The sequence below is a fragment of the Periplaneta americana genome, chromosome 16, assembly GCF_040183065.1.
Source record: "Periplaneta americana isolate PAMFEO1 chromosome 16, P.americana_PAMFEO1_priV1, whole genome shotgun sequence".
NCBI classification, from domain to species: Eukaryota; Metazoa; Arthropoda; class Insecta; order Blattodea; family Blattidae; genus Periplaneta; species Periplaneta americana.
Genome location: NC_091132.1, coordinates 189,897,871 through 189,969,959, shown reverse-complemented (window position 1 = coordinate 189,969,959; position 72,089 = coordinate 189,897,871). Strand labels below are relative to the sequence as shown.

At 35.3% G+C, this 72,089-nt stretch overlaps 2 protein-coding genes across 5 annotated transcripts in view; both read left to right on the top strand.

Annotated features, from left to right (window-relative positions):
- The window catches only part of LOC138692275 (receptor-interacting serine/threonine-protein kinase 4-like), a gene marked incomplete at its 5' end in the record, with an annotated part of 13,277 nt that extends 8,424 nt beyond the window's left edge, over window positions 1-4,853 (top strand). The window contains 1 exon segment of the mRNA XM_069815449.1: window positions 4,234-4,853. Within this exon segment, the coding sequence (XP_069671550.1) occupies window positions 4,234-4,737 (504 nt within the window).
- Window positions 4,854-13,843: 8,990 nt separating this feature from the next.
- Window positions 13,844-58,293, top strand: LOC138692274 (uncharacterized). 4 transcript variants are annotated; one of them, XM_069815446.1, is made up of 2 exons: window positions 13,844-14,148; window positions 54,509-58,293. In XM_069815446.1, the coding sequence occupies exons 1-2, from the start codon at window positions 14,093-14,095 to the stop codon at window positions 55,938-55,940; spliced, it is 1,488 nt and encodes a 495-aa protein (XP_069671547.1). In that variant the 5' UTR covers window positions 13,844-14,092; the 3' UTR covers window positions 55,941-58,293. The 4 variants fall into 4 exon arrangements, with proteins under 4 accessions (XP_069671547.1, XP_069671549.1, XP_069671545.1 ...); XM_069815448.1 differs by lacking the exon at window positions 13,844-14,148 and adding an exon at window positions 16,026-16,273; XM_069815444.1 differs by lacking the exon at window positions 13,844-14,148 and adding an exon at window positions 48,302-48,431.
- The last annotated feature ends 13,796 nt before the right edge of the window (window positions 58,294-72,089 follow it).

Genomic DNA, 72,089 nt, shown 5'->3' with positions numbered 1-72,089 from the left:
GAATTAGGCCTCTGTAGACCTGTTTCGGCCCCATCTGCAGTCTTCTAAAAGGTCTTCCTGGTCGACGATGTCCTCTAGGTTTATACTGCATCATAATTTTTGGGATTCTTGAATTTTCCATTCTTCTTACATGATCTAGCCAATTGAATTTGTATCTGCTGATTTTTTCTTCTACTGACTCTACTTCTAATTGTTCTAAAATTTCTTCATTCCTTTTTCGGTCTAAAAGAGTATATCCTGCTGTCCTGAAAAAATTAATTTCCGTTGCTTCGATTCTGTTCATGTCTTTTTTCTTTAATGTCCAGATCTCGCTTCCGTACAAAAGGGAGGGTAATGCTAGTGTATTATATATTTTTATTCTTGTAGAATTTTGTACTAATTTAGCTTTTAATGTATTGTTTATTATTCCTAGAATTTGTGTAAATTTGGTAATTTTCTTGTTCACATCTTTTTCATTTTGATAAGATATTTCACAACCCAGATAATTGAAATTTTGTACTTGTTCGAGGCATTGGTTATTGTGTATTATCTTACTTCTGACTGGGTCTTGTCCTAAAAATGCCATTACTTTTGATTTTTGTGCTGAAATTTCCATCCCAAAATCTTTTAATATTCTATTTAATGTATATAATCCTCTTTGTAAATTATCCTCTGAAAGGCTTAATAAAATAATAAATTAACAAAGGATTTTAACACGGTAGCCTCAATTTTTGGCTTCAGTGTTGCTGCCATCTAGCATCAAAAGATTCTATTAATACGAAAACTATGACATCACTGCCACCTGGCGAGTGAAATTCTAACTACTTAAAGTGGAAGCTTCTGATGGGTTATGCGCTAGATGCAAGTTAATACTGTAATATGATACAAAAACAAAAAATGGTGTCGAACAATGAACTGAAGTCCGCAATATGTAGAAACAACCGGTAAGACTGGCTATCTCCTACGTGGCGAGCCTCAGCCGGAGTGTGATATATGTTGTGTATCGCTTACCGTCGAATATATTTCATTTTGTTGTAGGAAATATGACCGTGACTGTCGAGAATATGCAATTCGGCCGACTCTACGTGGGGCTCTTGGAAATGATTATAATTGTGCAAATGCAGTCTGAGATTTCTGTCGAATACAGGACTTGACATAGTGATTTAATTTTTTATTGATCCGTTTTACATATTCTCCGAACTCTTTACATCCGGAGGTTACATTTGTTGTTTTATGGTATATATTGTAAACATATTTGATATTTCGGACATTTACATCTGGATATTTTATAAAATTTTATTGTTTTGAGATGCGCCAGATAATTTATCTCTGGTGGTATTTGTTTTATTATTTTATTGTTTCTTTATAAATATTACCTAGGGCCTGAGAACTACTCAGTTTTATAATTTCGTAAGATACTGCATTTGTGTACAGTGGACTCTCCTAAATTCGACTGAACAGAATTGAAAAGTTCAGTCCAATAAGGGTAGTGGTATGGCAGGTGAAATGAATACAAATTCTTATTGGTTATCCATCAACGAATACAGTACTATACTTGCATTCCCTGCCCGCCCCGAGACTTATGTATGCGCTTCTAGTACCACAGTGGCTTTCGACAGTTCCGTGTCACAAGCGGCACAATTCTCAAATAGAAGAAGAGGTCATTAATTTAAAATTAGTGATTACGTATGGATGTCCTATTCAATAAAATATTCTGGTTTCCTTTAACAAAAGTATCACTGCAAGACACAGAACCAATTCCCATTCAAATGGCAAACCCATTTCTTAGTGCCCGTATAGGGGCATTTCTAACTCTCTTACGTAAGCAGTCGAACTATAGGATGTCGAACTTGTTTTCTGTCGAACTTAAGAGCTTTCACTGTACCTCGTTTTACAGTGACATCGTGTTTTAATAATCCATGTTGAATCTTTCGTACACTACTTTTAACACTTGAATATAAATAATTGATTAAATGGCGATCTTACTCGTGATAATCATGTAAGCATGTGCGGCTTACAGCACAAGAAAATGGTTACAACCCAAACATAATAGACAACATCATAAGGAAGACAAAACAAAAACTCAACAAACACAAAAACACACAAAAACAACACAAACACAAGAACACAAGAAAAACATCACACTAACATACGAAAATAAAAACACACACAAGATCGCATCCTCAATCAGAAAACAGAAATACAACACAGCATACAGAACAGAAAACACACTACAAAGACATCTCAACACACAAACAACACAAACAAATAAATACAACCACACAGGCGTATACAAACTCACTTGCAATAGTTGTGACAGTTTCTACATTGGACAGACAGGCAGATCATTCCAAACTCGATACAAAAAATACATTAAAGCAATAACCAGAGGACACAATACATCTACATATGCCGAACACATACCTAATGCTAACCACACATACAATAACATAAATACAGACATGGAAATCCTACACGTACAACCCAAGAACCAAAAACTCAACATACTAGAACAATATGAAATATACAGACACACTAAAACACACCCCAATCAAATTCTCAACACACAGATCAATTTCAGAACACACATTATTTGACACAACTCTTCATCACACGAACGCACCCACACAACAGGCAGCGAAGTTGAGATAACGTCGAGATCTAGTAGGTTCTGAGGATGGTGTCGAATAGCACCGAAACAGCTGTAAGCCGCACATGCTTACATAATTAACACGAGTAAGATCTCCATTGAATCAACGTGTTTAATTTTCGTGTTAGAATTTAGCCTATTGTATTGTCTATGTTTTTGTTTCTAAAGAGTTTTAGATAAGGGCGCAAATAACCAGAGTAGCTGACGCGCCCTTTTTAAACCCCACTAACTTACAACCGGTAAGGAGAATTCCATATAAATGACGTAACTACGTCTTACAAATGTTATGTAAGTTTCCACACAACACACAGCAATATGATGTTGCAGGTGTTTAAATTAGATTCACTGCGGTAGAGCATAGGAAGTACAATCCATACAGTCCCCCAGTGCGCGAGTCTCTCAACGGAATCCGTGTGTTCCCTTCTGCGTTGAAAACAGTTCCGGCGCCGAGCGATACGATGCTCATGTTCAAGATCCAGCGACCACCTAGCTATCACGGCTACCCAGCACTCATTGCACTGTAAGAAAAATCCTAATGTACACACAAGCACATAGCTGTCATACCCGTGATTGACTCTCAGTCTAAACGCTCACACGACACAGGAAAATATAGTTCCGTATTTGGAAACCATAACATTGTAGTATTTGAAAATGTGTGTGGTTACTGAACATAAGAGTGGAAACGCTCTCAAAAGCGGAGAGAAACAGATAGTGTTGAATGTATTGCCATGGATAAATATATAATAGGATGCGAAACTGCGGTCAGCACCATCTGGCGGCGGGGGGCTCAAATAAGATGATCAGCGCCCAACGTCGTAGGTGGTGAACATTAGAACTACGTGTTGGGTACATTACCCAGAGTTCTCTATTTATCCGTTCGAGATATTGCTCGAAGAGACAAGATGGCAGACAGAAACTTGCTAATAAGTGAACATAAAGTGATACTACGTGTGTATAAGCAGTGTATGTTAAACAGTGATGTTTATGGACGTTGTAAAATAGTGTTGTTGAATGTATTGTAAAGTAATAGTAATATAATAAATTGAACTATCTAAGCAGTTCTTGCAGATTTTTCCATTGCGCTTTACAATAAATATCCAAAGAATACAATCCCAATTATCTAACCTTTTGCTTTATTTTTTGTCTCTGTCTGGTTATATTTTAATTGGGTAGTGTAAAATAGATCGTCTCTTTTATCTTCCTGTTAGCTCCGGTAATAATTTTCAGTAGAAGATGCTGTGAGGAATAAAAATGTAAATGTTTTATTTTAAATTGGGTTAGTTTTGAATATCGATGAGGGTGGGAGGGAGGGAATACTTTCTGCACAGTTTAACATTTTCGTCACCAGGTGCGCTGCTAAATGCATGGAGTAATTAGTTACTCTTTTCGCTACTTGGTGCGTTACTAGATGTAATAACGCCCCACCCCCCAACAGGTGGCAGCAAGATCAATTTCTACAACAGCGCCTCTAGTATGTGTTACGGGAAACTCAGTAAGTTTCGCATCCTATTATATATTCATCCATGGTGTTGCTTTCATATTTCAGAGGATGTTAGGGACACAAGGAGAACTTTGTTCTTTCTTCTGTGAACTGTCTGTTCCAGGAATTTGCCACACTCAGTCAGGAAGCCAAGGAAGAGAAACTGATAGATGCAGCTAAGGAGGGAAATGAGACAGCTGTCAAAGTCCTGCTGTTGGTGGGCACAAATGCTTCTATGCAGAATTCTGTCGGGGACACTCCGCTGCATTGGGCAGCTCGTGAAGGTCATGTCGGAGTGGCGCGTCTATTAATCGACGCTGGTGCACAGCTTATGGTAAAGGCAGGAAGTAATGGGCACACCCCACTTCACGTGGTCGGTTTCTCAGAAAACGTAGAGGCCATGGCCAGACTTCTGGTGGAGCGCGGCGCTGACTTGGAAGCCGTGGAAAAACACAAACAAACGCCACTCCATTGGGCAGCAGGGCGGTGGAAATCCCTCCCAGCGGTCCAAGCCCTTGTAGCACTAGGAGCCAACATGGCGGCCAGAGACGATCAGAACAGGACACCCTTGGAATTGGCGAGGGAACTGGACATCGATGAAGTGGCAGACTGGTTGGCAGTGCAGTAAGAGAATGACGCTAGTAAGCAAGAGGGCAATTTTATATTGTAACGTGGACAAATGTAGCATATAGGCCTACCTTACATGTAAGTAAACAAATGAATAAATCTGTTGTGTAAATCTATCCTGACTTAATTCTGTACAAGCTGATGAATCTAGAGTGCATCACTGTGCATACGATATCTTCATTAGTGACAAGTAGTAGTGGGAATAGTAATAGCAGTTAGTACCAGTAATGGTAGTGGCAGTAGTAGTAGGAATAGTGATAGTATAGCCAGTAATTATTGTAGTAGCAGTTTTAATAGGAAAAGAATGGTAGTACCAGTAATGGTAGTAACAGAGGAACAATAATAATACCAGTAATGGAAGTAGAAACTGTAGTAGAAATAATAATAGTAGTTCCAGTAGCGGTAGTTGCAGTTCTGGTACGAATAGTAATACAGTGAAACCTGTTCAAATCGGAACCTGAATAATCCGGAATCCTGTCTGTTTCGGAACAATTTATTGGTCCTGACGAAATTTATATGTATTATGTATAATTTGTCCTGAATAAAACGGAAACTGTCCAACGCGGAAACAAACTATCTGATACTGTCCAAAACGGAAATAATATTTTGGATACACTATTATAATGTAAACTACATTTTGAAGCAGTGTGTAATTTCAAGAAATGTACGAAATATGTAGGTCACTAAGATAAAAACAAGTTTTCTTTGCAAAATTGAGAGAGTGCGTGGGTAGAATTTCGGTTGTGGAAAATTCAGGTGTAACCCTTTGAAAAATAAAGACCATCTCATGAGTGAGTGAAAAATAAAGACAGTCTCATGAGTGAGTGGCTTGCGAACATTAATGGTATCATAAAAAGGAAACAGAAAACCGCTGGTTATGTGGAAATAAATGAGCGGTTGTGAGAGTGAGTTTTTCATGCCTTTTCAAAGACCGTGCCAATTTCTATAGCTATTCTGCAAAACAAACCCTTGAACTGCCAAAAAAAATAAATAAATAAATAAATAAAATAAAATAAAATAAGTAGAATTCAAGGCTTCTAATGGATGGCTCGTAGACCAATAAATTATATAATGTGCAGTGATATACAGTACACTATTACAGTATAGCGTTAGATATTAAATTTAGTGTGATCTAATAGTGTTTAATGAGTGAGTTACGATAACATTAAGCAGAAAATGAGATTTTTCTTCAATATGATGCCACACTGGAATAAGCGACAGAAAGCTGATTTAATGTCAGTAGTGTTAAACGAAATGTTTTGTACTTCTTGCAGTTTGCGGCATGCCATTTTCTTTTTCAGTTATACAAATGATAAAATATTGCATTTTAACTTCACACCTGAATAATACGGAAAACTGTCCATAACGGAAAAAAAATCGGGACCATGTCACTTCCGTCTTGAACAGGTTTTACTGTAGTAGTACCAGTAATGATAGCAGCAGTTTTAGTAGGAATAGTAATATTAGTACAAGCAATGGTAATAGCAGAGGAATAGTAATAGTAGTACTGGTAATGGTAGTAGCAGTTGTAGGAATAGTAATAGTAGTACTGGTAATGGTAGTAGCAGTTGTAGGAATAGTAATAGTAGTACTGGTAATGGTAGTAGCAGTTGTAGGAATAGTAATAGTATTACCAGTAATGATAGTAGTAGTAGTAGTAGTAGTAGTCTAATGGTAGCAGTAGTAGTAGCAGTAGTAGTAGAAGCCTAATGGTAGTAGCAGTAGTAGCAGCATTAGTGTTAGTTTTGGTATTAGTAATAGTAATAGGATTTATAGTAGTGGATCTGCTTCTACTCTTTAAGCGCCATTCAGTCCCTGCAGTCTTTGAATTCTGATGATCCGCTTCTATTGAGAACCCAGGAGCTGTTCCACTCTCTGCTTACTTCCGATCCTGAAATTGGGGTAGTGTGGATTGCGGGTCATGTTGGTATTCCTGATAAAGAAGCAGCGGAAGGTTCTATCAAGAGGAGTAGATACTCCTCTTGGGTTCTACGAATGGTTCTCAGGTGTATTCGCGTGAGAGGTGGCAAGATATTCAAAACTACTTGAAATATACAATATGGTGGCAATGGCAAGGAGAATGGTCTGCACAAGAGGGAAACAAATTACGAAATATAAAGAATACTGTTCGAGTTTGTAATTCGTCACGACACGAAGAAGTTTTACTCACCAGGTTGAGGATTGGCCACTGTCATCTGACACATGGCCATCTGCTACGTGGCGAGCCTCAGCCGGAGTGTGATATGTGCCGTGTACCACTTACAGTCGAACGTATTTTATTGCATTGTAGAAAACATAACCGTATCCGTCGACAATATGCAATTCGACAGACTCTGCGTGAAGTCCTTGGAACTGATTTTAATTGTGCAAATATAGTTCTGAGATTTTATCGAATACAGGACTTGACAGGGTGATTTAGTTTATATTGACCCATTTTGCTTACCCTCCTAACCTTTTACAACCGGAGGTTACATTTGTTGCTTTATATTTGTTTTTTCATACTTGACATTTCGGACCTTCTACTTCCGAATATTTTATAAAATTTTATTGTTTTGAAATGCGCCGTATAATTTGACTTTGCTGGTGTTTTTTAAATTATTATTTTATCGTCTCTAATAGGCCTAATAGTATTATCAGTGGCAATTGTGGTGTGAATAGTAATTGTAATATCAGGGCCCTTTACATCCGGAGGTTACCTTTATTGTTTTAGACTTATGTTACTGAGCTCTTCCACACTCTCTTCACCTATGATTCTGAGATCGGAGTAGAGTGGATTGCGTGTCATGTTGGAATTCTGGTAACAAGGCACAAATTTCTGACGTTTTTACATCCGAATGTTTTATTAAATTTTACTGTTTAGAAGACGCCATATAATTTCTTCCTGCCTGTTATTACTTTATTGCTTCTTTGTATGAACTGTCTGTGCTCTAGGATTTGTTTATGTTTATAATATTTTACATATCACCTTGCTCATAATCAGTTGCGTACCTGTTTTATTGTGGCAACGTTTTTAGTTTCTGTTCGCATTCATGTTATGCTAGTGTTTGTGTTTTTGGTTTTTTAAAGAGCTTTAGATCGGGGTGCAAATAGCCATAGCTGCTGATACGCTCTTTTTAAGCCACACTAACAAACTTGTCTGTAGCTCAAACACAGTTTACCGAATATAACTAGGAACATTTAATCCAATCATTTGATATGGGCAAGGCATCTAGCACGTATGGGTGAATCGAGAAATGCATATAGAGTGTCAAGTTGGAAGACCTGATGGAAAAGACCTTGGGAAGGATAATATTAAAATGGATTTGAGGAAGATAGTATATGATGGTAGGAATCTTGCTTAGGATAGGGACCGATGGGCTTATATGAGGGCGCAAATGAACCTCCGGGTTCTTTAAAAACCATTTGTAAGTAATGCATATTTACGGAAAGTAATAGAACAATGTCTCTGATGAAGATTCCGCCAAGTTTCATCGCCTTTCAGTCGTCCACGTTGAATTCCGACAGTGAACAACCTCTCTAGTTGCAATCATCGCTAAATACTACTGCTATTACTTGACATTGCTCTCCGAAATCTTTAATTACTTAGCCTATCACCTAAATCTGTCGATCACTTTTCATTATTCTATTATCTTTTGTTTTCTTTATCACACTAGATTACTCCCTATCACTGACAGAACGACAATCAGTTCAGAATTCTGTACGAAAAGATCGACTTAGTAGGGACTTATAATTTACTAATCTGCCTTGACTGCCTTACACTTTAATATGTAATACATCTACAGTCTTACTAATAAACCGTGTATAATATTTATACGAGACTTATGCAGACTTGAGACAGAAAAAGTTACTAATAAACCGTGAATAAGCTATGGACGTATAAACAGGCTGTAATTATACAATTGCTTTGCAGTAGTGTCGTACCATCGGATCTATGCCCCTTCAGCGCTGTCGTCGTTCTTGGAAAAGTTAACGCCTCTACTCACCCCATTCCACCCGTTTCTCTCCCACTACGTCAAACAGCAGGCCACGAAACTTGCCGAATAGGGATGCTGCCAAACTTCCGTCAAACAGTGTCATGTCTCTTGAATATTGCTTATAATACTGTAAGGTTAATTATTACTTATTCATAATTTAATTTAAGTAGGTCTAATGACGCTGATTGACTTATGCAAAATGCTATTACTTGCTTAATAATATTTCTTTCACCACTCCGTGCTACAGTGTTCATGTTGAGTTGACAACACTGGACTGCAAGTGCAAATAAACTGTCACGCAAGAAGGCTCAAAATTGCTTAGTAGTGGGGGAGAGAAAGAGAGAGGGGTAGAAAAGAGAGAAATGAATTGCCGAGGCTGAAAAGGAATTAAGGTTCAGTTCGCATATCTTACGGGGACACAGAACCGATGATCGGACTATAGTTATATACACGAAACCCCTTGTTTAAGCGTTGTATATAGCGAAAACATGACCGCCCCTCTAACAGCTGTTCGTATCGACTGTCATTTTATGATGATGGTTACCTTGTAACCACAGAAGAACAAACCAAAGATCATGGAATTATTAGAGTAATATTGCTGTAGCTTGTACTCTTTGACCAAAATGTAGTGTGGTAATCGATTAGAGCCAGTTGTACTATCGATATTTAACACGCCACACTAGAGCGCTCTACCGGATGCAGTAGAGAACCTCAGATATTCTATTACCTTTTGTAACGAAGTAATGACGAAACTATGACGTAGCTGTGTAACAGTTATAGACTACTGTTATACACGACGTATGTAGTGATTATTAGTAAGGAATTTACACACGACTTATAAACGAGCTACTCATTGTATAAGTATAAGACAGTTAAACGTCTGTATATAGAGTTTTTATTAGTAAGACCGCTAGTTTCTATACATTAAATTTACAATAGAAATGTTACTCCAGTATTATTAAAACGAACATGCATATATTTACAGGTTTTCAAAGTAAATACATCTTCTTGTATTCATATTTTAAGCAACTATATATCTGTGGTCACAACTACATCCAAACACTCCAGACATCAGGGGTAAACGGTATCAGGAAGGTGCTGAAAATTTCACGCTATCAGCATTGAAAGCGGAGATGTGACATAATGAACAGCAGTGGATTATAAATGTATGACGCAATATTCTCCGAAGTTTCTATAATTTTATGAACGAGGCATTGTCGTAAGCTTTTTTCTAAACCAGTAAGTACTAAATTTAGAGGTAAATTGAAAGCCATCCGGTTTTTAATAGTCTATTTCAGGTATGCTCATTCTCTGACTCCCGATTACGTTCTGTAATCACAACCTTCCAATGTAGAGCGTGCTGTTCCTCGTTCGAAGCTCGACGGATGACTGCGGAAGGCAGTTCAAGTACCTAGTAACGTACGAACAGTGTGGGACAATGACATAGTCAAAAGCTTCTGTAAGCAAACGATCATTCCTTACAGTGTGGGAGAAAGACTATTTTCTTTGTACGTTCTGTGAAAACGTAATGGGTGCTATGCATAGACATTTCGCTAGCCCGCGCTACGAGCGTGCTAAACTAGTCCCGGCTATCGACTGATTACTTGTACGGGATTCATATCATATCATATCATATCATATCATATCATATCATATCATATCATATCATATCTATCATATATCATGTCATATATCATATCATATCATATCATATCATATCATATCATATCATATCATATCTCATATCATATAATATATCATATCTCATATCATATCATATATCATATCTCATATCATATATCATATCTCATATCATATATCATATCATATCATATATCATATCATATATCACATCTCATATCATATATCATATATCATATCTCATATCATATCATATCTCATATTATATCATATATCATATCATATCATATATCATATCATATATCATATCATATCATATCATATCATATCATATCATATCATATCATATCATATCATATCATATCATATCATATCATATATCATATCATATCATATCATATCATATCATATCATATATCATATCATATCATATCATATCATATCACATCATATCATATCATATCATATCATATCATATCATATCATATCATATCATATCATATCATATCATATCATATCATATCATATCATATCATATCATATCATATCATATCATATCATATCGCTAATACTGGTTTATGAATACGAAAAAAGATACTACGCTGATCATCCACCGGAAGCCCGCGCTAAGAATGGCTATGAATATGGCCCAAAGTGTTTACTATATTGTAAGGTACTGTCAGGAATACTACTGAGCAACATAAAACTACATTATAGGCTCTGCTACCCAGAACATGCGGAAGTGACAGAGAAGCTGTTTTCTGTAATATAGCCTATTTTCATATACCGACGTTATTATTATTATTATTATTATTATTATTATTATTATTATTAGGACTCTTATTATTATTATTATTATTATTATTATTATTATTAGGACTCTTATTATTATTATTATTATTATTATTATTATTATTATTATTAGGACTCTTATTATTATTATTATTATTATTATTATTATTATTATTACTATTATTATTGTCATTGTGGTGATTTTATTACAGCAGAAATAGATATTTTAATAAAATAATTTTTCAGGGATGCAACGTGCACTACAGCTTCAAGAATTGAAAGCACTTCATGAAAGGCCAAACATTGAAGAGAGTCGAACAATTCAGAGTCTATGTTTTGGAGCAAGTTAGCCTATGTAGTGTGTTGGGAATTAGCTAAGGCACTAAAACCCTTCACGGATGGTGAACTTATAGAGAGATGTATGGTGCCTGAACAAAATATACTTAATTATATCTGTGTGCTGCAACAGCTCAAATGTGAATTCACAGAACATAGATTTAGTGATTTCAGACGTATGGAGAGTGTTATTGGTCTTTTTGTTAATCTTTTCGTAGTAAATTTAGTACAGTCCGTGAGAGTGCAGTTCCAGGACGAGTTAATTGATTTACTAAGTCACGTAGAATTCAGAACTAAATGCAGAGAATATGACTTGACAAGCATAGAATTATTTAAAAAATGAACAAAACGAAATATCCCAAAATGATCTGATTCGCTGCCACTACCTTCGCCTAGACATATGTGTGCGAAGAATTATTTTCGAGAATGAAGGATGCTAAATCCAAACATAGGTCCCGATTAACAGATGAGCATCTTTAGCGCATTGCAGTAAATTCGTTGGAAATATATTCCCGATTACTTGCAGAAAAGAATGCAGATGTTGAATAGACCGCAATGTAGACTATATGGTGGAATATGAAAATGATATTATCTATGACATTATTATGTCATAACTATATTAAATACTAGCCGTACCCGTGCGCTCCGCTGCACCCGTTAGAAATAAATATAAAGTAATTACATAATTAAAATAAGACATTTGATCCAGGGAAGATTCGTGTTTGATAGAAGGATAAATCGTTTAATATGTTACTTAACTTAAATTGTATTTAAATAATTAAAATGCGATCATTTTGGTCCAGAGACACTCATTTGGTGCAATGACAATTCCTTTAACATGTTTCTTAATTTTTATTACATGCAACCATAGTGTAATGAACATTGACCTCATTTAGATTTAATGTGTATACTTTATTTTACTAGCTATATGTTTCCATTGAATTATGGTAATAACTTAATTTTGACCCTTGTTCTCTACGTAGTCAGTAAATGGCGCTTGGCCCACTATGGTTCTGAACCCTTCAAATAAATTTATTATATTATATTATATTATATTATATTATATATTATATTATATAAAAAGTGTGTTGATAACGGATGTAACTTACATAAACATTATTTTAAGAAATAAGGAAACGAATATACAGAATAGCCTATCAAGTTTTCTGTGCATAAGAAGCTATTTTAATCTTACCTGTCCTCACTTCACTCAGAAGTTACTGTAAAAACATTATAGCATTATGTCCATCTAGAGAAGCTAAACTTTCAAATGGTGAAATAATAATTAATTATACAAATCGGTTAATTTAGGTTCCGATATTACTTCATACAAACACAGAAACATCCTCTGTAGGCTATGTTTCATAGCTTTCGATTGTTGTTGTCCAAGGCCCCTTATAGACGAAGTCATTTGTTTTTTATTTCATTACACCGCCTTAGATGGCAGTTATTTTAATTTTAAAACTCATTTATCTCATTAAATATCAGTCCTATCAAACTTTTCCAAAGAATAAATCTTATCGGAAATTATTTTTAAAGAATATTTTGTTAGGTAACATTTTTCACAAAAATCAATAATAAGCGAGATATTTCAATTTATTTAATTCAGGCCCCATTATAACCCCCTTTTAAATAACGTATTTTGAATGCCATATAGCCTAAAATCTAAGTTACAACGAAATTAATTTATATTCTAATTTTCATCGAAATCCGTTCAGCCATTATCGCGTGAAAAGGTAACAAACATCCAGACAGACATACACACAAAAATTTCAAAGAAGCGATTTTCGGTTTCAGGGTGGTTAATTATATATGTTAGGACCAATTATTTTTGGAAAATCGAAAATTACCAGAAAAATTTCGGCTATAGATTTATTAGGCCTATTAGTATAGATAATAAATAATGTAATAACTGAATATTACAGTGTATACTCTTTCCTTTTTCAAATTCAGTTTATTATCCGTATTTGTAAGAGCGTAAGAACTATGCTACAGGCGGAGCTGCAATGTAGTTGCGGAGCCCAGTCCGTACACTGTGTGTGTTATGCAGTGCAGCTTCATCCGTGTAATCGGAGCTTTTACAATTTTGAGCATACCTGCTCTATTTCAAACAAAAAATATGGAAAGCAGTAATGGAACGAATATTCTGTGCTGGGCTATATTTCAAACCTCTTTTTGGACAGTTATATTTTTATAGGTCACTTACTTTACTGTATTAACCCAATTACATTTGGGAGATTTTCTTGAGATTTTAATATTACTTACTTACATAGTACTGCATTTAATTGACGAATAAATACGAAAATAAATACGAGATTCCAAGTCTGGTGAGCAGACTTACAAAACCACAAAGTGAGTAAGTACGTAAGAAACACTTGAACGTAAGCGGACGTCATCAAATCTTTCGCATCCACTCATGAATCAATGTTATTCAAGGTAACTGCTAGATGCAGTTATCAGTATTTTCTGCTTTTGCTGTAAAACAAACAGCCGGAGGCAATCAGGCCATGAGGAGCACACATCGGAGACACGTGGACACGCTCACCGCTGTAATTCATCCAGTCATTGCTTGCAAAGCGCCAATTGTGGTTCAGCTAGCAGGAGGTGGGTGCGATGGCAGAAAGAACTGCTCTCATCTCACATGAAGATGCGTCGCCTCAGCTGGTGGAGTAAGTTCCATTTGTTACAAAACTGTTTGAACGTATTTCCTAAAAGTATAATTCATAATTTAATATTTATCTTATTCTCCAGAGGCTATTGAGAGATTATCAGACATTAATTTAAGTTGTAACTGCACTTATTTACTTAAGGCCATTGGGAAGTGATTAGGGTCAAAAAAATTGAATTTTTATTTTTCATTTCAAAAATAATCCAGAAAACTTTGTTGTATGTTTTTTCATTCATATCGGACATAAAAATGCTTGAAAATATGGTTTCAGAAGGGCACTCTGGCTGCCACACCAATTGTCATTCTTTCTTTCTTAAATTTCTCCGTAACTTGTGATTTTAAACTTTAGATAGGCTACTTATTTTAAGAGGAGAAATCGGAATATGCGAACCTATTTTCGAATTCCGAATAGAAAATAACTGTATCTTAAGTTACTTTGCTTTTGCTTTATTACTATTGTTTTGTTTAATGACGTCATATTTCCACTTGATTCCACTTCCAACTTTTTATAAATTATTGCAAATTGTATTCAGTGCTCTTTTTCTGGTCGTATTTGAATTGTTCTTTGGATTAATGTCACCGTACAACGTACCGTCATTGAAATAGATAGATAGATAGATAGATAGATAGATAGATAGATAGATAGATAGATAGATAGATAGATAGATAGACAGACAGACAGACAGACAGACAGACAGACAGACAGACAGACAGACAGACAGACAGACAGACAGACAGACAGACAGACAGACAGACAGACAGACAGACAGACAGACAGCTAGGCAGGCAGATAAATAAAATAACAAATAAATAAGTAAATAAATAAATGAAAGAATAAATATATGAAATCATAAATAAGTAAATAAATAAATAATTTGTTTAATATATGATATTTAACTTCAGTAAATGTTTATTTCAAATTTCAAATTTTCAAATTTAAAATTTAAAATGCATGGGAAGATGTTATAACAATATATCAGTAAATAAATAAATAAATAAATAAATAAATAAATAAATAAACAAATAAATAAATAAATGCGTGAATAAATGAGTGAATGAATAAAATAAATAAATAAATAAATAAATAAATAAATAAATAAATGCGTGAATAAATGAGTGAATGAATAAAATAAATAAATAAATAAATAAATAAAATAACAAATAAATACGTCAATGAATAAAGGAAAGAATAAATATATGAATTCATAAATAAGTAAATAAATAAATAATTTATTTAATAAATGATGTTTAATTTCTGTAAATGTTTATGTCAAATTTCAAATTTTCAAATTTCAAATTTCAAATTTAAAATGCATGGGAAGATGCTATAACATGGTCAAGTACAAATTTATATAATAATACAGAACAGAACATATAAAACAGAATAATACATCAGACTACAGAATATAATTACAACAATAGAAATAGAAATTAAATAATACAATCAATATGAAAGGAAGATACAATAATATTAACAAAATTTGTTCAGTCGCAGTTCAGATAAATATTATTAATATAAGAGGAATATAGAAAACAAAATAAAATAGGAATGAATGAGTAATTTAATGAATGAATGAATGAGTATTATATTAGGTCTAGTAAATAAATAAATAAATAAATAAATAAATAAATAAATAAATAAATATACATTTTTTAAATTAGCTCGTAACTCCTTAGCTCGCTAGCCACGCTTTGGGAACCATTAAGTTGGGTTACACGAATGCAAAACGCATGTGCTATATACGCGCATGTATTAAATTTCTAAAATTTCCAGAGCTCGAGTACGGTACAAAAAATTCTTCCTTAATCCTCCCCCAACACTTGCATGTTAACCCATACCTTAATTGGGGCTTGCGTACAACAAATTGCAATAAGCATGATCTTCAATGAGCAGATCTTGGCAGCCATGGACAAGTGGAATTATTAAGATCTGCAGATAAGTGATTGTAAACAAGTTGCTGAGTGACGTCACGCGTGCACTGGTGGTCACCATTCACGTGATAGTCTGCCTGCTATTAGAGCGCGTCTCGTCGTGTGTCGCTGTACTCTGTGTGGAGTGAAGTTGAGTGTTGCTGCTCGTGAGCTTTGAATACCGATACTTGCAAGTCATCAGGCATGCCAGTCAGGTACGCACGCACTGCACGCACTTCCGTCTGCGACACGATGGACTCGCGGTGAAGACCATTTACACAGGCGCTAATTTATGCATCTAGACACAATTGTTAGAGTATACTTTAGAGTGTAGAATTGACCAGTGGCTCAATGAGTGGGTAAAGGAGTAAGATTTACCCTCCTACAATTCAGAGGGGTAAATTGTATAGTTTTTACTCTCCAAAAATTTTAGACAGCATAGTTTTCACCTTCTCAAAATATTAGAAAGGTATGTAGTATATTTTTTAACCTCCCGAAATATTAAACAAGTACGTAGTGTAGATTTTCCATCCCAAAATATTAGACAGGTATGTAGTGTAGGTTTTACCCTCCCAAAATATTAGACAGGTATATAGTATATTTTTTACCCTCCTGAAATATTAAACAAGTACGTAGTGTAGATTTTCCATCCCAAAATATTAGACAGGTATGTAGTGTAGGTTTTACTCTCCCAAAATATTAGACAGGTATATAGTATATTTTTTACCCTCCTGAAATATTAAACAAGTACGTAGTGTAGATTTTCCATCCCAAAATATTAGACAGGTATGTAGTGTAGGTTTTACTCTCCCAAAATATTAGACAGGTATATAGTATATTTTTTACCCTCCTGAAATATTAAACAAGTACGTAGTGTAGATTTTCCATCCCAAAATATTAGACAGGTATGTAGTGTAGGTTTTACTCTCCCAAAATATTAGACAGGTATATAGTATATTTTTTACCCTCCTGAAATATTAAACAAGTACGTAGTGTAGATTTTCCATCCCAAAATATTAGACAGGTATGTAGTGTAGGTTTTACCCCCCCCCCCCAAATATTAGACAGGTATATAGTATATTTTTTACCCTCCTGATATATTAAACAAGTACGTAGTGTAGATTTTCCATCCCAAAATATTAGACAGGTATGTAGTGTAGGTTTTACCCTCCCAAAATATTAGACAGGTGTGTAGTATATTTTTTACCCTCCCGAAATATTAAACAAGTACGTAGTGTAGATTTTTCCCTCCCAAAATATTAGACAGGTATGTAATGTAGATTTTACCCTCCCAAAATATTAGACAGTTTTTTTTTTACCCTCCCAAAATTTTGTACAAGTATGTGCTATAATTTTTACCCTTCTTCGTGGCCAAAATTTCAAGTTTGCAAATTATAATTTATTTTAATGAGGTGAAAGAACTCAAAACTGCCCTGTATATATATTCAAAGATAACCACACATGTTGGGCCAATTATACTGTACAGTGTTCATGGATTTGGTAAGAAGCGTAAAAAATTATATATTACAGTTATATGAACATTAATAAATATAATATATAATTATTAAAAATTAGTAAAAGTCATATATGTTTCGGACACTGCTTCTCCATCCTCAATGACTTTACCACGACGGCTGGTTCAGGTGATCGAACCGCGTTGTTGCGTGGCTTAAAGGAGACTGACCTTAGGTAACGTCACTGAGGATGGAGAAGCAGTCTCCGAAACATGTCTGACTTTTACTAACTTTTAATAATTATATTATATTTATTAGTGTTCATGTAACTGTAATATATAATTTTTTACGCTTCTTGCCCTGTATAAAAATAACTACAAAATTCGAATCATAGCGAAATTACACAGACGCTAATTTATGCATCTAGACACAATTAGAGTACTTTAGAGTGTAGAATTGACCAGTGACTGACTTCCTTGTAATATATATGTCTATTTCTTTTGTACCTTCCGGTTTTGACACCGAGATTTTAATTTATGTCGCTTTTACGCATACCGGTTTTAAATCGAGTCATTGCACTGACTCTTGCACAACGGCGCAAATAGCCACAGACGGTGACGCGCCTTTTAAACTCCACTAATAACAACTTGACCAGTGGCGCAACGAGTTAAGATTTACCCTCCTTGAATTCAGAGGGGTAAATAATATAGTTTTCACTGTCCCAAAATTTTAGACAGTATAATTTTCACCTTCTCAAAATATTAGACAGGTATGTACTATATTTTTTACCCTCCCGAAATATTAAACAAGTACGTAGTGTAGATTTTCCCCTCCCAAACTATTAGATAGTATAATTTTCACCTCCTCAAAATATTACACAGGTATGTAGTATATTGTTTACCCTCCCGAAATATTAAACAAGTACGTAGTGTAGATTTTCCCCTCCCAAATATTAGACAGTATAATTTTCACCTCCTCAAAGTATTAGACAGGTATGTAGTATATTTTTTACCCTCCCGAAATATTAAACAAGTACGTAATGTAGATTTTCCCCTCCCAAAATATTAGACAGTATAATTTTCACCTCCTCAAAATATTACACAGGTATGTAGTATATTGTTTACCCTCCCGAAATATTAAACAAGTACGTAGTGTAGATTTTCCCCTCCCAAATATTAGACAGTATAATTTTCACCTCCTCAAAATATTACACAGGTATGTAGTATATTGTTTACCCTCCCCAAATATTAAACAAGTACGTAGTGTAGATTTTCCCCTCCCAAATATTAGACAGTATAATTTTCACCTCCTCAAAGTATTAGACAGGTATGTAGTATATTTTTTACCCTCCCGAAATATTAAACAAGTACGTAGTGTAGATTTTCCCCTCCCAAATATTAGACAGTATAATTTTCACCTCCTCAAAGTATTAGACAGATATGTAGTATATTTTTTACCCTCCAGAAATATTAAACAAGTACGTAGTGTAGATTTTCTCCTCCCAAAATATTAGACAGTATAATTTTCACCTTCTCAAAATATTAGAGAGATAGATAGTATATTTTTTACCCTCCCGAAATATTAACAAGTACGCAATGTAGATTTTCCCCTCCCAAAATATTAGACAGTATAATTTTCACTTTCTCAAAATATTAGACAGGTATGTAGTATATTTTTTACCCTCCCAAAATATTAAACGAGTACGTAGTGTAGATTTTACCCTCCCAAAATATTAGACAGGTTTTTTTACCCCCCCCCCCAAATTTTGGACCTGTATGTGCTATAATTTTTACCCTTCTTCGTGGTAAAAATTTCAAGTTTGCAAATTATAATTTATTTTATTGAGGTGAAAGAACTCAAAACTGCCCTGTATAAATAATCAAAGATATACCACACATGTTGGGCCAATTATACTGTACAGTGTTCATGGATTTGGTAAGAAGCGTAAAAAATTATATATTACAGTTATATGAACATTAATAAATATAATATATAATTATTAAAAATTAGTAAAAGTCATATATGTTTCGGACACTGCTTCTCCATCCTCAATGACTTTACCACGACGGCTGGTTCAGGTGATCGAACCGCGTTGTTGCGTGGCTTAAAGGAGACTGACCTTAGGTAACGTCACTGAGGATGGAGAAGCAGTCTCCGAAACATGTCTGACGTTTACTAACTTTTAATAATTATATTATATTTATTAGTGTTCTTGTAACTGTAATATATAATTTTTTACGCTTCTTGCCCCGTATAAAAATAACTACAAAATTCGAATCATAGCGAAATTACACAGACGCTAATTTATGCATCTAGACACAATTAGAGTTCTTTAGAGTGTAGAATTGACCAGTGGCTGACTTCCTTGCGATATATATGTCTATTATTTTTGTACCTTCCGGTTTTGACACCGAGGTTTTAATTTATGTCGCTTTTACGCATACCGGTTTTAAATCGAGTCATTGCACTGACTCTTGCACAACGGCGCAAATAGCCACAGACGTTGACGCGCCCTTTTAAACTCCACTAATAACAACTTGACCAGTGGCGCAACGAGTTAAGATTTACCCTCCTTGAATTCAGAGGGGTAAATAATATAGTTTTCACTCTCCCAAAATTTTAGGCAGTATAATTTTCACCTTCTCAAAATATTAGACAGGTATGTATTATATTTTTTACCCTCCCGAAATATTAAACAAGTACGTAGTGTAGATTTTCCCCTCCCAAAATATTAGACAGGTATGTAGGATAGATTTTACCCTCCCAAAATATTAGACAGGTTTTTTTACCCTCCCAAAATTTTGGACAAGTATGTGGTATAATTTCTATTCTACTTCGTGGCCAAAATTTCAAGTTTGCAAATTATTATTTATTTTAATGAGGTGAAAGAACTCCAAACTACCCTGTATAAAAATAACTACAAAATTCAAATCATAACGAAAATCAGACGAAACTAATACTGTTTCTGTGTGTTGTTCAAAACATCACAACAATGGATTTATAAGCAGTGTCAACATTGTCGAAGTTGGAGTGTTATTAATATTTTAAGCAGTTGGTTTGTGAAGAGATCTTTGCTAATTCCAAGAGCACACATAAAATAAGACAATCCATTTTGAATCTTGCGTACAATACTTTTAACACTTGATTATAAGTAATTGATTAACTAGCGGAACTTACTCGTGTTAATTATGGAAATCTGTGCGGCTCACAGCTGTTTCGGTGCTTGATCACACCATCCTCAGAATCTACTAGATCTCGGCGTCATCTCGAACTTCTCTGCCTGTTGTGTGGTGCGTTTGATTGTTGAAAAGTGTTGAAAAGTGGAGTCAAATAGTGTGTGTGTACTGAAATTGATCTGTGTTGAGAATTTGATCAGGGTGTGTTTTAGTGTGTCTGTATATTTCATATTGTTCTAGTGTGTTGAGTTTTTGGTTCTTGGGTTGTATATGTAGGATTTCCATGTCCGCATTTATGTTATTGTATGTATGGTTAGCATTAGTTATGTGATCGGCATATGTAGATGTATTCTGTCCTCTGGTTATAGCTTTAATGTGTTATTTGTATCGAGTTTGGAATGATCTGCCTGTCTGTCCAATGTAGAACTTGTCGCAACTATTACATGTGAGTTTGTTTACACCTGTTTGGTTGTATTTATTTGTTTGTGTTGTTTGTGTGTTGAGATGTCTTTGTAGTGTGTTTTCTGTTCTGTATGCTATGTTGTATTTCTGCTTTCTGAATGAGGATGCAGATTACTCAACATACCCATGAGCCAACAACACTACAATGAAGAAGTGAACACAATCAAATACATAGCACAAGAATACGGTTACAATCCAAACATAATAAACAACATCATAAGAAAGACAAAACAAAAACTTAACACACACAAAAAACGCAAAACACAACACAAACACAAGAACACAAGAAATATATCAGACTAACATATGAAAACAAAAGCACACATAAGATCGCATCTTCATTCAGAAAGCAGAAATACAACATAGCGTACAGAACAGAAAACACACTACAAAGACATCTCAACACACAAAAAACAGAAACAAATAAATACGACCACACAGGTGTATACAAACTCACATGCAATAGTTGCGACAAGTTCTACATAGGACAGACAGGCAGATCATTCCAAACACGCTACAAAGAACACATTAAAGCAATAACCAGAGGACACAATACATCTACATACGCCGATCACATAAACAATGCTAACCACACATACAATAACATAAATGCGGACATGGAAATCCTACACACACAACCCAAGAACCAAAAACTCAACACACTAGAACAATATGAAATATACAAACACACTAAAACACACCCTGATCAAATTCTCAACACACAGATCAATTTCAGTACACACACACACTATTTGACTCCACTTTTCAACACTTATCAACAATCAAACGCACCCACACAACAGGCATAGAAGTTCGAGATGACGCCGAGATCTAGTAGGCTCTGAGGATGGTGTGATCAAGCACCGAAACAGCTGTAAGCCGCACAGACTTACACAATTATCACGAGTAAGTTCCGCTATTTAATCACTTACTTAAAATGAGACAAATGAAAGATAACTGTAAAAACATTAAATAAATAAGTAAATAAATATTTATTTATTTATATATAAGTATATAAATAAAAATAAATAGATTATAATTATATACTCCACTTCCTTCTTATCAGAATTGGTTGAGTGGGTGAGTGGATGGATAGATATTATAGAAAGCGAATTTTCATAAGGTCGAGGATCAGTGACAGGTTAGGTTTGGTTTGTTCAGGCTTTTGGTGTGCCTTGCAGATAAGTTGTTTTGGTAGATAGATATTATAGAAAGGGAATTTTCATAAGGTCGAGGATCAGTGACAGGTTAGGTTTGGTTTGTTCAGGCTTTTGGTGTGCCTTGCAGATAAGTTGTTTTGGTAGATAGATATTATAGAAAGGGAATTTTCATAATGTCGAGGATCAGTGACAGGTTAGGTTTGGTTTGTTCAGGCTTTTGGTGTGCCTTGCAGATAAGTTGTTTTGGTAGATAGATATTATAGAAAGGGAATTTTCATAAGGTCGAGGATCAGTGACAGGTTAAGTTTGGCTTGTTCAGGCTTTTGGTGTGCCTTGCAGATAAGTTGTTTTGGTAGATAGATATTATAGAAAGCGAATTTTCATAAGGTCGAGGATCAGTGACAGGTTAGGTTTGGTTTGTTCAGGCTTTTGGTGTGCCTTGCAGATAAGTTGTTTTGGTAGATAGATATTATAGAAAGGGAATTTTCATAAGGTCGAGGATCAGTGACAGGTTAGGTTTGGTTTGTTCAGGCATTTGGTGTGCCTTGCAGATAAGTTGTTTTGGTAGATAGATATTATAGAAAGGGAATTTTCATAAGGTCGAGGATCAGTGACAGGTTAAGTTTGGTTTCTTCAGGCTTTTGGTGTGCCTTGCAGATAAGTTGTTTTGGTAGATAGATATTATAGAAAGGGAATTTTCATAAGGTCGAGGATCAGTGACAGGTTAGGTTTGGTTTGTTCAGGCTTTTGGTGTGCCTTGCAGATAAGTTGTTTTGGTAGATAGATATTATAGAAAGGGAATTTTCATAAGGTCGAGGATCAGTGACAGGTTAAGTTTGGTTTGTTCAGGCTTTTGGTGTGCCTTGCAGATAAGTTGTTTTGGTAGATAGATATTATAGAAAGGGAATTTTCATAAGGTCGAGGATCAGTGACAGGTTAAGTTTGGTTTGTTCAGGCTTTTGGTGTGCCTTGCAGATAAGTTGTTTTGGTAGATAGATATTATAGAAAGGGAATTTTCATAAGGTCGAGGATCAGTGACAGGTTAAGTTTGGTTTGTTCAGGCTTTTGGTGTGCCTTGCAGATAAGTTGTTTTGGTAGATAGATATTATAGAAAGCGAATTTTCATAAGGTCGAGGATCAGTGACAGGTTAGGTTTGGTTTGTTCAGGCTTTTGGTGTGCCTTGCAGATAAGTTGTTTTGGTAGATAGATATTATAGAAAGGGAATTTTCATAAGGTCGAGGATCAGTGACAGGTTAGGTTTGGTTTGTTCAGGCTTTTGGTGTGCCTTGCAGATAAGTTGTTTTGGTAGATAGATATTATAGAAAGGGAATTTTCATAAGGTCGAGGATCAGTGACAGGTTAGGTTTGGTTTGTTCAGGCTTTTGGTGTGCCTTGCAGATAAGTTGTTTTGGTAGATAGATATTATAGAAAGGGAATTTTCATAAGGTCGAGGATCAGTGACAGGTTAAGTTTGGTTTGTTCAGGCTTTTGGTGTGCCTTGCAGATAAGTTGTTTTGGTAGATAGATATTGTAGAAAGGGAATTTTCATAAGGTCGAGGATCAGTGACAGGTTAAGTTTGGTTTGTTCAGGCTTTTGGTGTGCCTTGCAGATAAGTTGTTTTGGTAGATAGATATTATAGAAAGGGAAATTTCATAAGGTCGAGGATCAGTGACAGGTTAAGTTTGGTTTGTTCAGGCTTTTGGTGTGCCTTGCAGATAAGTTGTTTTGGTAGATAGATATTATAGAAAGGGAATTTTCATAAGGTCGAGGATCAGTGACAGGTTAGGTTTGGTTTGTTCAGGCTTTTGATACGCCTTGCATATATGCTTTTCGGTACATAGGTACATGAATAGATTCAACTTGAACTGAAGAAAGGAGTGCTTTCCCGCGTACTGCAAAATCACGGCGCGGCGGTACCACTGGGTTACGTGATCAATGCATGTGAAAACGTCTTATAAAATTTTTGGTGGGGCATCTAAGAAACGAAAGTATTTCGGGCAGGTTGGTTGGGTTTATAGCTTCCTCAGTGAGCACAACATGCCTCAAGAGTAAAGTGTTACAATTTTGAGGTTATTTTCAATTATTTAAGTCGGTTTTTTCTCCAGTATGTGGTGCATATTGGGATCGATGTTACACTACACTTTTTTAATGGTGGTATTTATTTTTCTAATAACTTGGCTTGTCTTTGTCCAATGTTTTTCTGTGTTATCTCAAATTTTAAAATGCGCTGTCGCTTCTAATTCACCACTGTTGATTTAGAGTTTGAAGATGTAATGTTTGAATTGGGAAGCAGGCATACAAATATGAACAAAGTAATAATAAGAATAATAACAATAATAATAGTAATAATACTAATAATAATAATAATAATGAATAATAATAATACTTATTTACAAGTGGCTTTTAAGGAAGCCGCAGGTTCATTGCCGCCCTCACTTAAGCCCGCCATCGGTCCCTATCCTGTGCAAGATTAATCCAGTCTCTATCATCATATCCTACCCTCCTCAAATCCATTTTAATATTATCCTCCCATCTACGTCTTGGCCTACCTAAAGGTCTTTTTCCCTTCGATCTCCCAACTAACACTCTATATGCATTTCTGGATTCGCCCATACGTGCTACATGTCCTGCCCATTTCACACGTCTGGATTTAATGTTCCTAATTATGTCAGGTGAAGAATACAATGCGTGCAGTTCTGTGTTGTGTAACTTTCTCCATTCTCCTGTAACTTCATCCCTCTTAGCCCCAAATATTTTCCTAAGCACCTTATTATCAAATACCCTTAATCTCTGTTCCTCTCTCAAAGTGAGAGTCCAAGGTTCACAACCATAAAGAACAACCGCTAATATAATTGTTTTATAAATTCTAACTTTCAGATTTTTTGACAGCAGACTGGATGATAAAAGCTTTTCAGCCTAATAATAACAGGCATTTCTCATATTTATTCTGTCTTTAATTTCCTCCCGAGTATCATTTATATTTGTTACTGTTGCTCCAAGATATTTGAACTTCTCCACCTCTTCAAAAGATAAATTTCCAATTTTTATATGTCCATTTCGTAGAAAATTCTCGTCACGAGACATAATCATATACGATTTACTTCCAAACCTATCTCTTTACTTGCTTCAAGTAAAATTCCCGTGTTTTCCCTAATCTCTTGTTATTTTTCTCCTAATATATTCACGTCATTCTTTGCTGTGTTCGTGCCAGAGAATCAGTCCCATTCCGAGGCTTATTTGAAGGTTTCGTAACAAGGTGTTTTTTTTACGGTGATGAGTTGTTAGCCCTTCGCCCAACCCCCAAGCTGGAGGACCACCCCTCATCAGCTGTCCGCGACTGCTTATTCAATATATTCACAGCTACCCTCCATATCTGGAGGCCGTCTCCATTGTACATATTACAATTAAATAAAATCAGTTATACTAAATATCTCACAGTGAAAGTATTTCTATGAACTATTTCATTCTCAAAATAAATATTATTACTTTTAATGTTATATCTAGAGAACAGTGGCCCATGGAACGTTTGATTAATTGGCATTATTTGCTTGCACATAAAATATTAAAAAATAATAACTTAATAACTGTTAGTTCGGTTAAATTCAAATTTGGTAATATTATTACTGTTAATACTGTTAATGGACAGTAAACATATTTTTAAGAAAATCTGTCAAGAAATGTGGAAGTTTTAAAATTCAGTCCCCTCATCCCTTAACTAAAAATAAAATTACGAATTGTGGAATATTCTGTTGTGATGGGCAAGAAGTAAGTGCATTTTTGTTATCAGCACACAAAGTCTATAAGAAACGCTATTTTGTTTCAATTCATAGAAAATCATGCTGCACGGTGTTATAGATAAGTACAGTTAGGTATAAAACTAATCTATGCACCTAATACAGTGATGTCAACTGATGCCCATCGGAGCAAGCGTGCGCTTTAGAGCCCAGGAGAGCCTGAGCGCTTTACAGCGGAAAGGAAAGAGACAGACGAAAGAGGTGGTATATGCCGCTTGGTCGAGCTATATTCAGGGATGGCCAGCACTGATTGAATGGATAAAGGGAAGAAAACTTATTAAAACTGTATCCATGGTAATTTTTTAATTTGTCTGAGAAGTATAAGTGCTATAAGAATGTGAGTTTTAATTTTAATGTTCATTTTTCACAAGTTTGCTTTTTTATTCAAAAGGAATATTTTCTCAACTTTTTTACAGAAAAGTGAAATTATCAGATATGTTTGTTTAGTAGCCTTACAGGTACTGAAGCAATGTTTTCGTAAATCTAATATATCGTAAATACGTATTACTGAAGATAATGTATTAAAAAGTTTGAAAATATTCGCATGGAAAATGATTGTAAGGAAATTAATTAACAAAGCAACTACTGTTACATCGCAAACAAACAATATTGCCTATGTGTTGGTAGAACGTTAGCTCTATAGCTTCAGCAGATTTCGAGATAATTTAATATTCTGATAACAGAAAGTTGCGCACCAATATTACCTAAAAGCATAATGCGATAAGAGTTTTATTATGTAATATTAGTTACAGTTAAAACATATAGACGTACCTAGACAACTTTGCTTTGTACTATAATATTGTTTTGATTACTTTTATAAGGCTAAAGATACCATCAATATCAATTTCAACTTATCATGTCATATTCAGTGTCTTTCTTTGGGATAACACTTTCTTTATGAATGATGTGTTTAATTCACTTAATACGGTATAGTTGTAGTTATTGTGGAATTTGTGTGAATATTCCTTCTTTACTCTTTATTATTTTATTAACGTTCAAAACACAACTGCAATATTAGGCTAAGAAATAGATGTTAGTACTTTTGTTTCACACAAAATATAGAAAATATCAAACAGAAAGAAGCCATAAAAAAGAACGACATAAAATTTCACGTTCCATTTGAAGTTTGTACAGCACTGTTTTCTTAATCTTCCCCCTAGCACACCTAGCGCTTAATGCCCGCGCACGACGTCAAGGTCAGAAAAATGCGCTTGCTTTGACATCACTGACCTAATACGATAAGTACGCTAAGTTATTGTAAAGAAATTTCAAGTTTTCCAGTACTGAAAATTAACTTAATATCCACGTTTCCAGATTCTGTTAACCTGGTTATAATTTTGTATATTCCCTCTGTCTGCAATCAGTGTAGAAGCCTTACTTCGTGTTAAACAAACGTACGTGCATGTAGCTAATACCGGCATTTTGACGTATGGAAATAAAATTGTTCTGTTGAAAGTCTGGCTGCGAGTTTCTTACCAGTCAGCTATCGAAGCGACGTCATTTACTGCCAGAGCATTAATGTTTCCGTTTTGGTTCCGAGCCAATTGCACAGTACAGTCACTTCCAAAAGTAATCACTATGTTGGTTTGCCTTGGCTTTTCGAGGGCTGAACCCGGGAACGTTCCTTGCAGGTCGATTTATACGCAGATTAATCACCAGGGACCGGATTTCTAGTTCCCTATTTGTTTTGTTTGCTACGTCCTAGACTATGTTATTGAGATATTGTACGTTTTCATATGCGTACAATTCTTTGTTGTCCCTTCTTTTGCACAAATAGCTTATGTATAGAAATATTTAGATCTGCAAACTCGAGGGGAAGCTAGGTACAGTAGTTGACAATATGAAAGACACGGAATTTTTTAAGTTAATGTCAACAAGTTTGAACGACTGTCATTGAACTTCATTTTAATATGGTCATTACGAACGTTATTCGCACTGGAAATTGCAATCGCTTAAAATCGAAAGACATATTAGTGTGTAACATAGGAACACGTGAGATAAAACATCTTCTATCGTTTTACCAATTAATACTGTCGCTTCTATTACATTTTGCATGAGTTATTTCACACCAACTCTTGTTCCATTGAATTTATTTTGGTGGTTCAGCATTTCGTAATAGCAACATTGGTGATTCAATATTAAGTACGCGGTGTCATTCCTTGTGGTTTCAAGAATACAGTTAGGTACATCACAGCCTGCTCACTACCTACAACTGTATCGAGAAATTCAAAATATGGTCCTGGGCTGTGTCACTGCTACTTACTACATGGATTTTCTAGAGTTTGCCTTCCATATTCTATCAAAAATGACCAACCTCATGGGATAGTGGTCAGAGACTACAGTTCATGAGGTTCCGCGTTTGATTCCCGGTTAGAACACACGAGTTTTTCCTTAAAGGGGAATGTTCCTGTGTTCGTCCATGGTCTGGAAATTAGGTTAGACTTAGTTTTAAGACCTCTCCTGGCACTTCATAATCATCCTATCATAATATCATCCTCATCGGGGCAGCGAACTCCGCCTTCCAGGCGCCCCAACCTCAAAAGTGGGTTACAAATAACCTATTGCCAGAAGAGACCAGAAATGCCAAATGACAACCTCGTGGTATTGGGTAAAAATATTTAATTTTGTGTTGTTTTTTTCACGGCCCCATGAAATTCGATGTTGAATATAAAGGTTCCCATAAACGTAAAGACTTATAGTTCACCAAGAAGACGTAAGAGGTCGTAGAAGTCAATTATTTCCCATGAAGAAATGCGATCACTGAAGAAATACAATTCGTCCATGGTTCTACGTTCATTTGTTCGCTATTCCTTAGCGCTATTTTCAAATAATATATTGTATGTATATATAGTTTCGCTTTATGAGTGTTATTGCAACTTTTTTCATTTTCCATAAGCATGGAAAAGATTTATTACATTTCTGTATATCCTAAGAAAAATTCATGTTAATAGTTCTTTGTGTCGTATCCACGAGTTCTTTAGTACTCTGGAATGCATCACAGTCCTTTTTGTCAAGCGATGTCTACCAGAAATCAGGTTTCTTTACAAACCATTTGATTTTATTCCCGATTGTTATTATGTTAACATCTTGGCCTTGGAAACTACTATTCAAAGTGTTCAAGTGTTGGAAAATATCAGCAAACTAGACTACTAGAATGATATTCATGCAATATTTTGTGTCAATAGCTGCACAATATTCTTCTATTTTTTATCGTTCTTTGAGTGGCATCCACTGACTTTCAATAAAATATATTTCTCGTTCTTTCGGGTTTACACGGATTTGTATTTTTGCAATGGGTTTAAGTATCCTATCAGTTTGGTAGTGGGGGTCGCATACAGAAGCCTCTCAAAAGTGGGTCGCACCTTCAAAAAGATTGGGAACCACTGGTTTAGAATATGCTACTTCATATGCAGGGTGTTTCCGGGCTAATGTTACAAACGTTCAGAGATGATGGGGAAGGGCACATGTATCAATCTGACATAAGGAGCCATGGTCCGGAAATGACTGAGTCGAAAGTTACAAACAAAAATAGTTGTATGGAAATGAAATAATTTTATTCCTCTATACATTTTATTTATGTGTATTTATCTTTATAACTTACACATACTGTATTCATCTGACGTTGTTTACGTTGTCTACTTACAATATTCCATTCAGTGCGCTGTCTGAGGGGTGGGGACAGGAAACTACACTAAAGCAATGCAAATGGCGTAATGTGTAACGGACATGGTCGGTCCTGATATGCACGTCTGTAGACAGCAGTGTATGTGTACAAGTTGCAGTGTCCAGTCGATTAGTCCTAGTGAAATGGAGAGCGGAATATGCAGACAAGATTTTCGAATACGGATGAGCCAATGGGAATAGTAGACAAGCTCACAGATTGTATCGGGGAAAGTACCCACGTAGGAGACATCCGGCCCATACCATCTTTCCACGATTGCTCCAAAGGTTAAGGAAAGGAGGGCATTTGATGCCAAATTACAATTCCATTTCCATACAACTATTTTTGCTTATAACTTTCGACTAAGTAATTTCCGGAACAGGGTTCCTTATCTCAAATTGATACAAGTGCCCTTACCCATCATCCCTGAAAGTTTGTAACACTAGCCCGGAAACACTCTGTATATCCTGTCTCCAGCCATCAGTTATTTTCTACCACCAAAGGAAGCAAATTAATTTGATAAATGTCGTTCTGTATTTGCACGAAATGTTGTAAATTTATGCATATTATGAAGTTAAATTAAAACGATTAAGAATAAGATGTTTCCTATGTAATTTTTCTTAAGGGAAGACTCCACTGAAAATCATGAAAATTTTCCAAATCTTTTTTAGCTATTTCACTTATCAGAATTTATATTTTCTTACCCCATATGGATTCAGCTCAATTCTGATTACAAATACTCGTATGTTTACACTTTTTAAATTAAGGCTGGAAGGGGGCGTGGAATTTAAAGAGCTGTCAAAATTGTTTTTTATCGAAGAATTCTTTTTTAAATTTCCTGATTACAAATCTAGTAACTTTTTGTTGGCTCCCTGAAGTTACTAGATGAATGTAGCGGAGGAGAATATTAATTTACATAAATATTCATTTTATTTTCAAATCTATTTTTATGTGTTCATTTTTGTTGATTCAACACCAACTTTCTTATGCCAAATATTAATCAATCTGGATGAAATTTTTACTGCAAGTATTTATGAGGTAGCTGCATGTTTCTATGCATTTATTTTGTGAGAAATGCTGCTAGTTTATTTTATTAATATTTTTCTTAAGACATGCTGCTAGTTTATTTTATTAATATTTTTCTTAAGAAATGCTGCTAGTTTGTTTTATTAATATTTTTCTTAATGCTGCTAGTTTATTTTATTAATATTTTTCTTACGAAATAGCAGCATTTCTCACAAAATAAATGCATAGAAACATGCAGCTACCTCATAAATATTTGCAGTAAAAATTTCATCCAGATTGATTAATATTTGGCATAAGAAAGTTGGTGTTGAATCAACAAAAATGAACACAGAAAAATAGATGTGAAAATAAAATGAATATTTATGCAAATTAATATTCTCCTCCGCTACATTCATCTAGTAACTTCAGGGAGCCAACAAAAAGTTACTAGATTTGTAATCAGAAATTTTAAAAAAGAATTCTTCGATGAAAAACATTTTGACAGCTCTTTGAATTCCACGCCCCCTTCCAGCCTTAATTTAAAAAGTGTAAACATACGAGTATTTGTAATCAGAATTGAGCTGAATCCATTTGGGGTAAGAAAATATAAATTCTGAATAAGTGAAATAGCTAAAAAAAAATTGGAAAAATTTTCATGATTTTCAGTGGAGTCTTCCCTTAAATATCATTTAATTTGGCTGAAGTTATGTAGAATTTTTAAGTATAAGTGTAGTAGGGCCTATAAGGTCTGCTGCTAGTCCTTGCATTATTGGTCGAGTCCCTAAACTTAGAAGTGTGGACAAGTCTGATCATGCAAAATATTAAGATATTGACACAGCGGGGCACAAGTGGAAAGATTACAAACAACGGCATTAACCATATAAACATATCCGTTTATGGAATCGGATGAAAACATTTTAATTGGGCAGTCCGGCCACGAGGCCGGATTCCGACTTTACATTTTTGACCTCTAGAGGGAGCGAAGTTAACCTAATGATGCAATATGCAAGGTACATTACATGGATCTGCTGACCCGCGTTTTGCTAAGTTCACAAATGCCAGCTTATGATGGGTTGATGCCAAGTCATGATTATCAGTTACCACCCTCATTGTGAAGAATTCTTCGGCATTATCAACCGAGCCTTGATATTTACTATCTCTTAGAGAAATTACAAGATAATAGTGAAAAACTATGACTTACATGTACGATATTCGCACAATTTGCCACCTTGTACAAAAAAAAACCCGGACCGACCCTTGTAGCTGATTTCAGAGTCGCAGATTCAAATTTTGCTAGTCACAAAACACATCCATCTTGTATAATTAATTGTAACAATGAAATGTATCGCATTTGTTCGATTCTTACCGTCTTTTGTTTCCTTCAGTGCCTCAAACTTACAGACGAAAAAACTTTGAGGGTTTTATCTTCATCTGGCATCAATATTACATTTCTACCTCTATTCGGCAAAGATAACTGCGTATTTTTACATTAAATAGCAGTACATACCTCTGGCTTCACTATCCATATTGAAATTACCACAGTTTGACACATTACACAGCACAGGATTCTTTTGTATCTGGTACAAGGGTCGGTCCGGTTTTTTTTTTGCTGCTACTGTACATAAATCCAATCACTTTCGTAGGTTGGTTAGCGTATCATCGGCTTATGGATGACCGTAGACTGCAGTTCAAATTCCAGCCTTGGATAAAACTATGATTTTGAAAGATTTTCTGAGTTTTATTTAATTTTCCCTTCATAACTTCATTAACTCTTTCAACAATTCCACAATTCATTGTCATACCCGTTTCGGAAAACAGGATAGGCCTACCACTTGTCTTTGTGCGGCGCCGAATCTGTCGTCCGTCGTGGTAGGTGTTTCTTGTTTGGACAAAGATTGGTAGATGGCAGTGCTAGTACATAGAATATGGAAGGCTACTACATGGCACTGCAAACCACTTGATTTGTCGCCTGGAGGGAAATGAATGCGGCGGATGGTGAACCCAACTTAGCCAAGGAGCACAAGTTCTGCAGTGCTCTGGGTTACTTTTCTCCTCTACATAGTTACCAGTAACAATAACTGTGGCTGGTTGGCTGGCTTTTCACAGACGGGTCCTTGCACTTATGTTCAGATTGCGGCCCTATTTGTTCCAATCCGATTGATGGTCTGATGACGTTCGTGAATGCGATTTTAAAGTAGCTGATGAGAAAGGTTGAATCTGGGAGGTTCGTATCAAGCAAAAAGCGTTCTAACAACCTTGAAAGAAGAATCTGTAATAATAAATTGAAAAATCCATATCATCCGATCATGGCCAGAACACAAGAAGATGCAATATTTCGCTCCCCCTCATTCAACCAAAATGTAAGACTGAAGGAGGTCTAAGGCACAGTTCTAATTACGGCCCAAGATTATATAAAGATTTTATAAAGAGGAATCCTAAACTAAAATTATTAAACAATACATTATTCAAAAAACAAGTACTTGAACTGTTTTTAAAATTATAATCTTGTAAATTCTTATTCTTTCTTTATTTTTTTTTCTGTCACCTTAACAATGTTGTATTCTTGACTTCGTACGTTTATGTATACTGTAGGCTATGGTACCGTTGGTTTGTTTGTTTTTGTTTTTATTATTATTCTTTTTAAACTTTATGTGTAATTACATTTAACAGTTTAATCACAGATGTGATTATTATTATCATTATTATTATTATTAGCCTATTATTTAATTTATTTTTTTCTTCTATCCAGTTTTCATTCTTGGTCACACCCGACCTCAAGCATCTTGCTTTTTCGTGTGTGACCCAGTTACATTGTATTTATACAATAATTTGTAATTTGTAGGCTATTTTACTATGGGATTGTTAATCAATTTCGAAATTTGAAGAATATTCATGTACGAGTATTACAATAATATTGTAAAATATTTGTTATTGTATCTAATTTTTGCTTGCAATAAAATCTTTGTAAATCTTGTAAATAAATAAATAAATAAATAAATAAATATATATATATATATATATGCGCAAAATAGCCGCATACTAGCCATACCAACACATAAGACATCATCGTATTCATCATCATACACAATCTCGCTCTCGCGCTTGTGGAATACTCTACCCAGTGACATCAGAGACTGTCGGAATTTAGTAGCGTTCAAAAGCAAGCTTATTAAGCATTTTCTTACTGCGTGGAGTAGGTTTAATTTTTACTTAATCAATAAAAGAAATGCTTCTCTCTTCTTAACTTTTACAATAAACTGTCTAGCTTTTATTAATCAGTTAATCTTTTAGTACTTTGAATTTAATTGTATTTGTAAATTCAATATTAATTGTAATTATAATTGTAATGGTATTCTTAATATTGTAGTTGTAATCCCCTGGTAGAGGGGAAGAGAAGGCCTGAAGGCCTTATCTGTACCAGGTTAAATAAATAAATAAATAAATAAATAAATAAATAAATAAATAAATAAATAAATAAATAAAATATGAGCCGTTCAGAGCAAAAGTGGTGTAAGTAAAAATGGGTAATGAGGGTAAAAGTAAACATTCTGTAAAATACAACGCAAAGTATCAATTAATATTAATTTAATTTAATTAATTAATTTATTTATTTATTTATTTACTTAACCTGGTAGAGATAAGACAATCAGACAATTACAATTATAATTACAATTAGTATTGAATTTACAAATACAATAAAAATCAAAGTACTAAAAAATTAACAGACTAATAAAAGCTAGACAGTTCATTGTAAAAAATTAAGAAGAGAGAAAATTTTTTTTTATTAACTAAGTAAAAATTAAACCTACTCTACGCAGTAAGAAAATGCTTAATAAGTTTGCTTTTGAACGCTACTAAATTCCGACAGTCTCTGATGTCACTGGGTAGGGTATTCCACAAGCGCGAAAGCGAGATTGTGTATGATAATGAATACGATGATGTCTTATGTGTTGGTATGGCTAGTATGAGGCTATTTTGCGTGCGTGTGAAGAGGTTAACTGAAACGGGAGGTAAGGTAGGTAGGTGTAGAGGTGTGAAGGACTTGGAAAAGGAGAACAAGAGAATGAAAATTTCTACGTTCGTTAAGCCGTAGCCTATTTAGAGTTTGAAAGGATGGGGTAATGTGGTCAGCTCGACGGACATCGCAGACGAAGCGAACACAAGAATTATGAACACGTTGTAATCTTTGCGACTGGTTGACATTGAGGTCAGTCAGTAGAAAATCACAATAATCGAAGTGGGGCATTACTAGTGTTTCCACTAGTATTTTCTTGAGTGATAGCGGAAGGAATTTTCGAATGCTGTTGAAGAATGTAGTATGGAAAGCACTTTTTTGGTAATATGGATTACTTGGTTATTCCAGTTTAAATGCGTATCAAAGTAAACTCCAAGGTTTTTGACACAGGAAGCAAAAGGGATTATTGTGTAGTTTAACTTGACTGGAAGAGCAGGAGTAATGTTGCATAATAGACGTTGGTGTCCCACTAGGATTGCTTGTGATTTTCTTGCATTGAGGGTCAAACCAAACTTTCTGGCCCATGCAGATATGGATTCAAGGTCCTCGTTAAGATTGTGTATTGCGTCAATTTATTTAAACTATTAGTAGTCAGTGGATAGCAAGAATGGCATATTAATTGTTACTTTGCGCTGTATTTTAGAGAATTTTTACTTTGAACCTCCTTACCCAATTTTGATTTACACCACTTCTGCTCTGAACGGCTCATATATTGAGCTGCCTTTTTATTTGCTCTGGCAGGTATTTTTGTATAACAAAATATGCTTTCCTTAACAGTGCGTCTGTAAAGGCGGGTATCGACCTAATGATTTTGGAAGGATTTCTTATTATCAGCTAATTGAAATTGAAATGCTGACAACCCGTGAAAATCAGACATTCAAAAGTGGTAGGACTCCGTGGTCATAAAGACGTCACATCGGAAGGTCAGCTTTAACACATCACAGTACAAACACAAAGCAAGGAACGAACGTTGAGTTGGGCAAACACCGTGCAGGGAACTGAACCTCAGTCCACTGGAGTCGTATTCGAACATAAAAAGGGAACTAAACTGAAAATAAATCTTTAAATCCATGATGTTCTCCTAAGAATGCCATCAATAAAGGAACGGAGGTCATCAGCACATGTATTCTTAGAAGATATTTCATCATCTGTTGACTCAGGGTCGATACAGCGCAGGGACGCAGTTTCTACTTCCTTCTGGATAAGTTCGCTACAGACATCACATGTAAGCCTAGGCCCTTGTTCGTATCCTGGAAGAATGATGTGGTTTCGCTTTTTGATTATATTTTGGCAGAGAGAACGGGAGTGCTTCGTGAAAACCTTCCCCAATACTGTCTTCTCCACCACAAACTTACAGAACTTACTTACTTACTGGTTTTTAAGGAACCCGGAGGTTCATTGCCGCTCTCACATATGCCCGCCATTGGTCCCTATCCTGAGCAAGATTAATCCATTCTCTATCATCATATCTCACCTCCCTCAAATCCATTTTAATATTATCTTCCCATCTACGCCTCGGCCTCCCTAAAGGCCTTCTTCCCTCCGGCCTCCCAACTAACACTCTATATGCATTTCTGGATTCGCCCATACGTGCTACATACCCTGCCCATCTCAAACGTCTGGATTTAATGTTCCTAATTATGTCAGGTGAAGAATACAATGCGTGCAGTTCTGTGTTGTGTAACTTTCTCCATTCTCCTGTAACTTCATCCCTCTTAGCCCCAAATATTTTCCTAAGCACCTTAATCTCAAACACCCTTAACCTATGTTCCTCTCTCAAAGTGAGAGTACAAGTTTCACAACCATACAGAACAACCGGTAATATAACTGTTTTATAAATTCTAACTTTCAGATTTTTTGGTAGCAGACTGGATGATAAAAGCTTCTCAACCGAATAATAACAGGCATTTCCCATATTTATTGTGCGTTTAATTTCCTCCCGAGTATCATTTATATTTGTTATTGTTGCTTCAAGATATTTGAACTTCTCCACCTCTTCAAAAGATAAATTTCAAATTTTTATATATTTCCATTTCGTACAATATTCTCGTCACGAGACATAATCATATACTTTGTCTTTTCGGGATTTACTTACAAACCTATTTCTTTACTTGCTTCCAGTAAAATTCCCGTGTTTTCCCTAATCGTTTGTGGATTTTCTCCTAACACAGAAGACCAACATTAATTAGCTCTAGTAGGATGAGTTGTTTTATGAAGTCAACGATATGTATTTTGTACCACAGTGACTTCTCCATTACCCAACCGTATCGACTTTATATCCGGAGAGGAGAAGCAGAGGGTTGTCAATACTTGCATTAGGATTAAAAAAAGAAAACAAAGTAACTGTACAGTCTTTCGAGAAATGCGATCACTCTGTCTTCCCTAGCAATCGACTGTTGTCATGAGAATGTTAGAATTTATAAAACAGTTATATTACCGGTTCTTCTGTATGGTTGTGAAACTTGGACTGTCACTTTGAGAGAGGAGCATAGGTTAAGGGTGTTTGAGAATAAGGTGCTTAGGAAAATATCTGGGGCTAAGAGGGATGAAGTTACAGGAGAATGGAGAAAGTTGCACAACACAGAACTGCACGCATTGTATTCTTCACCTGACATTATTAGGAACATTAAATCCAGACGTTTGAGATGGGCAGAGCATGAAGCACGTATGGGCGAATCCAGAAATGCATATAAAGTGTTAGTTGGGAGACCGGAGGGAAAAAGATCTTTGGGGAAGCCGAGACGTAGATCGGAGGATAATATTAAAATGGATTGGAGGAAGATTGGATATGATGAGAGTGGATTAATCTTGCACAGGATAGGGACCGAGGGCGGCAATGAACCTCCGGGTTCCTTAAAAGTCATTTGTAAGTAAGTATATCATCAAGACATCCCCTTCTACAGTATTTTGTCCCTTTACGTTTTTATCAATTCTAACACTTCTTTTAAGAGACAGGAGTATAGATTTATGAATTGCATTATTCGGAAATAAAATGTCTTGCAAGAATAATAAAATATAAACTTTCACGGCAGTTTTATTCTAGGAAGAAATGAAAACTGTTATGTGAATGAACTCTCAGCTTTATTGCCTGCCATACAACTGGTATGTACGGGGTAGAAGGCTACTTAGCGATGTGCCATTGAGTCTGCTGTAATCTCCCAGCTCCTTCACTCAAGGCCTCCTGCACACTCCAGTTCATCGATCACAGATAAGACTCCCATATCTGCAGTTCTGCACCGTTGAGCTCCAAGGTTTTAAATCACGCCCCGCGTCACAAGTCCAGGACCTGTTGAATTGATAAGGAGCAGTCCTCAGCTTTCTGCCACGTGCTTATTACGTATTTTGTTACGTGTACAGAAAGACAATTTTTTTTCTAATTGCTTCCATTTGCATTTTAACTTTTATATTCTTATTGAATTTGGTATTCCCAAGAAACTAGTTCGATTAATTAAAATGTGTCTCAGTGAAACATACAGCAGAGTCCGTATAGGTCAGTTTCTGATGCTTTTCCAATTCCCTGCGGGCTAAAGCAGGGAGATGCACTATCACCTTTACTTTTTAACTTCGCTCTAGAATATGCCATTAGGAAAGTCCAGGATAACAGAGAGGGTTTGGAATTGAACGAGTAACATCAGCTTCTTGTCTATGCGGATGACGTGAATATGTTAGGAGAAAATCCACAAACTATTAGGGAAAACACGGAAATTTTACTTGAAGCAAGTAAAGCGATCAGTTTGGAAGTGAATCCCGAAAAGACAAAGTATATGATTATGTCTCGTGAGCAGAATATTGTACGAAATGGAAATATAAAAATTGGAGATTTATCCTTCGAAGGGGTGGAAAAATTCAAATATCTTGGAGCAACAGTAACAAATGACACTCGGGAGGAAATTAAACGCAGAATAAATATGGGAAATGCGTGTTATTATTCCGTTGAGAAGCTTTTGTCATCTAGTCTGCTGTCAAAAAATCTGAAAGTTAGAATTTATAAAACAGTTATATTACCGGTTCTTCTGTATGGTTGTGAAACTTGGACTCTCACTCTGAGAGAGGAACATAGGTTAAGGGTGTTTGCAAATAAGGTGCTTAGGAAAATATTTGGGGCTAAGCGGGATGAAGTTACAGGAGAATGGAGAAAGTTACACAACGCAGAAATGCACGCATTGTATTCTTCACCTGAAATAATTATGAACATTAAATCCAGACGTCTGCGATGGGCAGGGCATGTAGCACGTATGGGCGAATCCAGAAATGCATATAAAGTATTAGTTGGGAGGCCGGAGGGAAAAAGACCTTCAGGGAGGCCGAGACATAGATGGGAAGATTATATTGAAATGGATTTGAGGGAGGTGGGGTATGATGATAGAGAATGGATTAATCTTGCTCAGGATAGGGACAAATGGCGGGCTTATGTGAGGGTGGCAATGAACCTCCGGGTTCCTTGAAAGCCAGTAAGTAAGTAAGTATTATTATTACTATACATTAGTGAGATCGAAACTCAAATATGCATCTGTAGTTTGGAACTCTATTACAAGTACTGATTCGGCAAATCTGGAAAATATTCAAAGGAAATTTATATCATTATGTTCGTACAGATTTCTTCCTAATAACTCCGGGTGTAACTATAAGAAAAAATGCGAACACTTTAAATGTCGGGTGTAATCTCGATTACTTATTCTTATATAAGGTCCTTAAAGGTGACATTAATGCTCAATCTTTCTTAAACAGCGTAAGTCTTCGTATTCCTATGAAGGATTTGAGACATCACAAACTCTTCTACATTAGAAATTCTAAATCTTCCTCGCCGGTCTGCAGATGTATTAAAATGCTAACTTACATGTAGGCGATTTCGATCCATCCAATGTATAGAAGTATTAAAACATGGCAATGTCTTTGCTAATATTATTTGCATAATCTTTCTACACAAATACTGTGACCAGACAGGATCAAGCGTGACCTAGTATGTCACTAGAAGATTTCGAAGGTGTCCATAAATGTACCCTAGCCTAAACTTATTGCGCATTGTACCATGTGTGGCAGACAGTCACCTGGTAAGATTTACTATGGGGCCTGATTTATAAACACTAATAATATTAGGTACTCAGTTGATTCTGTATGGAGTTACGTTGGGAATGGCCATGCAAGGTTTAGTTTGGCTGCATTGTGTTTGGGAGTATAACGTTGGTAACCAGCGTTAAGAAACTATTTGAGGTTAAGTCTGACAAGCATACTGAAGTATGCGCTCTGATATCGAAGAACAAATATGTTTCTTAATGAAGATTCTCCAGGAGCGTCGGCTATTTTAAATCAATAATATAATTAAACAGTTGCGATCGTCTTCTTTTCTTTCCTCGCAGTAATACCAATCGTATTCCACTACGATTTAACTTAACCGAGACTCTGTAATACGGCACGTTGAGTTAAACTCATGGTTAGGTTTAACTTAGGTTTAACATAAACTTGAGATTAACCGTATTTATAAAACTCGCATAAGTGACATACTGCTGAAAAATGTGAAAATTTTCTTTCTCCTCTTAAAAACACCATTACTATCTGTACTTCCATCCTGCCAGAGGAATTAGTTCAATTTCGCTTCTGAGTTGGTTAAAAAAATGTTTTCATATTGTCTGTGTGGGCAATAGTAATAATATTTGAGCACTTTTTAGTCCCTTTACCGTTACTTTCTTTTTTAAATATCTCTGACATTACTATTTATAATAAATTTTGTACAATTTGCATGACATTTTTCAGGTACTTAGACACCATGCCCTACATCGATTTGATGTAAGTTTGTGCACCGGAGAATATATTTTTATTGTTATCAAATTAAGAAAATAACGAATTACAAATTTTGAAGGCAATAATTAGAAAACAGTCGCCACAGTGGTATAGTGGCTATAGCGCTTAAGTTATAATCCTGTGGACCCGGGTTCGATCTCCGGTGTACTCCGGATTTGTAATTTGTGTTGGGCAAGCCCGTGGTCCAGGTAACATAGGGATTTTCTCCGGTAAGCTCCGGTTCCCCTGAGGCATCCCAATTGTCCATAATCATCTCATTGCGGGTGTAGTGTATACCAGCCTCCTATGGCGCACCCTGGACAACGACTCTGTCGGTAAATTGGTCTACATAACTGCCTTCATGTGAGTGAATGATGTAAGTCAAGTACCCGCCATTAGTTAAAAAATAAATAATAATAATGATAATAATAACAATAATAATAATAATAATAATAATAATAACAATAATAATAACAATAATAATAACAATAACAATAATAATAACAATAACAATAATAACAATAACAATAATAATATTAACAATAACAATAGTAATAATAATAACAACAATAACAATAATAATAACAATAACAATAGTAATAATAATAACAACAGTAACAATAATAATAATAATAATAACAACAGTAACAATAATAATAACAATAATAATAATAATAATAATAATAACAACAATGACAATAATAATAACAATAACAATAATAACAATAGCAATAGTAATAAGAATAACAATAGTAATAATAATAATAATAATAATAATAATAATATTAAGAATAATAATAATAATAACAATAACAATAACAATAATAATAACAATAATAATAACAATAATAATAATAATTTATTTATTTATTTCGAATATTAACCTGCAAAACAACAGCGCAAGGACAATTACAATAATGCAATACAATTACAATAACAATAATAATAACAATAATAATAACATTAATAATAATAATTATTTATTTATTTATTTATTTATTTATTTATTTATTTATTTATTTATTTATTTATTTATTTAGAATATTAACGTGCAAAACAACAGCACACAGCCAATTACAATAATGCAATACAATTACAATAACAATAATAATAATAATAATAATAATAATAATAATAATTTATTTATTTATTAAGAATATTAACCTGCAAAACAACAGCACAAGGCCAATTACAATAATGCAATACAATTACATAATAATAATAACAATAATAATAACAATAGTAATAATAACAGTAATAGTAATAATAATAATAATAACTACAGTAATAATAATAATAATAATAGTAACAATAATAAATAATTAGAAATCCACCGACGCAGCTTAGTAGGCTGAGGCGCTTGACTGCCGATTCGCAGTTGCGCTCTCGGGCGTGGGTTCGATTCCCGCTTGGGCTGATTATCTGGTTGGATTCTTTCAGAGATTTTTCCCAACCGTAAGGAAAATGTTAGGCAATCTATGGCGAATCCTTTGTCTCAGCTCGTCAAATACCATCTCTCTATCACCAATCCCATCGACTCTAAATATCCTAGTAGATGATACAGCGTCGTTAAATAACCAAGTATAAGCATAATTACAAAACTAAAGGAAATATAGGAGAAAAGATACTTGGAGTTATTTCTCTAAATGTTCTACACTACATTAAAATCTAATAAACTTAGAATGAAATTCGATTACAAATACTAAGATATGTTTAAATATTTCAGTGTCAGTGGGAACATACCGTACTGCGAAAATTTGTCTTCGATGAGGCGATACTAGCGATCCTAGTGGCTAGCAACTATCTATGGATGCATATTTCCTACGTATTGAGCTTCGTGACTGTATATACTAAACTGTGGGTTTAGTGTGCTTTCTTCAGCTGTGTGTATTACCAGACAGACAGTCGTTTTCAAGACCATAATATGAAAATGTAATATCATGCATGGTTCGTGTTGAGTGAAAACATCAGTGACGTCATTAACAGAGTTGTAGTAACAGTAATTGCGTTGTGGACCAAGTAGTGATCAGTAATGTACTTGGCTTGAGATTAATTTTGTAATCCTTCTTCTTAGACGTCACTGATGCAACGCCGTGTGGTCGTCACATTCTACTTCGTGCGTGGCATCGTTGTTTCTTGCTAGCACGTTCAGAACGCTTTTTGGCCTTTTTCGTTTATCTAATACCGGATTGTAGTTACATAAATTTGATATTGTATTGTTTTCATGGGTATAATTTTAATGTCCGAATTGCAGAATCTGATATGCCATTTTTTACTGTCCAAAATTTTATTTAAATCTCTATGGATCAAACCAGGACTGTATTTACGCATGGGCCTAATAATAATAATAATAATATATTTACCCGTAATCTGGCTGAGCTAAGGCCAGTAGGCCTTCTCTTCCGCCCAGCCAGACTATAATTCTAATTGAATACAATTGGTTACATAGTTATTACATTAATATCTAGACCATAAAACAACATGAAAGGAAATAACGAAAGTTGAATAAGTAATGTTAGTATAACAATAATAAACATTGGTAAGAAATAGTTATAATAATAACGTTGGGAAGCCTGCTTGCAACACGTCAACTCTTGCATGAAATTGAATATATGTAATAATATGTACATAAACAACACTAGATGTCTAATGGAGGAAGCTAAACATTGTTTGAACAACCTTCAAATCGATGAAACTGAACACCTAACTTCTACGAGTGGAGTAATAAACACCAGAAAAATTAGGACCGAATTACGCCAGCGAGAGTACAACTTATGGAGGAACTTACCTCAAAAGGGAAAAGGCGTTATTCTGTACGGTGAATTCACTCCCTCTAACAAATGGATAACTAAGACCGATGGAATGACTAGCGGTTATTGGAAGGAGGCTATCAAAATGACTGCCAACGTAAGTGCTGTAAGAGCCATTCCCGGTAGGCCTCAGGACAACCACTGCAGGCGATGTCTCAGTGAGATAGAAACCCTTGGACATGTCTTGGGAGCCTGCCCTTATGGCGAAACATTGCGTATACATAGGCACCATGCAATTAGAACTAAATTGGCCGATGCCCTTAGAAAACTAAAATACACCGTCTATGAAGAAGTCCACGGATCCGACGACAATGGCAGTAACAGACGAATTGACATAATCGCCATTAGCGAATCCCTGTCTCAGGGTATGATAATCGACTCCATCATCAGGTTTGAAATGTACAAAGGACAGCCCGAAGACGTACATGAAGAGAAACGAGCAATCTACGTTCCAACCATCCCGTATTATAAAGATAAATACCAACTTCACGATATCAGTGTTATGGGATTGATGTTTGGAGCAAGAGGAACGATACCCAACTTCTCTTCTCAATTCTGTAAGACCCTAGGACTGCACAAATCTTTTCTGAATGAACTGGCCCTCATAATTAGAGAGTCAATGAAGCTTTTACGGAACTACGTATATGGACTCTAATTCAGTGTATGGAAAAAATTGACGCACCATTATCATTTTTCTTTTTCCTTCTTAGCTTTCATTGATTCTTTACTTGAATTTTTTTCTTTCTTCTGTAAACTGCCATTGTTTGTTTGTGTATTTGTTTGCCTTTTTTCTTACTCTTTTAGCTCTCATATTCTATTTGTTCTTGTATTGTTTTGTATGCTTTGTCTAATGGCAGCCTCTAATTTGAGGAAGCTTTGATAAATAATAATAATAATAATAATAATAATAATAATAATTTAGGCCTACGTACATGGCCTATAGCATGGGGCGGTAAATTTTGGACAGTGGCAAATATTTGGGGTAGTTTTATTAAGCATTCCTATGTTTACATAACATTTAATGTGTTTTATAATTTATTTTAAAACTAAAGTTTTTATATTGATTTTATAGCCGTTTACGCAAGCCGCAAAAATGTACACTCTGAGCCGCGAGTTCAAGATCACTGGTATAACACAGTTTACTATATACAGTTGCGAAGCTCAATACTTACTAAATATGCAAACATAGACAGTTGAAATACGCATCCATAGATAGTTGCTAGCCACCAGGATCGCTACTATCGCCTCATCACAGACTCTTTCCCTAGCAGACGATAAAATGTATTGTACTTTTGATATCGTGTTCTTTTGAAAAATTAACACCTTCCTTCCACTATTGAAATAAGAAATACATAAGGTTTATGTATTATTTTCATAAAGTATATATTATATTTTATAAACTCACCTTCCTAGATCTTTCGGAAGGATAACTCTGACCTCTTTTTCTTAGAATTTATAGCGCAACAAACGATTCCTTGTCCCATATTATTACTCAAATTATTGTATTTCAGCCATTTACAGTTATTACAACCGATAACGAACATTTCACAGTTTACACAACTTTTCGCAACACTGCGAAATGCGGCACAGTCAATGCCTTTTCGATCTAGACCAGGCCGTAATGTATGTTCGGGTTTTCTGTTTCAGTGTATGGAGCTCAATGAATTATATTATAACTTTATTGCGTATCATAGCTAAGTTTTATTTAGTGTAATGTGTTCATAAGTTCCCTTTACTTCTTGTTGCATAAATAATTACAAAACTGTGTTATTTTAATGTGAAGAGAATGTTAACATAATCTTTTCGCATCAACATTTTAAGTTTAGAATGGAAGCTATTTTGAGGTTTAATAAAAAAGAATTTATATTGTGATTTTAATATAGCACATCTACCTTCCTTGATAAAGACAGAAAATTTATCATACCACTCTTATGAAATTAGTGTACGTACGATTGTTACTTCGTCTCTTAGGTAGTAGCCTAGATAAATACAATAATTCAATACTCAATTGTAGTATTAAAATACAGACAAATTGAATGTGCGGAGTATCACACATGACATTATGCTTAATTATAATTGCGAATTTAGGAATATAAGATATAGTAAACATAACCTATAATATTTCCATATGAATGGCAGGGCATTGGAGACCACTAAAATTAGACAGAAAGGGGCAACTGGGACAGTAAACATAACCTATAATTTCAACATATCTAAATATTCGTGCCATGCAACTGAACATTATTGAATCGTGCATAAATGAATGTACAAGAATTTCGCAATATTTAATGGAAATAAAGGCAGGTATTACACATACGAACAACGTAATTTTCACACCAAAAATAATATTACACCTTAACTCGCAAGGAATTATGTCTGAAGTGTCTCCTAATCATAGTTTTAAATTTTATTAATGCAATTACACTACATTTTAGAGAAATATATGTTACTTTTTATGCATTCCAATTAATTTATATGGTTGAAACGCCGCCCTTCGTGATCGGGTTAAGCGAGTCACATGGTCTGCCTTACGGCCAGTATTAGATCACAATGGCTGTGCCACAGTTGTTCCTAGTACAAGCGGCTAGCAACTATCGCGAGAAATGCAAAAAATCACCACAAACTTCGCGACTGTATATACTAGACTGTGGGTATAATCTATTGGAAATCCTTCTACTTCTTTGAAGTCAAGAAAAAATATGTATAAAAATAGATATTTCCGTGGAAAAATATCCACTGTTACTGTTATCTTCCATGGAATTCTAATAACAGAAACTTCATGACCTGGTTCCTACTACAAGCAATTAAAATTGTAGTATCAGTAATCTGCAGCTAATCACTGCTTCAAGCTACAGCTGATGTAAACGCCCCAGCAGCTTACGTGTCCTCCCTGCAATGTCAGCAGTTCCCACAGAGATCATAAGGTTATGTGACGGCCGTATCAGTAGGGCTGTGGGGGCTCCATTCCAAGTGGAGCAGATAACTGGCAAAGAATCAACGCGACTGCAGGGAATCCGTGTTCTGTCAATATTTTTCATGACTATGCTGGAATATTGCTTCCAAAGTCATGTAAACAAACGTTATGCTAGTGACTGACTACGGTCGCTAATCGAGATTATTTTCGATCGCGATTACCGAAAGTTTGTGGACACACTAGGTCACGCTTGATACTGTCTGGTCACAGTATTACCAATTTGTGTAGAACGATTATGCAAATAATATTATCAAAGACATTGCCATGTTCTAATACTTCTATAAATTGATTGATCGAAAAGGCCTACATGTATGTTAGCATTTTAATACATCTGGGGACCGGCGAGGAAGATTTAGAATTTCCAATATAGAAGAGTTGGTGATGTCTCATGTCCTTCATAGGAATACGAAAGCTGACATTGTTTAAGAAAGATTGACAATTAATGTCACCTTTAAGGACCTTACATGAGAATAACTAATCGAGATCATGACGTCTAGCATATAAGCATCCACATTTAAAGTGCTCGCATTTTTGCTCATAGTTTCACCCGGAGTTATTAGGCAGAAATCTGTACGAACATAATGATATAAATTTCCTTTGAATATTTTCCAGTTTTGCCGAATCAGTACTTGTAATAGAGTTCCAAACTACAGATGCATATTTGAGTTTCGATCTCACTAATGTATAGTAATAATAATACTTACTTACTTACTGGCTTTTAAGGAACCCGGAGGTTCATTGCCGCCCTCACATAAGCCCGCCATTGGTCCCTATTCTGAACAAGATTAATCCATTCTCTATCATCATATCCCACCTCCCTCAAATCCATTTTAATATTACCTTCTCATCTACGTCTTGGCCTCCCTAAAGGTCTTTTTCCCTCCGGCCTCCCAACTAACACTCTATATGCATTTCTGGATTCGCCCATACGTGCTACATGCCCTGCCCATCTCAAACGTCTGGATTTAATGTTCCTAATTATGTCAGGTGAAGAATACAATGCGTGCAGTTCTGCGTTGTGTAACTTTCTCCATTCTCCTCTAACTTCATCCCTTTTAGCCCCAAATAATTTCCTAAGCACCTTATTCTCAAATACCTTTAACCTATGTTCCTCTCTCAAAGTGAGAGTCCAAGTTTCACAACCATAAAGAACCGGTAATATAACTGTTTTATAAATTCTAACTTTCAGATTTTTTGAAGTAGACTGGATGATAAAAGCTTCTCAACCGAATAATAACAGGCATTTCCCATATTTAATCTCTGTTTAATTTCCTCCCGAGTATCATTTATATTTGTTACTGTTGCTCCAAGATATTTGAACTTCTCCACCTCTTCAAAAGATAAATTTCCAATTTTTATATTTCCATTGCGTACAATATTCTCGTCACGAGACATAATCATATTCTTTGTCTTTTCGGGATTTACTTCCAAACTTATCTCTTTACTTGCTTTCAGTAAAATTCCGGTGTTTTCCCTAATCGTTTGTGGATTTTCTCCTAACATATTCACGTCATCCGCATAGACAATCAGCTGATGTATAATAATAATAATAATAATAATAATAATAATAATAATAATAATAATAATAATAATATCATTTGGTTTTATGTAAACGTGTCTCAGATCAATGATTAAGTTGTGTGACCTGCTAGGAGGGAAGGTGGCGTCAAAAAGATTATCTTCCGAAAGAAAAATCTGGCACTCTTAAGGACTATGTTCTGCACCACAACTGTGGAAAGCAGCTGATGACGATATCATGAAACGTGGCTTATCGAACACAAGGAGTTAAGAAGTTCAGGCTGAAAAAACGAAGCACGCTGCCACTGTCTGAAGATGGTTGATGATGCACGCCGTCGGTTTTCCCGTCACGCGGCCCCCGTGACTCTCATTCTTGTCTTCTGGATAATGAATTATTGGCATACTTGACCTTCAAGCGCTGATATATAACTTAGTTCATCATTGTGAAATCACTCAATGAACAGAGAACAGTGCAGTGTGTTGAATGAACGCGATCTATTTCTACAAGAGGGGCCCAAAATTTTTATTTATAGGGCCGGTAACTAAAAGAATGATCGGTTGCAGGTAAAGTGTACTCTGATGGAACAGTGCTTACATAATAACAAAATTATCTAATGAGAAGAGCTGCTATCTTCTTGACGGTCAAAGCTTGTTGAAACGTGTTAATACCATGTAAATGATAATCATTAAATCATTTATCTTTTCTTCTTGCCGTTTGTAAGGTATGTTATGAGCAGGGAAAGGATTTATATGTAAATACATATTTACTTATAAAGCTAATATAATTTATATTTTGCATTATCTTTATGTTTCACAATGTGTAGGGTTGAAAAATCCTACTTTTATTTTCCATATTTTTCCATATTTTAGAGTTTAGTACATATTTTCGTTAATTTCCATATATTTTCCATATTTCATATAAAACAGTCCATATTATATTAGGTTTAACAATAAAACAAAACAAAATTCCATTAACTTTTAAAAATACATTTCAACAATAGAGATTTAAACACATGTTCAGTAATCCCTTTAACATCAGAGTTATTTGAAAATTAGCAGTCCTATCAACAATGGGAAAGTAAGTTACAAAACTGTATTAATTTAATTTAAAATTTTTAACAGACTTCAGTTGTGCAGCTCAACAGTTAAATGCCAGTCAGAGTACACATAGGTTCAGTTTTGTAAATCATACTATAAAGACGGTAAATATGCCAAAAGTACGTCATTCAGTCAATTTAAAATCAAAACTAACAAGTTACATTTCAGAATTTAAAGAAGATGGTTTATCAACTGACAATAAAATATTATTTTGTAATTTGTGTCAGTGTGCAGTATCATCTACACAAAAGTTCCTGGTGCAACAACACATTACAACTAGTAAACATCAGGCCAACAAACAACTAAATTCCAAGCAGAGACATTTGTTTTTAACACAACCAACAACATCGAATGTAAGATCTGAGTTTAACATCGACCTGTGCCGTTCTCATATCTCTGCTGATATTCCTCTCTACAAACTAAAGAATAAGGTCTTCAGGGAATTCCTTGAAAAATATACTCAACATACAATCCCGGATGAGTCAACACTTAGGAAGACGTATGCTCCATCCATCTACGATGAGACAATACAGAAGATAAGAGATGAAATTAAAGATAGTTCAATTTGGGTTTCCATTGATGAGACTCCCGACAAAGAAGGTAGACTTGTTGGTAATGTAGTTATCGGTTTGTTAAGTGAACAATATTCTGAACGAATTCTTTTACATTGTGATGTTCTAGAAAAGTGCAATAACAAAACTATAGTTAAACTGTTCAACGAAGCTATGGGTATCCTGTGGCCAAAGGGTATTATGTACGATAATGTGTTATTCTTTATTAGCGATGCTGCCCCTTATATGGTCAAAGCTGGACAAGCATTATCTGTTGTATATCCTAAATTGACTCATTTTACTTGTGTGGCGCATGCATTTCATCGTGTGGCAGAAGTGGTCAGAGACAATTTCCCTAAAGTAGATTTGTTGATTTCATCAGTGAAAAAAGTATTTCTCAAAGCTCCCAGTAGAGTTAACGTGTTGAAAGAAATGTACCCTGAAATTCCATTGCCACCAAAGCCAATTTTAACTAGATGGGGTACATGGCTAGAAGCAGTTGAATATTATGCCGAACATATAGACTCTATTAACAATGTTCTCCTTGCATTGGACTCTGAAGATGCAGTCTCAATTGATACTGCGAAAACAGTTACCTGTGACATAAGTGTGAAGAATGACTTAGCTCACATTCAGCATACATTTTCATGCATCATAAAAACGCTCAAAAGTCTCCAAAATAGGCACCTTTCACTATCTGAAAGTTTTGAAATTATAAATAGTACTGTGGAACAACTGAATCGTGGTAGAGGTAAAGTTGCAGATGCAGTAAGAGCTAAGGTGGACACTGTACTTTCAAAAAACCCTGGATATGAAGAACTACAAAAGGTTGTTGCTGTGATGAGTGGTGAATCAACAGTGAAGATTAACTTGGACTTATCCCCAGCAGACATTGTGAAATTGAATTATGTACCAGTTACTTCTTGTGACGTCGAACGCTCTTTTAGTCAGTATAAATCTATCCTCAGAGACAATAGAAGAAGATTCACTTTTCAGCACTTGAAAGAAATGTTTGTAACCTATTGTTATGGTAACAGACAATAAAAATTGTGTTTTGTTGAAACTACATTGGAAGATAAGGTACGTCCATTATATTTTTTGTTTAGTTTGATTAAAATGTACCAATATTTAACGTACATAGTCATTTTTTTATAATTTTAAGTCCATATTTAATTCCATATTTTGGTAAAAATCCATATTTAATTCCATATTTTGGTAAAAATAACTACATATATATTTACATATTTCATATATTTTTAGTCCATATAAATCCGTTCCCTGGTTATGAGTGACATCGAAACAGCTGTATCACCACACCCATTGAAAATTGGACATATTTATATTATATGAATTATGTTAACTTTGTTATTAAGACTAACCCCTACTACCAAAACTCGTAAAATATTTACAATTATATTTAAAACCCTATATATGCTATGATTGTCCAAATCCGACAGGTGGGAGCTCTTCCACACTCTCCTTAGCTCTGATTATGATATTGGAGTAGTGTGGATTCCTGGTCATGTAGGAATTGCAGGAAATGAGGCCACGGATGCTGCAGTCAGTGCTGCTGCTATCAATGGCTCTCCGGTGTATTGACTCGAAAGGGGGCAGGACTTTGAAAATTATTTGAGGTATAGAATATGGTGGAAATGGGAAACAGAATGGTCTGTACAAGAGGGAAATAAATTACGAGGTATAAAGAATACAGTCCGAGTTTGGGATTCGTCCACAAGAACGTCACGTCACGAAGACGATTGAGGATTGGCCACTGTCGTTCGACACATGGCCATCTCCTACGTAGCGACCCTCAACCGAAGTGTGAGATATGCCATGTACTAATTATGGTCGAATATATTTTATTGCATTGCAGCAAATATGATCGTGACCGTCGATAATATGGAATTCGGCCGACTCTAAGTGACGCTCTTGGAAATGATTTTAATTGTGCAAATACAGTTCTGAGATTTTTATCGAATACAGGACTTGAGAGGACGATTTAGTTTTTTATTGACCCGTTTTACTTATCCTCCGGACCCTTTACATCCGAAGGTTACATTTGTTGTTTTATATTAACATACTTGACATTTCGGACCTTTTACACCCAAATATTTTATAAAATGTTATTGTTTTGAAATGCGCCATATAATTTATCTCTGATGGTCTTTGTTTTCTTATTTTATTGTTTCTTTTTAAATACTACCTAGGGCCTGCGAACTGCTCACTCTTATGACCTTTTAAGAACCACCTTGTGGATACTGCATTTGTGTACATCGTTTTTACTGTGACAAAGTATTTTACTTTTGCGTTAGCATTCAGCTTATTGTATTGTTTATGTTTTTGTTTTTTGAAGAATTTTAGATAAGGGCGCAAATAGCCAGAGTAACTGACGCGTCCTTTTTAAATCCCACTAACTAACCGACAGGTGGCCTGGTTGACATTCGTGAATTCGAAGCTGACAATTGGGCCATCCTGTTTCAGCCCTGACGAGAGCCAAGTCTTATCCGCACACGAGTAGCCTTATAAGCCCCAAATGCCCGGAACCTAAGGTCTTTCTATATCACTATTTGATATATTTCTATCTGTCGCCATTTTCGTATTTCTATTATTTGTGCAGCTGCTCAATACATCCTCAATATTTTTATCTTTGAGGAATTCTAGGTCGACTATATTCCCATTTATCTTTATTTTATCATTCACTAAGATTGCTTTAAAGCCTTTAAAGCGGGCTTCTTTTAATAATGGTACTAATTTCTTTCGTTTCTCTCTTATTTCTTTCGAGAAGTCATTCTCGATGTAAATCTTAGATCCTTTGAGTTGATTCGTGTTAGCCATAATGTGTTCTTTGATGAAATAACTGTTTAATTTCACGACAATTGGTCTATTCTTTCCTCTCCCAACTCTATAAGCATTATTTATTGCGCTTACGTCCAAGTTAAGTCTGAAAAATTTAGTTAATAAGTCTAACACAACGAAACAAGTGTCACTTCCTTTTTCATAATTTTCCTCTCCACACCATAGAAAACAATGTTATTTCTTCTGCTTTCAATTTCCCATCTTTTCACTATTGCTTTTAACACAACCTGCTCTTGAATGACCTCTTTTAACTTATTTTCCACTTCATTATACCTATTTACTAGTGTATCTAAGTCATTTGAAACTTTATTTAGTAGAACACTTGCTTTCTGTCTGTCTTCTCTCGTTTCTTTCATATAGTTTATCCATTCTCTTTGAAACACTTTATCACTGTTATCTCTTCCTTCTCTAGAGCCAGGCCCAGGGTTTAACTCCACATTTCCAATAATTAAGAGGATTGGTAAAACAGCCGCGGTCAGAAATATATTGAAACTATCTATCACTACAGCATTTTCACATTTTGTATGCCTGTGGTAATGCCCTGCATTATAGCCTCCGATCCGCGCTCTGTAGGGAACTAGATCGTCACCCATAACTTCTTCCACACGCTAACCTACTTATAGACACTGTTTACCACACGACCGCTCTCTACGACTGCGATATCACTATTTGAAATCCGTAATATTCTCAACTCTCACTCCAGCCTATTCTTAACTATTGGAGATGATAGATGAAATGAGGGAAGAATGGAGAGTAATAGTGGCATGATAGAGGGAAACGGGAGTACTCGGAGTAAAAATTGCGATCGTATCCGCCATGAATGTCACTATGAATCTTTCAAATGGAAAATTCTCTATCGTCTGAGTGACACATAGAAGATGTAACCATTTATACATCACACGGGTTATAAAAACGTAAATTTTGTTCCATCATTGAATTTTGAAATATTTGAAATATGTTTATGTTTTTCATATTAGTAATCAGGATCATGGTTACAAGATATTAATTAAAATATTAAATTGCTTCTAAATTCAATACTATTTACCTAGTTGTCCATCAATATTTATGAAGGTAGAGAGTGCTAACGTTCCCTCTGTAGGTAAATGACAGATAGACTAAACTTGTTCTGGTAGTCGTAAAATACATGCTATCTAGTGTACGTCGAAGGCCGTGAGGAATATTCTCCATTGATCTTGAGCAGTGTGTGAGTGACCTGTAGTAATGAAAGAAGACTTGTAGATTAGTTCACTTTTAAAGTGATGAAGGTGTTTCAATATATTCACAGTAACCAGTTTAGATTTGGCTGCTTTGTTCTCTGGTATAATCAATAGAAAGGCTGAGAATGAGGTAGTCCAAAGCCAAATTTTCAACAAATTTTTTTTTGAGAGTTCATTTCTGACACATGAAAAGCTGCTAGTAAAATATTGTAAAACTCACTCAACACATGACGTAAGTATACGCCGAAGAAATTATGATACCGCACCTAATAACATTGGACTGTAAACCTTCAATACGCTCTTCTGTAAAATCTTGTCTATGTGGCTTAGGACTACATAATTCTCATCCCTTCAGACTGTATTTCAGAGGGACTTTTTGCTACTTATATATGAAGAGTCTACTGCAAGAATGATGGATGTCACTTTCTTGTCGAAAATGAACCAAGACTGTCAATGCATAGCTTAAGACATGTAGAATGTGCATAGAGAGTTATATGGCATTAACACTGATAGTCATTGTCCAGTAATGATCGGAAATTCACAATTAAGCTTTGAGCGCTAAGCATTTCAAACTTTCAATTGCTTCTCCTGCAAAATGTATTCCAAATGACATCCATCATTCTTGCAGTGGACTCTTCATATTTAAGGAACAAACTAATTGATTAGAATCTATACGACCTCGAACTGTGAACTCCTAGGTATTAATTGACAAAATGGTAGAGGACTTCCCAAATACAATGCTGAGGATTCGTCTCATTGAATACCTTGCACCTTGTAAATATTTGCTCAGTAGTTAACTAGTTCGAAATTAGGTCAAATATTTTTTTGGCAACTGGCCAATTATGCTTTTATTCAAATAAATTAACATTAACATTGAGTTTGATAGCCAATCTTGATTGATCTAAATTGTTCCTTTCAGCTTCAACGTAATGCTGCAGCGTGGCCATCACGACAGACTTCTGGATCTGGCATTGGAAGCCATTGGAGAGTTCGTGACTGACGTCTGCCTGCAGCTACTGAAACTACCGCAGAGCAAGGGGGACGATAAGACCTCCGCCATGCAGATGTGCAGAAACCTTCAAGAAATGCTACACAGCACGATTCCTTATTCATTGGCCAACGAATCTACTGCCAAGCTGTTGAAGTGCATCGACAGCCTGTCATCCGACATCGAGCAATGGAGCGCGGAGCCCTGGAACGAGCCAATTCTTCAGGAGTTAATCAGTGCCATCATCCACCCTGCAGTCACCTCCATCGAGCTCAGCTCCGATTCCCAGCATATCTTCCCATTCGGCTTCAAGTGGAACTTCCTCATTCCCCTAGTCTACAGCAGACTGCACACGCTGAACGACCTCCGCGCGTTGAGACTAGGAAGGCCCCAGTGCGAAGGCTGGGTTGTGGACAATGTGAACATTTCTGAACATCTGGAAGAATTCACTTTCATACATATGTGCAATGACAAGGTGTTGGTGGACCTTGCGAAGCTGTGCAAATCCTTGAAGTGCTTGAATGTCAGTGAGTCTCGGAATATCACTGATAGGAGTATTGAGACGATTTTGAAGATAGAACGCCTGGAAGAACTGAACGTGATTGGGACATGCATATCAGAAGTCGGTTTAACGAGGCTCTTGAATGGATTAGCCAAGAAACAAGAAAACTTTGACGTGAAATCGAAGTGTCGAACAGTACTTAAAAGTTTCGGGTGCAGTTATATTACATATTCCCAGTCAAAACTTCTTGCTAGCAAGTTTCCAAGCCTAGTCGAAGTGCGTCTGTCGCATTGCGGTGTGTGTGACTTAAATCAACTCAAAATATTGAAGAACCTCAGAAAACTGAGTCTTCGCAGTGTTAAGTTCAGCCAAATCCAGGAGCTTCTGTACGAGATTGGAAGTCAACTGGTGCATTTGGATCTGCGACACGTCCAGTCTCTCGACGTGCGTTTCATCGGAGAGATGTGCGTAGCTTTGAAGAACTTCCACCTGTTCTCATACGGCGTTCTGCAGCCCTCCCTTGAGCACTACGACATGGAGCTCCTCCCAGGATTCCAGTCTGTATCGTGTCTAGAGTTCGACTGCGACTGGAACAGGCAATGGACAGACTACATCTTGACTCAGTGCACAAATGTGAGGAAAGTTGATGTGACGGCACACAGGAAGGACACGTATTTATTGCTGAAGCACGTGCTCATCAGCAATCCGATGAAGAAGCTGGAGAAGCTGTGCTGGTCTCCTACTTCTCCCGATGGAGAGAACATCGCCAAGCAACTAGCAGATCAGTGTCCAAATCTAACGGAAGTTAAGGGGCTCTGCAAGAAGAGTATGAACTATAGGGGAGTGCAACTGTTGCCGTGAAATAATCAAACTTTACGATATTTGTGTATTAACTATTGTCCAAGGGAGGTCTGAGTTGATAGTTGATCGTTTCTGTAAATTCAAAACATATCTTAACTGTAGTACTAATTCACTACAGATCACTGTTAGCTGAACTATTGAGTTTGTCGGTTTTGATGTCGGTAACTCGGTTCGAAATTACAGAGAATACAATTCGAAATTGTAGTGAATGAAACGGTTTTTGGCTCGTTTCTTCTGCCAGTATTTCAACAACTCTGTTATCCATAATCAACTTTGGCATCACCATCATGTAAGATACATAGAATCTACTCCCTTGAGTCGGTGTCGGTACTGTAGTCGGTATAGCGCTGGCCTTCTATGCTCGAGGTTGCGGGTTCGATCCCAGCTCAGGTCGATGGCATTTGAAGGGTTCAGAACCATAGTGGTCCAAACGCCATTTACTAAAACCGTAGAAAGCAAGGGTTAAAATGAAGTTATTACCATAATTCAATAGAAACATGTAGCAAGTAATATAAAGTATACACATTAAAACTAAATGATATGTAAATCTTTATTAAATTTTAGTATTGACTTAATTTTAACTGTTGCTTTCTCCGTTTTTAATAAATGGCGCTTGGCCCACTATGGCTCTGAACCCTTCATTTAAGTGTGCTTAAATGCGGCAGACTCATGTCAGTAGATTTAGTGGCATGTAAAAGAACTGCTGTAGTACAAAATTCCGGCACACCGGCGACGCTGACATAACCTCTGCAGTTGCACTCTCTTCGTGTAATTTCTAAAGGCGTCAAAGTAATTTTCAGTTCGGCAGTTCTTACAAAGGAACACTCAAGGTAAAATTATGTAGTGTGAATGGTAAAACCCCGCGTTAAAATAAATGTGTTGCAGATATATATGAAAATAAAGCCTGTGAATTGAATACCGTACATCAATGTTACTATCATTATTGCTAATACAGTGAAACTCCTTTTAACCGATCTTAATACCTTAAAATTCCCCTGCAGAATTACATGCTCTATAATGGGAAAACACATTCCCAATAGCAGACATACTCTGTAACGGACACGGACAACAATACAAACATTTTTATATTTCAAAATGTCTCAATAGCGGACACGAGATGCACTTTCTTAGTCTTAGTTAGGACAATATCTCTCTCGTATGACTCATAACTCATCTCATACTTCTCCTACTCTGGCGACAGTACGGTCGTCCGTTGTAGAGATTCTTTCACCAATGCTGTACCAGTCCATACATGTGGGGCTGCAGTAAAATAGGTGAGGAAGGTGGAAAATATTTTACAGAGAAATGTGATGCTCAAAGATTTAGAGCTCACTTTTGATGTATAAATGTATCTAGAAACACTAAGTTCAGAAAGCGACAAGGATATTAAATCTATTCACAATTTATATTGTAGAACTAATGTTGAATATTTCAGTAAAACTACATTCACGCAGGAACTTCCTTTTTCTTTTCTTTTTTAAATATAATTTCTTCGAATATTTTATAAAATTTTATAATTTTTGAAATGTGATACACAATGTATCTCTGGTGGCCTTAGTTTTATTATTTTATTTGTTCGATTTGAATACCACCTAGGGTCGTATAATTGCTCACTTTTATGATTCTGTACAAATCACCTTGTGTGTACTGCATTTGTGTACCTCGTTTTACCGTGACAACGCTATTTAGTTCCTTTAGAACTCTGATTGTTATATTATTTATATCTTTGTTTTATTAAGAATTTTAGATAAGGGCGCAAATAGCCATAGTAGCTGACGCGCACTTTTTAAACTCTACTACTACTACTACTACTACTACTACTATTACTTCTACACTATCTACCAAAAAGTAATTGGGCACTATTTTTTCCCCTTTAGAACCTCGTGGTACCACCTCTTGTTGCTATAACAGCAGCCACCCTGTCAGGCATGCTCTCCACTAGTTTGTGTAGGATATCCACTGGAATGCGTCGCCATTCCTCATGCAACATGGCACTTAGTTGGACAATGGAAGTTGGCCGCATTTCCCGAAACCTCAATCGCTGGTCCAATTCGTCTCAAAGGTGCTCAATGGGATTGAGATTAGGACTGTGCAGGCCAGTCCAACCGGTGAACATTATTGTCTGCATACCACTGCATAGTAGCCACCGAAACATGACATCTAGCACGTAAAATCCTGGGTGCCCAATTACTTTTTGGTAGATAGTGTAGTACTACTACTATTAAATATATTTTCATAATGTAAATATTGTATAATATTCAATACTTTTTAATGTAATTATTAGTGTATAATAATTATGTATTAAATTATCACAAATGACTAAAACGATAAAAATAAATTAAATGTGTTAACATACAGTAGTTTTATTTTATGTTATATTCTCATTAGCGGACATTTTTATTCCCGGGAAGTGTCCTCTATTGAGAAATTTTCTGTAGTAATGTGACGAGAGGTCTGAGATCTGCCGAAAAATCCACGAGCGAAGCGAGTGGATTTATCTGGGAAATCTCAGACCTCGAGTGATATTTATTAGGACTATTTCGTGAATGAAATAAAAATTTAAATAATATATCCCTAAAATTCGATCACAAAATGTTAGTAATTGTATATTAACGAATACTTAACCTATTCAGACATTGTGAAGTTGAAATACTCGTAGATGTATATCGATTATTGCAATAAAGAAATTCGATGTTGTTATTCAGTAATGCCAATTGCGAAAAGCGAAATACTGGTTTAACAATGTTAATTACATGTACTGCAATTTTCTCTTATTATTATAACAAATACATTTTCATTATCTGCTGAAATCATAATTTAATTTAACAGTAACAGTGGGGACAGCTATATACCAATACTTATGTATTCACAGCGAGACATGTTGCTACACAGTGAAGCCATCTCTGTATAGATAGGCCTAATTAAAACACGAATTTTATTACGCCATACGAAAGGCAGTTTGATCAAAGACATTATTACTATGCAAGGTCTTTGAGTTTGATATCCGATGATGTTTCATAAATTTGAATGTCTATTAATTGTTTAATTTCAATACAAATGTTATAGGCTACAATTTTATAGGTTACGTTTGGCCTACCTGTGGAAGCAGGACCAATGTCAGCTGTGCCTTGTTTCGACCGTTACTTACAATGAGTGCTACACGAAAGCATTTTTTTATAGCTCGACAAACGCATTCTCGCTGTAGTGTGTAACGAAACTAAAGCTGCATCTACACAGTTCAATATTCCAATCGCGTATGCGTGCAATCTGGGAAGAATAGAATCAAGTTTAAAAGGTACGTTGAATTAAGATGCATAAAGATTTTGTGTCTACATGGTGCGCCGTTTTGAATGTGGTCTTCACTGCGTAAATATATTAATTAATATTAAATATCAATCTTGCATTCATTGCTTTAAAGTTGAAAGAAAAGCTTAACCGTGTAGTTGCATCTTAATGTATTCATGATCATCAATTTTGCGGGGAAACAGTTGGCGACAACGACTAAACAAAAGAACGACCATGCGATAAATTGATAGCGATAAATCTAGCTGCAGAAATTATCGCAAAGTCTGACTGTGATTGGTTGGAATTCAAAATTTCATTACACTTCATTGGTCGAAAATGGAACGACGTCATATAAACGAAATAGTCACTGTATTTTAATTCACTCTTTACTCGTTTCTTCAATTATCAATTGAACTCAACTTCTAATGACAGTGTTGACGAAAGGATAGAACGTTGATTTTAGCATCCTTGTTTTAGGTTCAAATCTCGATGGGTTCAAGTGAATTTTTTTTTGCAGCCTAAGAGTGTACAATAGGGCCTATGTGGGACATATTTATTACATTATTCCCTATCATCAACCTACTAATTATTCATAATTCAAAATGAGCCATACCTGCTTGTGCATAAGGCAGTAAATAAAATCGCGTTTGAAATTCCAGATGCCAACTTCATTAAATTTCTACCACGAAGACCGCAATATCACATTAAAAACGTGACTATTTCATTATCGCATCATCAATATAATAATTTCACCATATTGTTATAAAGAAGGGGTGTGCGCGTATTAGTCGCGAATATTCAAGAATGGCTGCTGACAGGAGGGGCTCGCGAAAGGAACAATTTGGCTGTAGCGCATGCGCTGACCTCTCCTGCAGTGCCAGCGTGATCCTTACATGGATTTATTTTCGCGTGCACATTCCAGATCAAGTTAACGAAAGTTAGGTTAGGTTAGTTTAGGTTAAAGACAAAACAAAAACAAAAAAAACAACAAAAACAAAAAACAAGAAAGAACAAAAACAAAACAAAAACAACGTTTTTTAGTTCGCGTTTGCTTTTAATGTATGTTATTGTTTTTTTTTTTAAGAATTTAAGGTAATGGCGGAAATAGCTATAGTAGCTGACACACCCTTTTTAAACCCCACAAACTAACAATAAATTCGAATTTGTGATGTTCGATGTAATCTTTTTTCACTCTTGCTCAAAATATAATCTGGAGATGCAGGAAAAACAGGTCGCACGGTCAGGATGAGGGAACGCAAAACGAATCAGCAACAGTAACAATAATAATATTAAGCTAGACAGAATAGAGAAACGTGCGGGTCTGTTAGAAATGAGAGAGATATATAGCTGTACTTCATTAAGATTGTCTGATAGGCCTAATGGAAATTGCATCAGTTAGCGTTGGTCAGGTCCCAGGGGAGGAATTCCCGCGTACAGCACTTGGCGTCACGCAAGTCAATAAAACATCTTCACGCATTCATTACCACAAGTGTCCGATCAGTACTCAATTTAATGCAACTCGCCACCTGTATTGTAGATATTGTAAAGTTCTGGAAAGTAGTTTTTGACCTCGGATCTTTAGGCTCTTATAAACCAACTTCAAGGCACCTAAAATAGGCTCTAATTTGATCAAAATAAGCACTAAAATAGTTTTAGGCACACAATTTTTGTCAGTTAAAAATACGAATTTATGCATCTAAAATGTGTTTCTACCTACTCAAAGTGCAATAAAGCTATAAAAATTGCGAATAATTAGCGAATATTAAGCATAAAGATGTACAGTGACAAAAAAAAAAAGTAAATGCTGGTTGTGGTTAGAATAATATTTTAATCATGCCTCACATTCATTTTATTTAATTATATTTTTCTACTTAAGGACTGATCTTTCACTGCAAACCCAGCATTCTTCAATCCTCCCTATTTTCCGCCTTCCTTTTAGTCTCCGCATATGATAATATGACCGTGTCCGTCGGCAATATGGAATTCGGCCGACTCTACGTGACGCTCTTGGAAATGATTTTAATTGTACAAATGCAGTTCTGGGATTTTTATCGAATACAGGACTTGAGAGGGTGATTTAGTTTTTTATTGACCCGTTTCCCTGTCCTCCAGACCCTTCACATCCGGAGGTTACATTTGTTATCTACTATATATATAAACTTTTTTTAACAAACTTGACATTCGGACCTTTTACATCCGAGTATTTTAGAAATACGCCAGATAATTTATTTGTGGTAGCATTTGTTTTATTATTTTATTGTCTCTTTTTAAATACTAGTTAATGTCTGAGATTTTTATGATTTTTATGTATCACCCTGTTGAAACTGCATTTGTGAATCTCGTTTTATCCGTGACAACATTTTTTACTTCTTTTAAGCATTCTGATTATTGTATTGTGTCTCTGTTCTGTAAAGAATTTTAGATAAGGGCGCAAATAGCCATAGTCGCTGACACGCCCTTTTTGAACCCCACTAACTAACTCTCCGCATATGATCCATATATCTTAATGTTGTCTATCATCTGATATTTTCTTCTGCCCCGAACTTTTCTCCCGTTCACCATTACTTCCAGTGCATCCTTCAGTAGGCAGTTTCTTCTCAGCCAGTGACCCAACCAATTCCTTTTTCTTTTCCTGATCAGTTTCAGTATTATTCTTTCTTCATCCGCTGTTTCTAGCACAACTTCATTTCTTATTCTGTCTGTCCATTTCACACTCTCCATTCTTCTCCATGTTCACATTTAGAATACTCCCAGTCTTTTCTCTTCACTTCGTCGTAATGACCATGTTTCCTCTCCATACAAGCCACAATCCACACAAAGCACTTCAATAGTCTCTTCCTTAGTCATTTTTTCAGAGGTCGACAGAAAATGCTCCTTCTTGTATTAAAAGCTTCATTTGCAATTGTTGTTATCCTTTTAACTTCCTGGTAACAGCTCATATTACTGCTTACAGTGCATTCTAAATGTCTTAAATTATAATTAATAATAATTAATTAATTAATCCATCGGTCTTATTACTCTATGGCTGGTGCTGTATAAGTGTTAACATTAAATTAATCAAATTAGCAGTGGATTAACAACTAACACATTATTCATAATTGGCGTTACAACGCGTAAAAATGATTTCCTCGAAACTTTCTGTTGTTAGACATAACCATTTTGTAAAGGGAAAATGATCTTTCCATGAATACAGAAGTAATGGGTGCATATTTAAGTGTAGCAACATTTGACATGCTGATTCCTTTAGAGAGAAGTACTTCGTTCCCATTTATAACATTCGAATTATACGGTACCTGCTCAAGTGCTCAAGAAGACCGTCCACTTTCCAGGAATTTATTCATACCAAGAAGAAAAACTATTAAGTTACAAGATCTTTGAACCAAACCTTCCCCATGATACTAAAAACATTTTCTTTCATTGCTACACGAAACAATAAAAAATACATATTAACAAAATTGAAATGTACAATTTAAGCTCTAAGACTTTGAAATAGGTTATGAGGGGTAAAATAGGCGTTTTAGGTTCATGAAACACCTTCCAAACATTCATATTGATATAAAACGTGAAGATATTTGACTGGTTTCAGTTTATCCATATAGAAAAAATAGTCATTTAGCCTAAAGTCCGAGATCTACCCTTATACCACATCCACTATTCATACAGGACGGGCCATGTGTCACCGTACCCTTAGATATATACAATGTAATGTACTGTAGAATTAATAATTACTAAGCCTGGTGACAAAAGAGTGGCAATACTGAAAAACAGCTGATAACAACGATCAAAACATTTGGTAACAGTGACAATAACAGTTGAATTTCGATGGTGGGATTGTGAACAAGATGGCAGATACGTGTAATTATTCGCCTGAAGAGCGGTTGGTTGCGAATGTTTGGGTTCATGAAAGGCAGCACACGGGGCAGACAATGCAACAAATTATGACACAGTTTGAAAAGAGATTTGGAAGATCACACCCAAGAAAAGCAACGTTGTTACCTTACTGACAGCGTGAAAGACAGTCCCCGAAGTGGTCGACCAGTCGTCAGACTCGATTCATGTGCTGCGGTTCCTGGATCCTTTGCAGACATAACACAACAGCTGTTACGTAAAATGTCACAAAGGACCTGGAGATGTATCCAACTCTGCATAGGCAATGTTGTAGCTCACACGGAGCCATTAGATTAGGTAAGTAAGTACCTAAGAAATATCTATGGGTACGAGAAATGCGTCGTATAATTTGTATTTGGTGGTGTTTGTTTTATTATTTTATCGGTTCTTTTCAAACACTACCTAGGGTGTAAAAACTGGTCATTTTTATGATTTTTTGAGAATCACCTTGTTAGTACTGCATTTGTGTACTTGGTTTTTAATGTGACTTTTTTTAGTTCGTGTTAGCATTTAGCTTGTTGTATTGTTTGTGTTTCTTTAATATTTGTTGGATTTTAGATAAGGGCGCAAATAGCCATAGTAGCTGACGCGCTCTTTTTAAAACTAACTAACTAACTAACTAACTAACTAACTAACTAACTAACTAACTAACTAACTAACTAACTAACTAACTAACTAAAGTAACTAACTAACTGACTAACTAACTAACTAAATAAAGTAACTAACTAACTTAACTAACTGAACTAACTAAACTAAGTTAACTAATTAAATAAACTAACTTAACTAACTAAATAAACTAACTTAACTACACTAACTAACTTAACTAACTAACAAAGTAACCTATCTTAACTAACTAAACTAACTTAACTTAACTAACTAACTAACTAATAAACTAACTAAATAAACTAAGTTAACTAACTAAACTAAACTAACTAAACTAAGTTAACTAACTAAATAAAGTAACTTAACTAAACTAACGAACTAACTTAACTAACTGAACTAAACTAACTTAACTAAGTCAACTAACTAAATAAACTAACTTAACTAACTAAACTAACTTAACTAAACTAACTTAACTAAAGTAACTAATTAACTAACTAACTAAATAAACTAACTTAACTAAATAAACTAACTTAACTAACTAAACTAAACTAACTAAACTAAGTTAACTAACTAACTAAATAAACTAACTTAACTAAACTAATTAAACTAACTAAACTAACTAACTTGACTAACTAAACTAAACTAACTAAACTAAGTTAACTAAATAAACTAACTTAACTAACTAAACTAATTAAACTAACTAAACTAACTAACTTAACTAAACTAACTTAACTAACGATGAAAGAGTAATGGAACGGAGAAAAATTCTCTCCGGCACCGGGATTTAAACCCGGGTTTTCAGCTCTACGTGCTGATGCTTTATCCACTAAGCCACACCAGATACCCATCCCGGTGTCGGACAGAATCGTCTCAGTTTAAGTTACAACTCTTGGGTTCCCTCTAGTGGCCGCCCTCTGCACTACGTCATAGATGTCTATGAACGTAGGACTGAAGTCCACACATGTGCTGAGGTGCACTCGTTATGAGTGACTAGTTGGCCGGGATCCGACGGAATAAGCGCCGTCTTAAATCACGAAGTGATTTACGCATATCATATATATTATTTTGATGTAGCGAAGTACTTCGGTACATTAAAACTTTACTAAGTTAACTAACTAAATAAGCTAACTAAACTAACTAAACTAACTTAACTAAACTAACTAAACTAACTAACTGACTAACTAACTAACTAACTAATTAACTAACCAACCTGTGGGTACGGTGACTTATAGCCCGCCCTGTAGAGCGATCAATTAATAACTAACATTGGAACTGAGAGTGAAGTAATTCAAAGTCAATAAAACGCACAGTGATATTTATTTAGATTATTTCACGAATATAGTAATGTAAAATAATAATAATAAGCTTGGCGTATAAATAAGATATTTCTAGAAAAATACACTTGATTTTAAGTGTAATGTTTTTTTCTACAGTGATGGTAATGATAGTGATCAAACATGCTACGAATGAGTTAGAGGGGAACGAGCAGTACGCATTTCACATCATGCGATGACATTTTGGTCTCCAAGGAATCGTGGCGACAGGTGGGATCAATTACATAGTGCCACGTGGTGCTGTATTATTTACTGCAGAAAAACATTAAACCATATTACCTATCAGATGCAACACGACAACATACCATAGATACACCAAAAACAGAATAATTAACAACACGTCAGTAATATTGTCGTCGTAACTCTGTCATTAACTAGCGATACTGGATACGTAATCATGGAGAAGACTCCCAAACCGAAAGACGTGTTCGAATCTGTAAAACCTTTGATTTATATGTCCAAAATTCTAGGTCTCGCTCCGTTCTCAATTGCTCGTACGAGAAAGGGCCAAGAAATTGTTTCCAGTGTTCAGTTCTCTGACGTTATTCTGGTGTACGTATGGATCTTTGTGTTCCTGGCAGCTCTGTGCTACAGTGAGTACCTTGTGGTGACCAACTCCCACGCTTCGACTGACAAAGGAACTTTTGTGCATAGCTTTTTCATATTATCACAATATTCAACCAGCGTTATCACACTTATCTTATCAATCACTACTAACATGAGGAAAATTCCAGACATTTTGAGAAAGATATCCCTTGTTGATAACATTTTTGACACTCCACACAAAACAAAACTGGAAAAACAGATGAAGCGCTCTCTGGTGACCCAATTCGTGACTGTTGTTCCGATAATGGGAGTTGTATTCTTCCAGAACGTTCTCATAGCCCACGATGGCTCAGCGAAGATTATCATCCTAGCAGCTGTGGATTATCTGAGCTTCGCCTTCAACACATTGTTGCTGCTTCAATATGCAAATTTGGTGCGGATGGTAAAGATGAGATACGAAGTCATCAATAACAAGCTTGTCGAATACTTTAAGATTACACCATTTCTACACAGTAACACGTATTTGAGGAAGGAAAACATTGTTGGAATTGTAAACGTGAACTACAAGCTAAATCGCATCAAACGTGGTGAGCCAGAGGCACAGAAAATTTGTTCACAATGTGATCCCCATGAAATTTACGCGCTGAGGTTACATTACGCTGACCTTTATGATGCAGTCATCTTGATAAACTCGAACTTTGGGCTTCCGATTCTTGCAGAAGTGATAACTATCCTTATTTCTTGTGTGGCTGAGTTCTATTTTGGAGTTTCTGTTCTGCAGTATGTGGTTAATCAAAGAGGTGAAGCTTTAGAATACTTCCTGGCGGTTGCAACGCTGGTGGACGCCATATTTCTGGTGGTACTCCTCGCGTGGGTCTTAACAATCTGTCATAGCACCTCAGTACAACCGAGAAGAACTTTAGTGTACATCCGTAGAATTTTTCTACGCAACGATCTCATGCAGGGGAACTGGAATGAACTGGAGAAACTGTCCCTTCAGTTAAAAGACATGAAAGTTCACTTCACAACTTGTGGATTTTTCACTCTGAACTTACCTTTCTTGTGCACTGCTGTTTGTGGCATGTGTACATACATACTGATAATGGTACAAATCAAATGACACTAAACAAGAAAGTTTCACGTGTTAATTTTAACTATGTTTATAAATACTTAGTTGACAATTTCAGCTTGGGAGCCATCTTCAGAAGTGTGAGGTCCTTACGTGTTCCGGTGTCTTCAGCCCCAGTGGGGATCCGTTTGTGTTGTGTAGTGTGTAGTGAAATAGTGTGTGTTCTGAAATTCAGTTGTCTGTTGAAGATTTGTTGTCGGTGTATTTTTGTGTATCTGTATATTTCGTATTGTTCTAATGTGTTTAGTTTCTGGTTTTTCGGTTGGATTACACAACACACATATACTAAATAACTCTCTGCATCATAATCCACAGTTGATTCCCGATTTACCACGAAAATCGTCTGTAGCTGCATTTAGATTGGCAACAGGCAAGCATCTACATAGAATTGGAATATATCAGTCTCCTAACTGTCCATTGTGCAACTCAAATCAAGAAATGGATTCAGAACATTTCAAAATCTGTGTGTCAGTGACTAACCATGACAATATCTTTGAAAAATATTGGAGTAGAAGAGGTCAAATGACTTTATTGTCAAATGCCTGGCATTAGAAAACAACAACATATACTAAATAGCAATTGTATTGTATTGCATTGTATTTATTAACATTCCATGCTATTCATACATGCTTACAGCTAGAATATGGAACAAGCCAAATGGCATATATGGAATAATATCCATTACATGTAACTAAAAATACATAGGACAAACTAGAAGGAACTTTAAGAAAAGATACAGAGAACACATAACTGACTTCAAATACAACCATAAAAAATACAGTTACGTAAAGCATGTGATTGCAACCGGACACAGCTTAGGCAGCATGAAAGATACTTTAATGATTTTAAAATCTAGAAGTAACAACACATTTATAAAGACTGCAGAAGAATTTTATATAAATAAATTTTACCAAAAAGAAAAGCAGATACTTAATGAAAAACCTCGTTCAAACAAACAATCCGATGTACCAGATTTAAATACACACATAAATAATCCCATTAATATCCTTACGCGCAACCAGCACATGTAATGTTCCATCTTCGCGTTTAGTCGACCCACAAGTCGATCGATAGCTAACACACGAGTCATATACATCTTGCACTGGACATGTAAGTAGATATATCATTAACTCTCACAATACCATGAAGATTTTTCAAAATTAATAATAATAGTAATAATAATTAATAATATATTATTATTATTATTATTATTATTATTATTATTATTATTATTATTATACTTTCCAGACATAACATCTGTTTAACTTCAACCTGACTCAAATGTTCGTCAACATAATATATCGTCACTACCCATATCGATATATGACAGCAAGGCAGTTAATACAACAGCACTACACGACTATAAAACTCTGATCTACATTGCACTACACTTTGGTTCATCATAATATATTTTCGACTTATACTTTCCGTGATTACGATTGATAATAACTACTGACTACACTTTTTTTCAATTGCAATACTGTGACATAGAAGTTTGAGTTTATATGCTTCGTAACATCTATACCGGTAGGCCCACATTAATATATATCATAATGTAATACCATGTAACATATATTCTTTTAACTATACACATTTATTTGCATATTTGACGTCAGTACAATCTATAAAATAACATTACAAATTATACAATTTATCATACAATAGAATCAATCGACGCCATTTTATATTGACACCAATTTTAATAATCAAGATGTACGCCATAATTATGATAACAAAATCTGTGTCCAAACTTGAGTGCACTATATGTTTTACACGTATGTATTTTATATATTTTGACATTGACACTGTATAATATATATAAGACAATGTATATTAGTTTATATACAACTCCATCACATACAATTTAAGTCACAAAGCACATATATGCATTTTTTTTTAATTCTTACATGATATCAAAATATACTTTGTCTGGAGATGTCGTTTTAGACGAAAACGTTAACAATAAATGTATTTGATGTAAACTGTTTGTAATATTACATTAATTGTGATAAGTCATAAAACTGATTTATAACTGATTACTTTAGTAGGCCTAATAACATTAAAGCCCTTCTTGGCTATTACTCCATTATGAATGCATCGTAACTGCGTTCTGACATAGTTTCATTTATCCCTGGTACTGACTTTCCACCGATGCATCCACATGGAGCAATAGCCAAAATCTTTCATATACGTATGAAGAAGACGGTGAGCATTTCTAACCTGTTCTTTAAACACGAGTATTGACAATATTGTATAATTATATTAAATCTTTCATGGCTAAGTCAGTAAATGTTATAGTGGCCACCACTGGCTACAGCGGTGCAACTATCCTGAAACATTCACAATCCACTTCATTTTTTTCATTTCATTTATTGTATTCCATAGATCTTACATTAGCAATGAAGCTTTAAGATGTGGAAAAGTAAAAATTTTACAAGGTTACAATTGAAATTTTTACAATTGTTGTACAATTTCAATTTGAATTTCTTACAATTTTTTGGCGAGATGTGGGATGAGGTGTCTACATAATTATACTGTATACAGAGTGTTCCGCTTATAAGTATAACAAAAGAAATAGCTATAACTTCTGAATTAATACAAGTATATAGTTGAAACCAACTGCTACAAAGAATGAAAACTGGGAATTTTTGTTACCTTATGTTCCATAAACCTCAACATGGCTTCCATTGGTGGCACGGGAAATATCCAACCGGTATTCAACCTCGACCCAAGTGTTATGAAGCATCTGTGGTGTAACATTGTTGACAGCAGCATAAATTCTTTCTTGTAAGTCTGCCAAATCACGTACTGGCGTCCTGTAGACCTGGTCCTTAACAAACCCCCACAGGAAAAAATCAGGTGGTGTTAGATCTGGTGATCTGGCAGGCCATGTGATGTACGGTGATCCTCTTCCGATCCATCTTGCAGGGAATTGTTCGTCTAAGAATGTGCGAACCATGTTGGCAAAGTGTGGTGGAGCCCCATCTTGCTGGAAAATTGCTCCATCTGGGAGTTGTGCACAGCATACAGTTGCAACATATCCAGGTACGTGTTTGCAGTGACTGTCTTTTCAGCAAAGAAATAGGGACCAATGATTCTGTCACGCATGATCCCACACCAAACAAAGCGAAACAAGCGCTGTACACGAATTATGGATCTATGTTCTGCTAATGACAGCACACAAAAGGCTTTCTGCTGTGGCGTCCACATGCTGACTGACTAAAGATACGATACGAATTCTCTTATTTAATGATCTGCGCATGCGTGAGTCTTCTAAAAATAAGTAACAACAATGGATTAAAACTTCCCAATTTCCTCTTTACAATGGTACCAATCTTAACCCATTTGCATGCATTGTTATGAAATTATAACTATTTCTTTTATTATACTTATAAGCGGAACACGGTGTATTGCGTTGCAGGATATATGATCGTGTCCGTCGACAATACGCAATTCGGCCGACTCTACGTGACGCTCTTGGAAATGATTTTAATTGTGCAAATGCAGTTCTGATATTTTTATTCAACACAGGACTTGACAAGGTGATATAGATTAAATTTTATTGACCCGTTGTTTCTTCATTCTCCGGACTCTTTAAATCCGGAGGTTATTTTGTTTTACTTAACTTGACATTTCGGACCGTCTGCATCTAAATATTGTATAGAGTTTTATTGTTGTTAAATCTCCAGATTGGTGGCATTTGTTTTGTCATTTTACGGTTGCTTTTTAAACTTAGTCTTGTATCCAATAATTGGTCTTTTCATAATTTGTTAAATAATCACATTGTCAGTAATGCATTTTTGTAGCTGATTTTAACATAAGGGTTTTTTTTTTATTTCGTGTTTGCTTTTAGGTTATGGATTGTTTATGGTTTTGATTTTGAAAGAATTTTAGATAAGGCCGCAAATAGGGATAGTAGCTGACGCACACTTTTTCAACCACACTAACCAACCAAACCCCATTAACTAACTTGTAATACTTTCGTAACGTGTGACGCTCTTGGAAATGATTTTAATTGTACAAATGCAGTTCTGAGATTTTTATCGAATACAGGACTTGACAGGATGATTTAGCTTTTTATTGATCCGTTTTACTTATCCTCCGGACCCTTTACACCCTGAGGTTACATTCGTTGTTTTATATGTGTTTTAAACACATTTGACCTTTTACATCCGAGCATTTTAGAAATGCGCAAGATAATTTATTTCTGGTGGCATATGATTTATTATTTTTATTATTTATTTTTAAATACCAGCTAATGTCTGTGATCTGCTCAATGTTATGTTTTTTATGCATCGCCCTTTTGAAACTGTATTTGTTTGCCTCGTTTTAACCGTGACAACGCTTTTTAGTTCTTTTAGGTATTGAGATTATTGTACTGTGTTTGTTTTGTGAAGAATTTTAGACAAGGGCGCCATAGTAGCTGACGCGCCCTTTATAAACCCACTAACTAACTTTCGTAACGTCGATATAATACAAATTATACAAATTAAGGATGAGGCATTAAATGAAAGTGGAAAACAATATTAGTAGTAAGAAGTGAAATATTACTTTGGTCTATTTATTTAACAAATGACCAACGCATCAGCAAAATTAATCAAATCAATTAAATATAATAAAATATTTTTAAACAGAAATTATTTATTAGGCTATACAAAGAGTAACGAACTTGATGAATTTTATTATAATTTTCAAAGTACAGAGGTGTGAAAATTATTAGAATAATCTTAATTTTAAAGGTTTTTTAACAGTTCCTTCACAAATATTCATTGAATTGATGAATATTGGTATATAATATTACTATACTGATGTAGGATATATTTACTACTAACAATGCCGGAAAACATTGTTGTACATTGGTATTTTTCTTATTTTACAATTGTTATGGGAATTCAGAAATTATTATATTATGTTGGCAGAATTGGAAACATAAAAAATTAATTAAGAAATGCTTTAAACAAATTGTTCTTTGCGTTTACATTGTTGTGAAGGTTCAAATGAACGTATAAATCTGTTCTGTGCATATAATTTTTTATGTTTCCAATTCCGCCAACATAATATAGGGGAGAGTCGGATAGTATCGGACGTCGGGTAGTATCGGACATTGCGTTTCTTTTATCTACCACCATATGGTAGTACCTGAATGACATGGTTACGTTTCTCTATGCGACATCACAGAAACGTAACCATGTCAATCGGGTACTATCATCGTGTGGTAGATGAAAGAAACTCACTGTCCGATATTACCCGATGTCCGATACTACCCGACTCTCCCCTAATAATTTCTGAATTCCCATAACAATTGTAAAATAAGAAAAATACCAATGTACAACAATGCTTTCCGGCATTGTTAGTAGTAAATAT

What these genes read in the sequence shown, in the direction of transcription:
- LOC138692274 (XM_069815444.1), top strand. Translation starts at nt 48,352, where the DNA reads ATGAACGCGATCTATTTCTACAAGAGGGGCCCAAAATTTTTATTTATA. An exon ending in AAAAGAATGATCGGTTGCAG is followed by an intron (nt 48,432 to 54,508) that starts GTAAAGTGTACT and finishes TGTTCCTTTCAG; the next exon opens with CTTCAACGTAATGCTGCAGC.